The sequence below is a fragment of the Nicotiana tabacum genome, chromosome 4 (genome assembly GCF_000715075.1).
Source record: "Nicotiana tabacum cultivar K326 chromosome 4, ASM71507v2, whole genome shotgun sequence".
Taxonomy (NCBI): domain Eukaryota; kingdom Viridiplantae; phylum Streptophyta; class Magnoliopsida; order Solanales; family Solanaceae; genus Nicotiana; species Nicotiana tabacum.
The window spans coordinates 22291981-22363613 of record NC_134083.1 but is presented as its reverse complement, the minus strand read 5'-3'; the positions used below and the strand labels follow the sequence as shown (position 1 = coordinate 22363613).

Below are 71633 nucleotides of genomic sequence, written 5' to 3'. Positions count from 1 at the left end.
TGAGAAGAAATATCCCGTATGTCCAGTTACCAAGGCATTAAATGCCTGTCAATTGCTGGTCGGCCATTACCGGTTCCGAACCGTCTCCAGCAACCTATAAGAACCCTATTTTTTCTCATTCAAACTTTACACTCAAAGATTTTTCTACTCTTGCTTCTTCTTTAGAAAATCCCTTTGCTTCATAATTTTCACACCCAAATTTCTAGAACTCTAATCAAATCGCATACCATCCTAATTCTCTTTTCTCTTGTTCATCAATGGCGAAAACCTCCAAAACTGCGCCGCAAAAAGAGGCTGCTTCTTCATCACGACCCGTCGGTGGTGAGGCTGTGACGGAGCCCCACCCTGAGGAATTCGTTCCGGTAGGGTGCCCAACCGTCATCGACTTTAAGGTCGAAAAAGCCTCCTCGGTACCAGGACGATATGAGCCGGTCTCGAGGTACATGTGCTCAATCACCGAGAAAATCCTCGACAAAGTTAAAGAGGAATGCAACTGGGACAAAAAGCATGTGGTAGTCTCATCGCCTGAGGGATCGATTACTACCCACGTTGAGGGGTTCCTAAGTGCTTACACTTACCCCTTCACGTTGGGTCCCTTAGACCATGTCATCGTCGCCTTCTACAAGATATACGACGTGACCCTCGGCTAGATCCATCCTTCTTTCTAGAGAATAGTGATTCTCCTCCGATTCTTCACAAGCAAAATCGAGGGGTGTCTTTTCACCCTCGATCACCTTATTCACCTTTACAGTCCCCGACTTTATCGAGGAGGGCTTATCAAGATTGCTCGCCGAGCCAACAAAGCCCCGTTCTCGAGCATAGACGAGGCTCGCGACCGAGGTTAGAGGGGCCGATTTGCCCGAATAAGGACTTCGGACCTGATCCCTGCTGAAAACATGTCATTTCCTGAGAAATAGAACATGAATCGTGAATAGTATTTCCCTTTGAACATTCAATTTTGTTATTTTACTTTTTGTTTTCTTTCCTTATCTATTTTTTTGGTGTTACAGCTATGGCCCAGATGCCGGAACCAATTCCGGAACTCAAGCAAAGGGTCGATGGCCTGGTGTCGCAGAGACCATACTCCGAGCATGCTTGGATGGAGTTATCAAAGGGTTGATAGGAGGCCCGCAATCATGGTAAGTTTCTCTCTTATAGCGGTTATCGTTCGGGCTTTTTTTCTTGCTTACTCCGCTTTTTTTCCTTTGTAGGCCTCGGGAAGGATGTTGCAATGAGGCCCCTATCTGGTGGCGAAGAAGTCCTTCCATCTGCTCTGAAGCAGGACAAAGAGAAGAAGATAAAAAGGGATCCGAGTTCCCCGGGCTCGGAAAAGAAAAAACCGGCGAGGAAGTCTCGCAAGCCCAAGGGGGACACCAGAGTTATGCATTCGGACTTAATCCGCCGATTAAGGGATGAGTCCGAAGAAGGAGAAGAGGAAGATAATTCCAAACTAGTGGCCCGTGTGCGGGCTGGTGTTTCGATACAAAAGTCCTCCGAATCGGCGGAGGTTAATGAGGGAGCTTTGGCCGAAGTTCCTGAACCAGAAAGAGTTGAGGCCACTCCGTCCCAAGTTGAGATAGTCAAGAGAGAGACAGGGGACAAGGCTTCCCGAGCAGCGGAAGATATCCCTAGGGACGAGCTCGGACTGATCGATATTTTTGGATCCCCTCAGGTTTCGGACGTTATGATCCGTGAGGCCAATATGTTGGAAGGTCGCTCTTACGAGAGTCTTTAGGGGGCGACTGATATCCATGGCTTCTTGGATGGGTTTGAGTTCATTGCCTTAGAGGATTTCACTGAGTTTGGTGGTTTACCAGTATCGAATAAAGTACCATCATCGGGAATTATCGGGTCTTCATCGAGCCCAAAACTGGTGGACCGATTCCCGGCCCCAAGTATTAACCCCGACTGTAGGCGAAAGATAGTGCTTTCTGTCCCGGAGGATGCTCGCATTTTCTCTCCCCCCGTGGGGATTGCTAGCTACCTTAGATCCTTAGTGACCGAGGAAGATCAAGCCGTGATACACGCGGTGGGACCGCTTGCTTGTTTAATAAGGCCCAGCATGCTCTGAATCGGGTAACTTCAAGGGTCTCTCACTATTTCTTTTAAACTTTGGAGTTGAAGATAATTATAACATCTTCCTCCTTATTTGCAGGCTTCGGTGTTGCATCATGAGGCTTTCCTCCGAATCCGGGAGGAGCACAAGGCTGAGGTTCGGGACCTCATTGAGAAAAGTGATACTTACAAGCTTCTCAGTGAGAAGCTTCAGGCCGATTTAGTGACGGCTCGGGATGAGCATGTCGAAATGGCCGAGCAGGTATTCTGAGTTCTTCACGATAGTGAAGACAAATTGGAGATAACTACTAATGATCCGATTCTCCGGGTCCGGCAGAGGTTTGAACAAATCGGACGACTCCAGACGCAGGTAGATGCGATACAGGCCGAGGCGGAAGATTTCAAAAAGAACACGAACATCCTAGCCTCGAAAAAGGAAACCGTCCAAGCACAATTGGAGTCGACCGAGACCCAGCTCCAAGCTGCAAAAGAAAAGGCCTCGATGTAGGTCGAGAAGATCAAGGAGCTTCAGTCTCAGTTGGATTTGGCCGTTTCTGATAAGGCAATCTTGGCCAACGAACTCGAAGTGGCCAGATCTGAGGTGGTCGTGGCCAGATCTGAGGTGACTGTGGCCAACACAAACGTTGATACTAAAGTGGACCAGTTTAGGGTCGACGTCGAGGCCATCCAGGCCAAGGCCAAGGGCATGGTGGATCATGCAAAATTGCAAGCTCGAAGGGAAACCCTCGAGAGAGCTCATGCCCAGGGTTTCGATATTATGGCTAAGATCGAAAATGCCAAAGTAGAGGAAGACAGGGCCCGGAGGCTGGCCATCCCTGAGGAAGACTCCGAGAGCTGAAGTTAATCCGAAGATGGAGAAAATCCTGAGGATGGAGATACAACCTCCGATGAAGACCAATCCACTTAGGACTTTTTATTTATCTTTTGCATTTTTTCTGAGGCCGTTTTTGGCCGTTGTAAATTTTTGTGTTAGGCCTATTTGGTCTTTGTAAAAAACTGTTGTATATAAATATAAGACTTTTTTCCCCTTTCGGCTCTCATATTTTTCCTTTGCTTTGTTATTTGTATTTACAAAGATTGAAATGCCTTAGCATGAAACAATAAGGTTGTGTTCGAGGGTTCGAACAAACCTTGCCTTTACTGCCTTTCTCGGTATTAAGGCATTATTGGGGTTCGATGTTACCAAAGTTTTTCTCCGAAGACATCTTAAGTTTGAGACTTTGCCGAGGGTAGACTTTAGAACCGGTTGTGAAAGATTTCTCTTTTTAGAAGGCTTATTTTTGTTACGGATTTCGGACGTCTCCGAGCCGTGTTGAATTGGTTGAAGCCTTTTAGTTCGGGAGCTACCTATTGGGCTTGTTTTCCCGTCTTATCTGGGTTTGCCCGAGATAATAGTCCCCGAGTGGGGTAGCCGTGACCTTTAGAAATTGGGGCGTTGCCTATAAGGTCTTTTGCTCCCGAGACCGGATGACTTGGGCTGTTTAGGTAGGACGGCAGTCCCCGAGTGAGGGAGCGATCGTCTGTATTCCGGTTAAGTATTGCCCTTGGGCTCGTTATTTTCGGAAGTACGAAGCTCTTTAAGAGATGTAAAAAGAGAAGATTTAAAAAAAATATTTAAAGCATAAGATGTTTGTAAGGAAGGTACTTCTCTTTATTCTTGATCAAAACAGGGCTCTAGCAATCTACATGGACATGGTTCCTTTTGACCGTATGACCCTTACAATAAATCCTATCTATCGAGACCCTCCCTTTATGAAGTAGTTTCCTCGCTAGAGTTGATATTCGAAGATAACGCATATCTGAGGGTAGCCCCCCAGTATTCGAGGTTGATTTCAAAGGAACCTCAGATATTGTTGAATTGATCTTGGATGCCGATTCGTAATCGGGCTTGATTCTAAGTTAGCACGATTTATCGTTTCCTCGTCAAAAACCTCGCTGAAAAAACCTATTTGGGACAAAATCGATCTGAGGAAAAAAGAGTGCAACACGTGCTTTCAGACCTAAAGACTTCGGGCCGTTTGCTGAAAAATCCATCGTCGTTTCTTGTCGACCACCTGCAAGTGTTAATCTAAAATAGAAAAGGAATGGAAAAGGGGCGTACCTTAGCAGTAGTACCATTTTAGGTGAGATATGTTCTAATTGCTCAGTAATTGTTCCCCATTCATTGTTTTGAGCTTGTAGGACCCTTTTCCGGTGACCTCGAGAATTTGGTATGGTCCTTCCCAATTCGGACTCAATTTCCCTTCATTGGGATTTCGGGTGTTAGGTGTTGAGGGTGACCTTTCTTAGAACTAAGTCCTCGGCATTAAAATATCGAAGATTGGCTCTTCGATTGTAGTATCTCTTGATCCGTTGCTTTTGGGCGGCCAGTCGGATGAGGACTGTTTCGCGCCTTTCATCAAATAGTTCTAGGCTCGTATTCATGGCCTCGTCATTTGATTCCTTTGTTGCATATCGGGACCTGATACTTAGCTCTCCGACTTCGACCGGTATTAGAGCTTCGGCGCCATAAACTAATGAGAATGGGGTAGCCCCGGTACTGGACTTCGAGGTTGTGCGGTATGCCCAGAGAACTTTGGGTAGAAGTTCTTTCCACTTTCCTTTGGCGTCGGTGAGCCTCTTCTTAAGATTTTGGATGATGGTTTTGTTGGTCGATTCGGCTTGCCCGTTCCCGCTGGGATGATAAGGTGTTGATAGGATTCTTTTGATCTTGTGATCCTCGAGAAATTTGGTTACTTTGCTGCCGATAAACTGTTTTACGCTATCACACACAATTTTGGATGGCACCCCGAATCGACATATGATGTGATCCCAAATGAAGTCGATGACTTCCTTCTCCCTAACTTTCTCGAAGGCCTGTGCTTCAACCCACTTAGAAAGATAATCAGTCATAAATAAAATAAAATTGAGCTTTACCTGGTGCCCATGGAAGAGGGACAACGATGTCCATTCCCCACTTCATGAATGGCCATGGTGACAAGACCGAATGGAGCAGTTCCCCGGGTTGGTGAATCATTGGTGCTTTCCTTTGGCATTTGTCACATTTTCGAACAAACTCGTTTGCATCTTTTTCCATTTCGATCCTGTAATAGCCAGCTCTGATTACCTTTTGAACCAATGATTCGGCACCAGAGTGATTTCTACAAGTGCCCTCGTGAACTTCCCTCAGAACATACTCGGTGTCTCCTGGTCCCAGATATATTGCTAAAGGACCATCGAACATTTTTCTGAACAAGGTTCCAACTTCAGACAAGGTGAATCGTGCTTCCCTCGTGCGCAAGGCCCTCGATTCTTTCGGATCTGAGGGAAGCTTTCCGGTTTTCAAATACTCTATGTTTTTATTTCTCCAATCCCAGGTCAAGCTTGTGGAATTTATCTCGGTGTGGCCTTCTTCGACTACTGACCTCATGAGTTACACGACAGCCCCCGAATTGAGCTCGTTGTCCTCGACCGATTACCCTAAGTTTGCGAGGTCATCGACCTCACTATTCTGATCTCGAGGCACATATTGCAAAGTCCACTTCTTAAATTGGTGCAAAGTTACTTGTAACTTATCTAGGTATCTTGCATTCGTTCTTCCCTAACTTCAAAGGTTCCGTTAACCTGATTCACCACGAGGAGGGAGTCGCATTTGGCTTCGATCACCTCCGCTCCCAAGCCTTTGTCTAGTTTGAGACCTGCAATCATGGTCTCATATTCGGCCTCGTTGTTAGTCAATTTCACAGTTCTAATAGATTGTCTAACCACGTTGCCTGTGGGTGGTTTTAGTACGATGCCGAGTCTGGACCCTTTTGCATTCGAGGCACCGTCCGTGAAGAGCCTCCAGATTCCCGAGGACGTACCCGAGTTTATTAACAGTTCTCTTTCGACCTCCGGTACTAGGGCCGGCATGAAGTTAGCTACGAAGTCTGCCAAAATTTGAGACTTAATTGTTCTTCGGGGTCGATATTCAATATCATACCAGCTGATTTTTACGGCCCATTTGGCCAACCGTCCCGAAAGCTCGGGTTTATGAAAAATATTTCGAAGTGGATAAATTGTTACAACACATATGGGGTGACATTGAAAGTACAGTTTTAGTTTCCTAGTGGCGCTTATCAAAGCGAGCGCCAATTTTTCTAGGTGAGGATATCTAGTTTCGGCCTCACCTAAGGTCCGGCTAACATAATAAATAGAAAATTGCGTACCTTGTTCTTCTCGGACTAGGACTCCACTTACCGCTACCTCCGATACTGCCAAATACAAGTAAAGCTATTCATTTTCCCTTGGCGTGTGAAGCAGCGGCGGGCTTGATAAGTACCGTTTAAGCTCTTCCAAGGCCTGTTGGAATTCCGGGGTCCATGTGAAGTTATTTTTCTTCTTTAGCAACGAGAAAAATCAGTGGCCCTTATCGGATGACCTCAAGATGAATCGCCCCAGGGCGGCCATGCGCCCGGTTAGCCTCTGCATGGCCTTTACGTTGTCTACTACCATGATGTCATCGATAGCTTCAATCTTGTCGGGATTAATCTCGATTCCTCAGTTGGATACCATGAATTCAAGAAATTTGCCTGACTCGACCCTGAATGCGCATTTTTCGGGTTCAGCTTTATGTTGTATTTCTTCAATATACTGAGAGTTTCCTGCAAGTGCTTCAAATGGTCCTCTCCTCGCAGGGACTTAACTAGCATGTCATCAATGTAAACTTCCATAGATTTCCCTATTTGTTCTTCAAACATCCGATTTACTAGGCGTTGATAAGTGGCACCAGCATTTTTTAATCCAAATGGCATTACATTATAGCAGTAGGTACCATATTTAGTGATGAACGAGGTCTTTTCCCGATCATCCGTGTTCATCTGTATTTGGTTGTACCCAGAATAGGCATCGAACTAAGGATCTCGTGGTCGGTCGTGGCATCGATCATGCAATCGATATTAGGCAAAGGAAAAGAATCCTTGGGGCATACTTTATTTAGATCTTTGTAATCTATACACATTCTAAGTTTGTTTCCTTTCTTAGGGACTATTACTACGTTTGCTAACCATTTGGGGTATTTTACTTCACGGGTGGACCCTATTTTAAGAAGATTGGTTACCTCGTCTTTGACAAAAACATGTTTGACCTCGGACTGGGGTCTTCTTTTTTGCTTCACCGGACGAAATTCGGGTTATGGGTGGTGATTTCCGGTGGGATCCCTGACATGTCGAGATGGGACTAAGCGAAACAATCCATGTTAGTTATAAGAAATTGAATAAGCTTTTTTCTAAGCTCGGGATTTAACCCCGTGCCCAAATATACATTTCGTTCGGGCCGATGTTCGATTAGTATGATTTATTCCAGCTCTTCGATCGTTGATTTAGTAGCGTCGGAGTCATCAGGGACTATGCAGGATTGAGGGATTCTATAATCATCATCTTCGTCAGTCCCCTGCTTCTCTAGTTGGGTCGAGGCTGACGTTTGTGATTGCTATTTGGCCTCCTATTTTCCCTTCGAATTTGACCCCTTTGTTGATAAGAGTGTTGATATCGGAATCACTTCGTCAACGACAAACATTTCCTTTGCGGCGGGTTGCTCCCCGTAGACTGTTTTGATTCCCTCTGGTGTTGGGAATTTTAGAACCCGGTGAAGGGTCGAGGGCACTGATCTCATGTTGTGGATCCATGATCTCCCGAACAGGGCGTTATACCTCATGTCGCCCTCGATCACATGGAACTTCGTCTCTTGGATGGTCCCGGCCACATTTACTGGCAAAGTTATCTCGCCCTTAGTGGTTTCACATGCCATATTGAATCTGTTTAGCACTCGGGTCGCGGGTCCGACTTGGTCTTGTAGATCGAGTTGTTCTATGACTCTCGATCGAATTATGTTGGCCGAACTACCTGGATCAATTAACACACATTTAACTTGAGTCCTATTCATGAGTACAGATATTACCAGTGCATCGTTATTTTTACATTCCACATTTTCGTACGTTAAAGTTTCGTCGTAAGTTAATCGATGTAAGTTCGGGAATGAGGTTATTACCAGTGCATCAAAGAAAATGAGTTTCGTTGAAGATTGTCAAGTTGGGATAAAATACGGTCCAAGCTATAATACCCGGTATTTATGGACTAGTGCCATACAAGGTACCCCATGACCACGATAATAGAGTACATAAAGTGTGTTAAAAGTGAGTAGTATTTTAAGTAATTTGAGATAATTCTTAATTATGTTGGTAATTGGTTAATTATTGGTTAATGGAAGATTAACTAGTTAATTAAGGAATTGGTGGAAAATTAATTAAAGACTTTAGATTAACTTAACCCCTCCCTCCCTCCCCCCAACGTAGCAGCACCCCCTTTCCCATTTAGTGACTCTTAAAATAGATTGAAAGGTGCACATTTAAGAGGGTTAGGTAACACCAAGTCTTGAAAGGTGGGGCCCACACCACAAAGACTTAAAATCCCTTCTCTAATTCACAAATGGAGATGTATTACATCAAAGTTAAAGAAATAGGGCTTCAGCAAAGATGAAAATGGCATTAGCAACGTGAGTTGCTTCAACCTTTCATTCGAATGAGATTTATTAATATTATAGCAACGTGGGATTTGCGATTCTAAGGGAGTACGGTGCAATCTTTCTGAAGAATATCATACGGATTCCCCCTACTTCGATCCGCCATTATGTGTTTTATCGCAATTGGCGTGTGTTAGAGGGATTGTCAAGAGAATCGGCCCAGGTATATTAAGGCTATCCCTTATTTCTTTTTGGCATGATCCAAATGATACAAACGAAACGAGCAAAATACGCAACTTTCATAAATGAATCTATTCATAGAAATACTAGGGGTGTCTATATTCTTGATTCCCCTTGTGTCTTATTATTATGTCTTATGTTCATGGGTCTCAGAAAAATATGTAGTTGATAAAGTTATCTGAAAGGCATATTGATCTTATGACATTCCGAGAAGTCTTTTTAACGCACTTCTTATGCATTTCATGCATTTATACACGTACATTGACCCATGACCAGATGGCGTTATATACGCGTATATTATATATATATATATGTATATATATGTATATGGGATATAAGAAAAGGTTACGGCGTTATATACGCACCACCACCTGATCAGTTGGTATACGTTGATGATTTTGCCCACAGTGGCTGAGATGATATGATGGGATGCCCTCAGAGGCTTGATGATGTTATGTACGCATATACCTATGCATGGTATGAAATTTATACGCATATGCATGGCATTATAAATATTAATGATTTTGATTCACAAAGTTATTTAGACTTACATGTTGAGTCTTTTACTCCATGTTTCTCTCATATCTATTGTTTACTTATTTTCATTCCTTACATACTCGGTACATTATTTGTACTGACATCCCTTTTGCCCGGCGACGCTGCGTTTCATGCCCGCAGGTCCCCATAGACAGGTCGAGAGTCCTCCAAGTAGGTTATCAGCTCAACGAAAGATGTTGGTGCGCTCCATTTGCTCCGGAGTTGCTTATTTGGTCAGTATGATTTGGACGTGTATTGTTTAGTATGGCGGGGCCCTATCCCGACCTTTATGGTATTTATCTACTCTTAGAGGATTGTATGCATATGTTATGTACGTAAAAGATTGTATGGCCTTGTCGGCCTATGTTCAGTGTACGAGTGATCATTTTGGTCTTATAGGCTCGTATGTCTTATGTATAAGTTGGTATTATATGTTTTATTCTAGTTATCCCACGACAACCTTTCCGTCTCATTTACCTATGATAGCATGATACAAAAACAAATACGTTATGTTGGTACTCGGTTGAGTAAGGTACTGAGTGCCCGTCGTGGCCCATCGGTTTGGGTCGTGACAAAAGTGGTATCAGAGCAGTTCTGTCCTAGGGAGTCTACAAGCCGAGTCTAGTAGAGTTTTGTTTACGGGTGTGTTGTGTACCACACTTATAAGCAGGAGGCTACTGGGCATTTAAGACTGTCACTCTTTCTTCTTACTCTAGATATATAAGCATTTTGAGCTACCCTCAACAATAACAGATGTATGTACAATCGGCCACACCCATCTCAGATATGCCCTATGGGAGCTAACAGATATGGTTTAAGAGAAAGACGGGATATCAGGATCCGGCTGAGGTTAGAGTGAACCAAAATGGTGGATGGATTGGTTGCTTTAGTTAACATTTCTAAAGGATGTTGCAAATATGCTAATAGATCTCCTTGTAAGATACCCAGATGGTGCACTCTAAAATATTACAACTAGATATGAGTACTACAAAGATAGGCACAGGAAGCCTGGAAGGGATAAATATTATCTTAGTGTGACTCCCGTTCCTAGTGCAGAGAGAAGGTTAGGCAACCCAAAGAGCCAGTGGATGGAGAAAGGGGAGCTAAAAGCAAAAAAATGTCTTGTTGAAATTTTTAGAATAAAGTGATCGGCAGAAATATTAGCAGGGAAATAAGAAGAGAGATAATGAAGTATTATGAGTAAGATGTGATACATGGATGACAACGGTAGATAAAAAAATGACAGTATTACAGAGTCTATAGTCAAGGGAAGGAAAAGACGAGAAGTGACAGGCTTTGAGATAACAAAATAGTATAGGCCATAAAGGCATATCCTCATTTCGAGAAATAAGTTCGTGACTATAACGTGATTACCATAAGGAAAAGTTAGACCCAGAGTAATACAAATCAGTATGGACTGGTGAACAAGGTAAACTAAACATGAATTAGGGACTGAGTGGTTTGATAATAGTCAGTATCATGAGAATTTCAGATTGTGTTTCATCGATAATAGAATGGACAATAGAAGGATAACCTTTAAAGGTCATTCAGGAAGACGCTTCCCTAAAGTAAGCAATGTGAGCAAAGTTGAGCTTAAGGGACTATGTGTGCCAGTTACACTAAGTGTCACCCTCGTGAGTAAAGAATTTTGTTATCCTTGGGACAGAAGGATTACCGCAAGGAGAGTAAGGGTCATCGATGATTTGAAAAGATGCCAAAGATGAAGAGGTAAAACATCTATAGGTAGATCGTCGTAGCTCTAAATCTTAGTACTCCCCTAAAGGGGGGAATATGGAGTGATGTGGAATTAAGTCAGAATTAAGTGATTTTAGTAATTATGGAATGGTAAAGGAAGAATGTGATAAAAATAAAAAAGAGATGAGATTGCAATTATTCAAATCCTACAGTTATGCTATGATTCCAGAACATTATGCAAATATGACGTCAAGGAGAGGAAGTAAGGGTTCCTGCCCGAGATGTTATTGATAGATAAGGAGCCAGTACGAGACGTAAGTTAAGACAAAGAAAATAACCCAAGAAAGATTATGCGGAATATTGATATGAGAATGGGCCAACGAATAGTTAGCAGTTGATTCAGTAAGAGCCTAGTTATGGCTAGATAAGAGGATACAGACAAATCAACAGATCGTGCAAGATAAACGTAGTGAACCACAACATAGGGAATTCAGTCTCGCAGATATGACATTGTGATCCTTGAGAAATATTCAAATAGGAGTTGGGATAGTAAATGTACCGTATGAGTGTTACAGAAATAAAAGAGAGTCCCACTGGGAAAACACTCAAAAATTTCATTTAAGAAGCAACCCTACAAGCACAAGGACGCCAAGGTAAGTAACTAGGGATAATTATAGGCGAGGAAGGACATCAAAAATTCCGTCGAGTATACGATGTAATAAACTCGATTCTTTACAAGAGTCAGAGGATCTTCCCTAAGTACTACAATGAAAGACTAGCTGAGGAAATAAGGAAGAAGGCTTCAACATAAACATAGTAACTTGAAGAAGAAATGGTCATGTAAAAACATCTTCACACAAAATATTGTATGCACTCCATAAGAAAGTGGCACCTACCGTGGCTAATGAGCGGGAAATGAAACTAAAAGTAATATTCGAGATCATACAAGTTGTGCGAAAATTCCGGCATGCGTGAGAACTAAGATAAGCTAAGTATGCACGCAACAAGGGGGGTAGAAAGCTGAGAAGGAACGAAAGGAATTATTCGATCAATGATCCAAAGTTAGTTACGTTATGAACGCACTTAAGATTTCAGAATATTATCCATGCAGCATATATGTTGACAATCATACAGTCGTAGAAGACTCTGGTATAAGTTAAAAGAAAGAATTGAGTCCAGGTCATAGACAAAGGATTGAATCAGTAGAAGATTGTATCATGGATATTCCATAATGCCTATGAAAGGCTAAAGTAATAACTAATACCAGGAGCCACAGATCCAAAGATAGCTTAAGCCTACATAAAGGTTGATTAGAAGGAAGAGGAAACTAAAGAGTTACATCAACGAAGTAAATTAGGAGTCTGATTATTGGACCCAGAAAATTATAGAAATCATGATTGAGAACATTGCAGAATCACTCTTAATATCAGAGGTACAAGAGAGATAGTACAACAACCATATTCTATAACAACTCTACGAGAAAGCCAGTTGAAAGAGTACCAGCCTCATAAGAAGTCAGTATGAAACTCCTACCAGATTGTGTATGCACCATAGGTGCAAGTATTATAATAGAGCTTCAAGTTGTGGATATGAATTATACCTATGTGGAAGGGAGGTCATGAAAGAGATAGAAGAATGTGAGGTGATATTTTAAGGTAAGTAAGGTAAATGTGAAAAGCGTACGAGATACTCAAATGCAGAAGGTTGTGAATAGTCCTTACTTCAGATAGAAGGATAGAAGTGCGGGGATTCAATATCCAGGAATGATAGCGGCTGCATCGGTGGTATGTCTTCCAGCCTATGGTTTCTAGGTATCGAGAAGCCTGATTAAGAGAGTTAGAGACGATGTGATGTCTCACTTGATATTCCAGAATGACATAAGGAAATCTATGATGCAAACAAGTTAAATGAAGGTTGCGAGTAGTATAAATAGATATGTATAGGTCGCAAGCTTAAGTATGGTAGAGTGACAAGGTTTTAGGAAGACATGAGTAAGGATAAGGAAAGGCAAGTGATAAGGTGACGAGAATGGATAAGTCCTCGGGATTAAGCCCATGAAAACAAGAAAAACTGATGGTTTCTCTAAGTTACAGAAAGTTTAGTATAGCCTGAATGAACTTAAAGGAGTCTAAGACTAATAACATTTAGAAGAGATGGAATGATGCCCTGGTAGTAGAATAAGGGTGTAATTGTGATAGATAAAGGATGACGTTTGGGCCTTCGATTGAGTAATGATTTGAAAAAAAAGGGATTTCATGAATTGCACAGGATTAAAATACTCATGTAAGGTGAATCATATTGGGATGCTATGAATACGGTTATGAAAGTATAGTATCGTATCGCCCCCAGGTGGACTTGGAAAATCACTTCAAATATTCCTCGATGCGACGTGAGCCCTAGCGGCAGATTATAGATCAATATTGAGGTGAATCAACAATGGATGGATAAAAGTTACAAAGTATGAGATGATATTAGGCCGTCATTCTTAAGATAAATAGTAATGAGAAAGCATTAAAGGACTTAGATTTATACATATGGGATAAGCAACCAAAGTAACCTGGAGTTTGGTGGCAGACCTCAGTAACGATAGATCGAAGTAAGAGTTATGGTATAGTATGATCTACCTAGATGAAATAAAGCCATGCGGATAGATAACCAGGCCGATGAAATAAGATATAGCAATATTCGTAAGTTCAACAAAGTACCGAGCGAAGAACTTCAACATACCCATATATGCCCAGAGGGATATCTTATCAAGCTTTGTATATGTTTACAAAGTGAGGCCTAGAGATTGGCTAAAAGCTGGAGGAAAAAGGAGAGAAGAGTCGCATAGGCACACTTACAAGGTCAGAGTCGTACAGGCTGCATGACAGAAGGTAGCAACAGTTACGAGATTGGAAAGATTTCGACCGCAAGTCGCGGTGTGAGAAAGAGGCCTAAAGGGGGGAATGCCCTGGCCTTTGGATTTATTCACAGAACAATTGCCTAGATAGAAGGAGAGTACTAAAGTATTCGCAAGAGCTATAGGTTATGATAATGATAAGTGCATCCACGAATATTCCAAAGGGGGGAATGATGTTACATCCCGCATTTTAGTAAGTTAAAGTTTCATCGTAAGTTAATCGACTAAGCTCGAGAATGAGGTTATTTTTGAGGTTAAAAGCATTTGTGCCATTTATAACAGGCGATAAGTAAGTGTTGTGAAGGTTAAAGGGTAAACGAATCAAAGAAAATCAGTTTCGTTGAAGATTGTCAAGTTGGGATAAAATACGGTCCAAGCTATAATACCCAGTATTTATGGACTAGTGCCAAACAAAGGTACCCCATGACCATGATAATAGAGTACATAAAGTGTATTAAAAGTGAGTAGTATTTTAAGTAATTTGAGATAATTCTTAATTATGTGGGTAATTGGTTAATTATTGATTAATGAGAGATTAACTAGTTAATTAAGGAATTAGTGGGAAATTAATTAAAGACTTTGGATTAACTTAACCCCCCCCCCAACGTGGCAGCACCCCCTTTCCCATTTAGCGACTCTTAAAATAGATTGAAATGTGGCACATTTAAGAGGGTTATGTGACACCAAGTCTTGAAAGGTGGGGCCCACACCACCAAGACTTAAAATCCCTTCTCTAATTCATAAATGGAGATGTATTACATCTAAGTTAAAGAAAAAGGTCTTCAACAAAGATGAAAATGGCATTAGCAACGTGAGTTGCTTTAACCTTTCATTCAAACGAGATTTCTTTATATTATAGCAACATGGGATTTGCGATTCTAAGGGAGTACGGTGCAATCTTTCTCAAGAATAGCATACGGATATCCCCCTACTTTGATCCGCTGTTACGTGTTTTATCGCAATTAACGTGTGTTAGAGGGATTGTTAAGAGAATCAGCTCAGGTATGTTAAGGCTTTCCCTTCTTTCCTTTTGGCATGATCCAAATGATACAAACGAAACGAGCAAAATACACAACTTTCATAAATGACTCTATTCATAGAAATACTATGGGTGTCTATATTCTTGATTCCCCATGTGTCTTATTATTATATCTTTTGTTCATGGGTCTCAGAAAAATATGTAGTTGATAAAGTTATCAGAAAGGCATATTGATCTTATGACATTCCAAGAAGTCTTATTAACGCACTTCTTATGCATTTCATGCATTTATACATGTACATTGACCCATGACCAGATGGCGTTATATACGCGTATATTATATGTATATGGGATATGTGAAAAGGTTACGATGTTATATACGCACCACCACCTGATCAGCTGGTATACGTTGATGATTTTGCCCACAGTGGACGAGATGATATGATGGGATGCCCTCAGAGGCTTGATAATGTTATGTACGCATATACCTATGCATGGTATGACATTTATATGCATATGTATGGCATTATAAATATTAATGATTTTGATTCACAAAGTTATTCAGACTTACATATTGAGTCTTTTACTCCATGTTTCACTCATGTCTATTATTTACTGATTTTCATTCCTTACATACTCGGTACATTATTTGTAATGACGTCCCTTTTGCCTGGGGATGCTGCGTTTTATGCCCGCAGGTCCCGATAGACAAGTCGAGAGTCCTCCAAGTAGGCTATCGGCTCAGCGGAAGATGTTGGTGCACTCCATTTGCTCCGGAGTTGCTTATTTGGTCAGTATGATTTGGACGTGTATTGTTTAGTATGGCGGGGCCCTATCCCGTTTATGGTATTTATCTACTCTTAGAGGCTTGTAGATATATGTCATGTACGTAAAAGATTGTATGGCCTTGTCGGCCTATGTTCAGTGTACGAGTGATCATTTTGGTCTTATAGGCCTGTATGTCTTATGTATAAGTTGGTATTACATATTTTTATTCTAGTTATTCCATGATAACCTTTTCGTCCCATTTACCGGTGATAGCATGATACGAAAAGATACGTTATGTTGGTACTCGGTTGAGTAAGGTACTAGGTGCCCGTCGCGGCCCATCGGTTTGGGTCATGACAGTTATTGGGTTGTATGATTCCTTCTACGTCTTCGTCGTTGAAGGACGAGATTTCTTTCGGTATGTAATCCTGAGCCCGAGATCGCTTTTCTCTTGTGATCGACACCTTAGTGAGTTTTAACACTGGCCCTTGGGGAACATCGATCCCTCAAACAATCATGTTAATAACGTGTTGCGGTTCTTCCTGCTCGTTTTGTCTATTGAACTCTTTGTTTTTGAAATGATTCTTGGCCTGATCACTTAGAAACTCCCGAAGGTGCCCTTCATTGAATAACCAGGCTACTTCTTCTCTCAACTGTCTGTAATCTTCTGTTATGTGGCCATATGTGCCATGATACTTGCATACTTGATTAGGATTCCTCTGGGCTGGATCAGTCTGCAAAGGCGGGGGCCATTTAGTATCCTTGATGCGTCCGATAGTCGATACGATGGCAGATGTATCAACATTGAAGTTATATTCTGATAATCGTGGTGCTTCCTTAGGTCCGGTATGCCTGTCAAAACCATTCTTGCTCATGAGCCCTCGAGAGCTCTGGCCTCGATCATTTCTCCTTAGACCTCGTACGGAGTTGTGCCCTGGTCCGTTGCCCCTACAATCTCTAATTATACGGCTGGTATCGATCCCTGTTCAACCTTGGTTCTCGGTCAACGTCCCTTTTGGTAACAGACGCGGAAGGAGCCCCCAGCTGCTCGTCTTCGACTCTAATCTTCGATTGATATCGATTATGTACATCGGCCCGGGTAACAGCCGGGTACTCAATCAAGTTCTGCTTCAACTGTTGTGAAGCCACTGAGCTTCGTTCATTTAGTCCTTGAGTGAAAGCTTGAACGGACCAATCATCGGCGACCGGTGGTAGATCCATTCATTATATTTGGAACCGAGACACAAACTCTCTAAGCATCTCGTTATCTTTCTGCTTTACCTTGAAAAGGTTCGACTTCCTAGTCTCGACCTTTATGGCTCTGGCGTGTGCTTTTACAAAAGAATCTGCAAGTATGACAAAAGAATCGATAGAGTTAGGTGGTAAATTATGGTACCATATCATTGCTCCCTTTGACAGAGTTTCCCCGAATTTCTTTAGTAACACAGATTCGATCTCCTCGTCCTCTAGATCAATCCCTTTAATGGCACACGTGTAAGAGGTGACATGCTCGTTGGGGTCGGTCGTTCCATTATACTTAGGAATCTCGGGCATGTGGAACTTCTTGGGGATCGGTTTGGGAGCCGCGCTGGGGGGGAAGGGCTTTTGTACTAACTTTTTGGAATCCAAACCCTTCAATATTGGTGGTGCCCCCTGGATCTGATCAACCCTCGAGTTATAAGTTTCCACCTTCTTGTCGTTTGCCTCGATATTCTTTTCCCCGGACTCTATCCGCTTTGTCAGTTCATCGAGTATTTTTATAATTTCGGAGTTAGTCCCCGATTCTTGTTCATTTGACCTTACTACGGCTGGCCCCGTTCTGTGGGTGACTTCTTGGGGTGGACCGGGCTCAGCCCTGCTTGGTGCCTGGGTTTGGCTCTGCAACTGAGCTCATACCCAAAATGCAGCATTTCAAAGATCATACGTAGGATGATCCTGTCTTCTCCGATATTTTGGGTATTTCGAGCTGCAGATCGGGTTCCACCATGGACTTTGTTTTCAGGACCCGTATGTTGGTTCGCGTCGATGGCCACATGTGAATTAACGTCAATCGGATCCACGACCCGAGTCTCAACGGGTCAGTGGGTGGCCTTACATCACCGGGCGTCACGTTGTTATTCTCACCTTGATGGCCGGATCCGTAGTCGATATGCAGGGGCAGTAATTGAGAGTTCGTCATCTTTAGCCTGAAATCAAAGACACTTCAAAGAGCAAGTGTAAAATTGTGTGTTTTATAGAGATTTGTATCAAATAACTACTATTATCCTTAGCTCCACGGTGGGCGCCAAACTGTTTACCCAAAAATCGGATAACAATTGAATTTATACACGGCTCTAAGGATACGTGATATACCTTGGTACAAAATTAAAAATATATATATTAATATTGAAATTAATTGTAAAAGAAATAAATGCAAACCAGGCGAATCAATTAGCCTTGGCCCTCGAGTCAGGTCACTCTCGAACCAAGTGGAGATTCCGCTAGTATATGAACAGAGTAACAAAATATTGAAAGCTGAAAGAAAACAATGTATAGCTTTGTATTGCGTGAATGTAATCCCCCTCTACAAATGATCAGACCCCCTTTATATAGTAGGGAAGTCCTACTCTTAATATAATTCTAAATACAATAAGGAATCTCATGATAGGTTAATTAATTGGCCTCTCCTTGATGTGCGTCAAGATTTTCGCCGAGATTCTCGCCCAATTGCGGATATTCCGGCTTTCTGTTTTTTGGCTCGATAAGCTTTCCTCGGTCTTGCTCGATCTCTATTTTGCTCGGTCTCGATCTTGATCGGTCTCTATTTTGCTCGATCTCGATCTTGGCCGATCTTGATCTTGATCGGTCTCTGGGTCATGAGCTCGGCAACCTAACTTCGCATCATGGCTCGATATTACACGAGGTTGAACCTTGGTCTATCATGTTCCAGTCTCGATTAGTCATACGAAGGGCAAGCTCGGTTTTGACCGTATACAAGTATATACCACATAGCCACTTTTAGGGCGTTAGAATATCGCCAGTATTTATAACGTAATTGAAAATAGTCAGAATTTAAAATGCGACAATTAGTTAAAATGTAGCACCATAAAATTCAGGAAATCCTAATGGAATTCGAACGGCTGCAAGTGGAGTTCGAAATTTTTAAAGTCGAGCTCCTGCGAGTCTATGGAATGCATGTTCAATGATGGAGATGTTTTATTTAGCAATTATTTCGAAAGGAAAAATTTGTTATAAATTATCCTCTTCTTAGATGCGTGCGGCTTATGGAATGCATATTTAATGATCGAAATATTTTGCTTAACAGCTATTAACACTATTGTTGTTAGGAATGAATGTTTAATGATGGATATATTTTGTTTAACAACTATTAACACTATTTTCGTAAGAAGGTTTGACAAACATTTCTCAGTTTAAATTTTGCTTTCTTCAGTGGTTAGGTACTTGTTGAATCATATGTTTGATAGTTTAGAATGGCATATTATAAAAGAACAAGAAAATTAAACAGATGATGAAAATTGAGGACCGTTCAAACTTCAAACCACGTGTCTGAAGTTAGGCTAAACCACGTGTCCAAAGTTTTGAACTGCCAAAAGTCCAAAACTTAACTTCATACCCATAATCTAAAGTTCGAAATGCCATTCAAACTTCAATCTCATAAAATTAAGCTTTGACAGTTGAAATTCAAATCTAAAATTTGAAGTTCGATTTTAAAGCGATTAAACTTTAAATACTTTGATTATATTCTCCGTTTCAATTTATATGACACATATTACTTTTTGAGATTCAAACCGTGTAAAATTTGACTAATATTTTGAAATATTACTTTTTAATCATATTGATATAAGAAGAATTGCAACATAATACTTTTTATATATTATTTCAATATTTTAATTTTAAAATATTAAATTGAACTAATCCAATTTAATTTTAAAAATGGATCAATTTAACTCTGAATAAGCCAAATGTGTGATATAAATTGTGTTTGACCAAAAAATATGAGATCTTGGTTCAAATAATTAAATTTATATAAATGATGGTTAATCTTAGCTAACAATAATATCTCTAAGATGGAGTTCTTGAAAAAGCAACACATATTATGTAGATATAGTAGGACAATGGCGGTAGCAAGCAATAAATATTCTAAAAATCAAAGGTAATAGTGTAGCATTCAATATCAATGAATAGCAATAAATGACATTTAAGTAAATAAAATGAATGAGTCACCCAAGAAAGGATGGAATAAGTGGATGTTCTTTCTCACAATGATGAATGATAGACAATCCCTTAAATATTTGAGTTATTCTCGGATCTAGTGGAAAAGTATGGACAAGAATCTCAGTGAAAATGTGATGTTTGTATCTTAGCAATGAGATCCGATTCTCTTTCTCAAGTCAAAGTGTATTTTTTACAAATGAATATCACATGTCCCTATCATTATGTCTCTTTTTATTTATAGAGAACATGTTCCTAAAAATTCAAATAGTACAAGTGCACAGAATATTCACTTTTGTGTCCTATCTCGAAACTAGCTGTTACAGCTCCGTTAAGGGTGCTCGACCTCGGCCTTGATGAAAACTCTTCGACTTAGGTCTTGCTAACTCTTTTATCACGGTCCTACTAACTCTTCGACCACGTTCCTGCTAACTCTTTGACCACGGATTTTGTTGATAATTAGATTACTTCGACGCGTGGCATCACATGAATGTTTTACTAACACTATTTCGACTAAAAATGAATTTTTACCCATACAGTTAGTCCTTCCGCTTATCGAGGTTGTTCCCACGGACGATGTCGGTGAGCAGACAATGTCGTTCATAATTCGATTTTATAGAGTTGGCTGAGGTCGTAGTCGTGGAGACGGGGCTACGTGGCCTTCTGAGGTTCGCATATTTTGAATTTTTTGAATTACCCGGGAAGCATGTCGGAGCCATCTGGTCCAAGAGAAGAAGTGATGTCATGACATCATGCGTCATAATGACGACATTTCCTAACGCGTTGCATCGATTTAGGTGTGACTCTTGATTGGCTCTGTCGTTTCAATTTTTGTGCTAATTATGATCCACCGTTTCGATTCTGGTGCCTCCCAAATCTTATAAATAAGAGAAGCTTTGTCGATTTTGGAACTTTTTAAACTCTTTCTTATTTTCTAGCACTAGCTTACCCTTCATCTTCTTTGCAGAGCCCTTTTTCTCTATGTTTATATGATTCACTTTGTTCCTCATTCCCTCTTTCTTGTTATTCCCTTTCACTATATTGCATCATGTATAACGTACCTTCTGAGGCCGGTGAGGGAAGTCGTGTTGCCCCCTTGGCAATGGTATTTCCTTCTCATGAGGAAGGTGCTTCTGCCGTTGTTGAGGATGAAGCATTCCCGATGGTGGAGGAGATAATCTCGCGTAATCCCGATTCCAGGTCCGATCTTACTAAAGTATCAGATGTTGCGCCTGGAATTTTTAAATCACTGATGATGCCTAAAGAATTGGCGGAACTCAAGGCCAAATTCGGCCTTCCTAGCCATGCTGAGCTGATCCCTGCCAGAGGAGACGTGGTATAGGTACACCGCCTTGGGTACTGCACCCTTTATGCATATCCATTCCTCATCGGACGTTCTCTTCCTCTCCTCCTGCTAGTGGAGGAATTTTGTCGCCATTATGGTGTTTGTCCAGCTCAGCTTTCACAGTACGTCTACAAGGTGATAAAGATGTTGACCAAATTCGTCGAGCTGGCCGGGGTCGATCTGACACTACAACACTTGATACACCTGTTCGCCCTTGGCTTTTATAAGGGGATGATGTTGAACCTTCGCCACTGAGGAGGAAAGTGATTGGTGATGAAAATGGATGATAAAGCTAATCATCAGTTCTGGCTTAACTTCTTCTTCGTCAGGACCAAGGGCGTCGTGGCCAACATCAACGGCTTTCCCGAAGCTTGGAACCACATGCGTGAGTGCCCTGTTTCCTTTTGTTCTTACTTTTGACTATGAGTTTTGATTAATGATGACTTTTTATTTTCTCCTTTGTAGCTAACAATCCTCCTCCTCCTCTGGCCCCTCATATTTCTGACTGGGTCGAGCGACTCCTCCCTCATATCGTACAGATCTGTGATTGGCCAAGCTTTTTCAAGAAGTTCGGGCATGCTCTCCCTTCGACTGGTAATTTCTTATCTTTGGCCGCGGCCACTCCGTCCCCTATTATATGCGAATTCATTTTGTTGACTTAGTACTGCCTATTTTTCAGGCAGGGGTTCTCGAAGGAGCCGAGCACCAGTGCCTTCTTTTCGTAGGGCGGTTGCTGCCTTTTTGACTTCGGCTCCGGTTACGACCATTGTATCTTTCACTTTGGTCTCGACCTCGGCTACCGTAACTCGGGAGCCCATCTCTGTTCCTTCTGTGACTCCTGCCTCCCGACTTGGGGGACACTTTTTCTCTCAGAAGTTGAAGTACTTGAGGTGGTTGATATTCCAGTTGTTTGGTAGTTGCTTTCCTTCCATTGTCTCTAGTTGGAATGAACCCTTGTTCGCTTTGGCTCTGATATTGTATGAACTATCCCAGTTTGTTCCAGCTTGCCTTCCTGGAGGTCTTTGCTCGCTTGAGTTTTGGCTTTCAGTACGTAGTCCCCGAAATTAAGTGGAAGGACCTTTGCTTTCTTGTTGTAATAGCGTTCTGCTTGTTGTTTTATGGCAACCATTCTTATGTACGCCATATCTCTTTGTTCATCGATTTCGTCGAGTTCTTGCCTTCCACCCTCGTTGTTACTCATACCGCTTTCATGAGAGTACCTTAGTCTGAGTTCTCCGACCTCGACCGGTATAACTGCCTGGGTCCCATAGACCAGAGAGTATGGTGTCTCTCATGTGCTCGTCTTCGGAGTTGTTCGGTAGGCCCATAACACTTCTGGTAGTACTTCTGGCCATAGCCCCTTGGCATTTTCGAGTTTTTTCTTCATGATGTTTAGTATGGATTTGTTGGAGGATTCTACTTGCCCGTTACCTGCTGGGTGATATGGGGTTGAGAGTATCCTCTTGATATGCTATTTCTCGAAGAACTCAATGATTTTCTTTCCTATGAACTAGGGTCCGTTGTCACAGTTGATTTCCTTGGGTAGGCCGAATCGACGGATGATGTTTCTCCATATAAAGGTGATTACTTCTTGTTCCCGTATTTGGGTGAACGCTCCTGCTTCCATCCATTTAGAGAAATAGTCAATTAAAACCAAAATTAATCGTACATTGCCTCGCCCTGCTGGGAGGGGCCCCACAATGTCCATTCTCTATTTGATGAACGACCAAGGGGAGGTGACCGAGTGGAGGTATTCGCCTGCTTGGTGAATCATCGGGTCATACTTTTGGCATTGTTCGCATTTACTCACGAAGTCTGCGGCATCCTTTTTCGTGGTGGGCCAGTAGTAACCCGCTCGTTTGAGGCATCTAACCAGTGCTCGATAGCCAGAGTGAGCTCCGCAATGGCCTTCGTAGACTTCTTCGAGGATGCGCTGGGTTTGGTTCAAGCCTAAGCACTTCGCTAGATGGCCGCCATAATTCCTCTTGTATAGGTCTCTATGAAGGAGACTGGCCGCTTGTATTCTTAGTTTTTTGGCCTCTTTTTTGACGCCTAGGAGTGTGTCATCCTGCAAATATGCGATACGACCAATCAAACTTTGGACTTGTTTCTTGGTGGTTAAAAGTTCTGGTATCCTCTCGATAACTTTGATTTGGTCTGGGTTGGCCTCGATCCGACACTAGAAAACCTAAGAACTTTCCCGAGGCTACGCCAAATGCACATTTCTCCGGGTTCAACTTCATTCCGTATTGTCTGATTATGTCAAAAGTTTCTTTCAAATGATCGATGTGATCCTCTGCCCTTTCAGACTTGACCAACGTATCGTCTATATATACCTCCATGGTCTTACCGAGCTGGTCTTTGAACATCTTGGTTACTAATCTTTGATAAGTATCCCCCACATTTTTCAGTCCGAACGACATGACCCTATAGCAATACATTCCTTGGTAGGTGATGAATGTGGTATTCTCTTGGTCTTTTTCCTCCATAAGAATTTGATTATAGCCTTAGTAAGCGTCTAAGAAACTCAATAGTTCGTGCCCGACTGTTGCGTCGATGAGCTGGTTGATGTGGGGTAATAAGAACAAATCCTTCGGACATGCTTTGTTCAAGTCTGTGAAATCCACGCACATACGCCATTTTCCATTTTTCTTTTTGACCATCACTACGTTGGCTATCCACTTGGGGTACTTTGACTCCCTAATGGAGCCATTTTCTAACAGTTTTTCCACCTCCTTGCGGATTGCATCGTTGATGGAAGAGTTGAATTTACGCTTGACTTGCCTTACTGGGGGGTGGAATGGGTCGACGTTTAACTTGTGTGTGGCAATTTCCTTTGGGATGCCCGGCATATCTGCATGGCTAAAAGCAAACAAATCTACATTAGCTATTAAGAATTGACTGAATTTACCTGGTTCCTGGAATTTACAGCCGATATAAGCCTTCTTGCTATGTTCATTGAGGTCCAATTGAATGGGGTCGAGGTCTTCTACGGTCGAACCTGTAGCCTCGACCGTGTCGGGATCCATAATGACATCCCCATCTATTCTTGTTTCGACCTCGACCCTGTTGATTGCTATGCTTCTTTTTCTTTGTCTTTTTTCTGTTGGGTGGTTGTGCTGTCCAAGGTAATGCGGTAGCATTCTTGGGACGTGCGTTGTTCCCCGAGTATGCTGAATATCCCCCATGGTGTTGGAAATTTAATTACTTGGTATAGGCTGGAGTGGATGGCTCTCATGGGGTGTATCCATAGTCGTCCCACTATGGCGTTGTACGTAGTGGCCTGGTCCATGGTGTGGAATATCGTCTCCAGAGTCACACCGCCGGCCAAGATCGAGAGTGTAATTTCCCCGGATGTCCGCTCAGCTGCATTATTAAAAACCAGTTACCATGATACAGCACGACACTATCTTATCCTCGAGCCTCATTTGGGTAAGGACTCGGGGATGGATAATACACGCACCGCTTCCATCGTCCACCATGATGCATTTTACATCGGTATCTAAAATGCATAAAGTAATAACGAGGGCATAATTATAAGGGAAAGTCAAACCGTCGGCATCCGACTCGTCGAAGATGATACTTTTTCGAGTCCGTCGTACCGCTCGTGGGTGATAGACCGCTTGAGCTTGTGAGTGCTGGTGAACTTCACGTCGTTGATAGAGGCATCGTCGTCGCCGCCAATGATCATGTTAATGGTACGAGCTGGCGATGGCGTCTTTGGCGGGCCTTGATGTTCATGTCCTCTAGCATAATCGGTCCTTCCCTTATCGCTTAGCATCTCTTTGAGGTGCCCTTGTCGTGACATGTTTACGACTTATTGGCTAAGGGCTATTCAATTTTCTGTTTTGTGCCCGCGTTCTTAGTGGAACTCACAGAGGGCGTCAGATTTTATGGTGTTCGGGTCTGGCCTCATCTTCAACGGCCACTTTACTTTTGTTCCGAGTTTCTCTAGAGCGTAGACTATTTCTGTAGGCGACACACAAAAATTGTGAGCAAATAATAAAGGAGGCATACTTATTTTGTTCCGATGAGTCCCTGTCCTTGGCCTGGACGGGCCTTTTTCATAGCTAAGGGAGGGTGCGGCGGCTGCCCTGACATATGGTTGGGGGCGTTCCCTGTTAGGTTATGGAATCGGATGATCTCTTCTGGTACTGTCTCTTCGTTCTTTTCTGGATTCGGCTTGTACCGAGGTTAGCCGGTGAGTTGGTCCGTTAAGGTCGGCCTTGTCTGCTCGGACCTCCGTACAATAAGCATTGTGGATTTCGTCCCAAGTGATTGGAGGATACTTTATCAATCGACTCAACAGTTTTCTAGTTGCTCTTGAACCCTCTCTACTCAACCCGTTCTGAAAAGCTGCGACCACCATCCCTTTGGATACGTTTGGCAGAGTCATCCTTACTCTGTTGAACCGGGCAAGGAAGTCCCTTAGTCCCTCTCCCAAGGATTGCTTGATAGCAAATATGTCATTTACTCTCGCCTCGGCCCTCTTAGCTCCGGCATGGGCGGTTACGAACTTATCGGCCATATCTTCGAACGTTTCTATGGAACGGGCTGGTAGCTGTGAATACCAATGCCCCTCCCGTGAGGGTTTAGCCAAACTTCTTTAGCAAAATAGAGGACACTTGTTCCTTGGTGAGGTTATTGCCTTTCACGGCGGTGACGTAGTGAGTCACATGATCTTCAGGATCGGTCATTCCGTCGTATATCTTGAGGTAGGGCAGCATTTTGAAGGTCTTTGGTATGGCATGCGGGGCTGTATCATCGCTATACGGGTGCTCTACGAACCTATCGGCGTCCCTTTTTGGCAGCAGCTTAGGAGCTCCCGGTATCTTGTCGACTCGTTCTTGGTGCTCTTTCATCTAGTCACGGAGTGCCTTGTTTTCATTCTCCATTTCTTCCATCCTCTTTAGAATGATAGCAGGGGCCTAGTCACCTGCACTGTCAGTAACATTGTGAGTTATACCTGTCGTTGGAGGGAGGGGTCGGTTGCACTGCTTGTCTGCTTGTTGTATCGCGCAAGCCCTTGCGGTTTCTGCAGTCATTCCTGGAGCGAGTTTGTTGAGGACTCTTGCTAGCGTGTCGGTCAACCACGCCTCGAGGAGTTTTTTCACAGCTGGGGGCATCCCATCCTCTGTAGACGTGTAGGCCCCTTTTTTCGCTCGATTTTATTATGCTGCAGTGTGGGGTGGTGACCTCTCTCGCCTAGGGGACGCGTTGGGCGTCGTGTCCTCACCTACTATTTCACAGCTTTCGTGATGACATTCATGAGGTTGGTTGGGAAGTCACTTATTATTTTTGTCCTTTCTCCTTGGTTACCTGCCATGTAAGGTTTTGTATACACAAAGAAAGGATATCTCAGTGTTTTTTTGACGTTAGTAACTTGCGTTAATTGTAGATCTAGAGGAAACTAAAATTTTAACTAAGAAATCCCCACAGACGGCGCCAAATTATTTGATCAAAAAATATAGATCTTGGTTCAAATAATTTAATTTATATAAAGGAGGGTTAATCTTAACTAACAATAATATCTCTAAGATGGAGTTCTTGAAAAAGCAATAAATATTACGTAGATATAATCGGACAGTGACGGTAGCATGCAATAAATATTCTAAAAATCAAAGGTAATAGTGTAGCATTCAATATCAATGAATAACAATAAATGACATTTAAGTAAATAGAATGAATGAGTCACCCAAGAAAGGATGGAATAAGTGGATGCTATTTCTGACAATGATGAATGATAGACAATCCCTTGAATATTTGAGTTATTTTCGGGTCTAGTGGAAAAGTATAGACAAGAATCTCAGTGAAAATGTGATGTATCTTAACAATGAGATCCGATTCTCTTTCTCAAGTCAAAGTGTGTTTTTTATAAATAAATATCACATGTCCCCTATCATTATGTCTCTATCTCTTTTATAAGGAACATGTTCCTAAAAACCCTAATAGTACAAGTGCAGAGAATATTCACACTTTTGTGTCCTATCTCGAAACTAGCCATTACAACTTCGTTAAGGGTGCTCGACCTCGCCCTTGATGACAACTCTTCAGACTTTGGTCTTGCTAACTCTTTGATCACGGTTCTGCTAACTCTTCGACCATGTTCCTGCTAACTTTTCGACTACGACCTTCTTTGATAATTAGATTACTTCGACGCGTGGCATCGCAGAAATATTTTACTAACACTATTTCTACTAAAAATGGATTTCGACCCGTACAAAAATTAATAATAAATTTTAGGTAGCGGTGCTAAAAGCCTAAAAGCGACTATTGTGCACTTAGCCACAACAAATATCAAAGGCCAACAAATTTAATAGAATCGCCTCTTAAACCGGATTGGTTTTACTAAAAAGTTAGCGGTATTGGCAATTCCACGTGGCCATATTATATACATTCTCAGTGACTAGTAATTGAAGCTCCCTCTAAAGAATTGGGAACTAGTGTTTGATGTAAATTGCATTGCAAGAAGAATTTTAAGAGCAGAGGCAAGGGCTAATTTTAACTACCTTTTTTATCTGGCAAACTGATTTTTGAAATTGGTTCCAATGAACATGGCGTTCACTGCACCCGCGAGGTTCGCAGGTTTAACTGTAACTCCGTCGGCTCATGCTAGATTTCGCCGGCAATTCACTCCGTTTGCAACTTTATCAACTCCGCCGACCACCAGCAGTAGCAGCCGTGAAACGGTGGATTGGGTGAAGGCAACTGCAAGTTTCTTTGAGGGTGATAATCGCCCTATTATGTTATTCGATGGTATGGTTACATGTAGCATGGTTTATCCTCCTATTTTTTCAATACCCTTGATTTCCTACATCACTTTTCTTTGTCAGTTCAATTAGGAATAGATGTTATATATAATAAATTATAGTGAAAGTAAAGGGTTTTAATGCTGCGGAGCAAGATTAGGCATTTAGCAATTAATTTTCTACTGTTTAATACCTCCTTGGTATTATTTTATTGAGTAAAAGTTACCTCTCAGAGGGGAAAAAAGGTATTTACCATATAATGATTGAATTTGCTTGCTGTTTATTTAACAAGAATGTGATTTTAGGTAATTTTCCTGCTCCTTGTTGCACAACATAAGTATCCCAAGCTCCCTAATGCTCAACTTGGTGCCTGCGTTTTATGAATTTGTCAATTCTCAAGCACAACATCATCGTTTTTATTTTGTCTGTGTTGATGTATTTGAAACAAATTTTCAAGTTTTGACCACAGCTATTCCAAGCCTCAGAATTTCTCCATGTTATCATGAAATGCAAGTTTAAAGTTTATGATAATCGATCTCGGATAGTGTAGCAATCCTCTGTTTGGTGGTTTTGGACAACATAGCGCGTGAAACTAATTAGAATTGTTTTGCATGTCTTGCAGGCGTGTGTAATCTGTGTAATGGAGGTGTAAAGTTTGTCCGTGATAATGATAGTACAAGGTTGGTGTTCTCACCTTTTCTTGTTTTTGGCTGAAAGGATGTCTACATTCAAACTTCCTTCCCTCTGTACAATCAAGCTCTTTAAGTATGGTTTATTTTTATATGAAAGAAGATATCTGTCTCAGCAAATTTGATGGCTCTTGATCAGATATTCTAGCTGGTTTACAAAGTTATGTGTCGTGACCGGAGCTATGTGCTAGTTCTGCTTTCAGAAATTTACTTTATGTTTACCCTTAATGTTTGTTCTATCATACTCTTATCGTCTTGGTTAGTGTTTAAGAGGTCCCTCTGCTGCATAATTTTCCTAAATATATTTGGTAATATTCTACTTCAGATAGAACATAGAATGGAAATTGAAATGGTGAGCCCAGGTCAAAAGACGTTGTCTCTTAACTATTTGATGAATAAAAGGCTCGCATTGCTTATTAAGAAGAGTCTGCTAAGAGAAACTATCTGAGCTCATCTAATTAGAGAAGGGAGTGTTATTGACTCTTACCAGTCAGGCTTCTTAGTGTAATCATCATCAGTTGATGTTCCTTGATTTCTTGATTCTCATGAAGGTTACTACTCCTTTAATTCCACATTCCGTCGATATCCAGGAGAATTAGGTATGAAGCTTTACAAAGTGAAGCAGGGAAAAATCTGTTGAGGAGATCTGGCAGAGCTCCTGATGATATTTCAAGTGTTGTGCTTGTTGAAAAAGATAGGTATGCTGTATGCTCCAATTAAAAAGGGATATGTATGCTGTCTAACATGGCTCTAATGCTGAACCAAGTTTATTCTTTTTTAATATTTTTTAGGTGGGAGGGCGAGGGTGGGACAAGGATCATAACTCTATACTTAGTGCACAAACAAACTAAACACAAACTTTTTTCAACTTCGACTTGAATTTTTTCTCAGCTAACTCAAATTTTGTCCAGATGCATACTAAAATGGCAGTAATCACGGAATGAGTAACTAGTGAAGACTGTATTCATTTCAGGTCTTATGTGAAATCCGAAGCTGTTCTGAAGATTATGGAGTACATTAACTTGCCTTTCCCTCAGCTAGCCTTTTTCTTACAATTTGTGCCTCTGTAAGTTTTCACTGTTCTGATCCCAGTTTTAACTTAGTGGAGTATAAGAAGAACTTGCTTCATCTTCTGGTGCTTAATTCTTCCCTCATTTTAGCAGATTCATTCGAGACTTTGCATATGATAATGTTGCCAATAACCGTTATGCACTCTTTGGCCGCTCTGATTCATGTGAGATATAACTGGAGGTGCCAAACACTCTTTAGGTGCTTCGGTTCATGTAAGAATTGAGATGGCGCAACATCATTTGATTGCAGACATACAGAAACTGGTACTTTTTCTATCATGCAAGTAAAATACTCTCTTGTATAGAACAGAATTTGATATAGTTTATAATCACTTGCTGCTATCTGCATATTTAGAATCTAAACTTCTCTATTCTTATCTTATTATATGGCTCTGGTGTTATGATTAGTTACACAATGGAGAAAGAGAATGCTGGACAATAGATCTTATTAATTTGATTCTATATTAAAGTTCTTATTTTCTATCTGACATCTTGTTCTGACAATTAATTGTATCTTTTATGTTAGGCGCTGGTAAAGGGAATTTGCGATTTTGTACATAAGTTCCAACTCTAATATTGTAATTGTACTGTAAAATACTAAAGGTCCGAATGAAATGCTCTAGGATTTATTTTGTCCCTCTAATTCGGATATAATGTTGCATACAAAGATAAAAGTAGCTTCTGAGCTTATCGGAAAAAGAATTAATTGTGGCTCTAATTAGTTATTCGTTAATGAATTTGTATCCATAAGCCTTGAATCTAGTGATTCCCTAAATAGCAGTATAAATATAAACCTACAACAGTTGATCCGCATGTTTTGCATAAAAAAGTTTATTGTGGCTGTTGAACCTATCAAGAAAAGCAAAAACAGTGGTGGCATTTCACTAGTTATTGGTTACAGAAACTGTATCCATAAGCCTTGAATCTAGTAATTCCCTAAAATAGCAAAATAGCTATAAACCTATAACAGTTGAGAATAATGGTACAACATCCTCCCAGCCCACCCTATATTTTATTGTTGAACAATAAGGTATGTTTTGTAACATCATAACTATGGCAGCAGACAGTTCACAACAGGCCTAGTATGAGTGTGTCTTCCATGAGCATTAACGCACTTGGCATGAACAGGGTTACCCTTAACAGATGATATATACACATGATCGACAAGTATGTTTTTGCAGCCAACAGTTTCGCTGCAGCTCAGATTTATCACCTCGTCCATCAGGGAAGTCCCTGATATTCCTCTGAATGCTATGTCGCTCAATGCAACTGCAGCTGTCTGTGTTAAATTAGTCAAAACAGTCACTTAGTAATGAAATTCAACTGTTAGTAAACAGTTCACTAGAAATTGAACTTATATACACTGAAATTTTAACATGGCTACTATATTTTAACTTGTTATAGCAGGTAAACTATCTTGTTTTCTAGGTTAGTAATGTCAAACTGTTGGAAAGTAGTTCACTAGTAATATGCGGATGCTGACTAAAGAAGTATCAACTTGTGCCAACATTTGCAAACAGTATTCTTTTTCTATTTTTATTTTCTTGGTTTACTTTTCACATTTCAATGTTAGTGTATTACAGTAGTAAATATATGTGGTCTCACATCATTTTTGCAATTGACTCGGCTGGGGCAGTAAAATTGGTCGATGATGATGGGATTGTTGACTGCAACCAATTTTATTCCTTCAAAAGTGATCCTCCTTGCATACCCTTTGCCTCCCTGTTCCATTTGAAAACTAACATGTTAGCTAGTTATGGCTGTAAAAATGAACTGCTTGTATTTGTCAAGTTTAAATGACTAATATTGTCAGAGTATTTTGCAACTGATGAAAAAACGAAGTGCACATTACCTGCCAGGTCTTAATTCTTACTCCTGTTAAGGTGTCTTTAATCGTGCAATTTCGTACGCGCACATCTTCCACAATTTCAAATCCTCCTTCTCCCAAGGATCCAATACTACAGCCATAAAAAAAATTCAAAACTTTTATGTACAATTTTACAACATTCTAGTAAACTGGATTTGAAAAACCAGTAATTAATTAATTACCTAATACCATGGCCTGGTCCGCATGTTATGCCGCTTATATTGACATTGGACGATCCTCCTCCTATTGCAATACAGTCATCGCCTATCATAATTCATTGCCCAAATTATAATAAAAAGCAAGTAAATTTTGTACTCTTAACTAAAAGTTGTAATTCGACAGATAAATCAAAAAGGGGTAATAGTAAAAGGATTTAACTTATATACATTGACTCTATATTTTAACCATTTATAGTACATGCCACTTGCTTTACTTTTAAGTTTAATTTCACTTATTAGAGCAGCTATGATAAGTTATATTTTGAGTGACTTGACATTGTAAAAAAGTTGTACATTATAAAGATTCTTTTACATTGTTAGTGAGTAGAAATAAATCTCATAGTGAAAATGTACCTGTGGCAATGAGAGAGTTGTGTATTCGTACGTTTGTGCTAGCGGAAACGTCTATCCCATCGGTGTTGGGACTGTCACCGGGGGACATAATACGAATATTAGCGATGCTAACTTCATTGCAAGCAGTCAATATGATATGACTTCTAGCGCTTCTAATAAGCGTTACTCCCCAAACTCGAAGTCGGTCGCATCGTCTGAAAATCAATGCCTATATATATACGAAGATCATCACATTACGTGCACACATATATAGAGGAAATTTGAGAAATAGATTAACTGTATACTCACAGTTGGTCCTTTGCATTGTGTTTCCTGGCCAAAAAATATTTCCATATGTAAGACATTTTGCTAGATATCTAAAGGTTTCTTTTCAGTTTTCACCATAGAAGCCTTTGAAAATATGCTTTAATTAATGCTTACTTGGGATGGGTTGTTATCATCCAAGCAAGGATTAGACCACCATACATGGCCTTGGCCGTCAAAAACTCCATTTCCATTAACAGTAAGATGGTCGATATTCTCGAAAATGAGCCATGCATTGGTTGCACGTCCATCCCATCCCGATTTTGAGTTAGGTGCAATTATATTTCCTGATACCTGCAAACAGACACCACTAACAAAATAAGTTATCAGATATCTCAGCATTGTTTTGATCTAGCTTAGTTATATGAGTTTAACTTTTATACATTGATATATTCAGGTTACTTAAAAGATAATTACGTATAACTATTCGTAATAAATAGAATGAAATAGAAAACTGATATTGTGTCACACCAAGTTAAATTACGATGTAGTGTTAGAATTTGACATATTGTTTGTGGTGTATAATATAAATCCTAGTTAAATATGCTTGTTTGTTTCTTAATAATGTTGAGCAAAAAGGCTGAAGGGAATGACCTGAATATGGATAAAAGAGGGTTTGCAAGGACCCTCAAATGTTGAAGGCGTCAGTAAGAATTTCTTTTTTTCTGGTATAACAAGAATTACACGACTCGACTCCGATTGACAGACAGTTTCCCATGCCTTGAGGAAAGCCTGCATAATATCCACAGTTCAAATTATACATCCATGTTTAGAAATTCTCACATATTCGAGGAAATATATAAGAGTACTTGTAGTTGCTCTAAATCGGTGTAAATGCACATATAAGCTCGAATGCTAGAAAATTCAAGAAATAGTAATGGTTTTTACTTACTGGGAGATCATCCGTTCTTCCGTCTCCGACTGCCCCAAAATTCACGACATTGAAAGTTTTAATGTCGTCAGCACTCCATACAGGAGAAAACATGCACAACAAAACCAAGAAAATTCCCAAGTAAACCTGCAAATTAAACCACATCATCATGACCCAAATGCTTTAGACCTAGTACCGAACCTAGAAATTTTTCAAAGTTGTTTTAAAAATCCACGATAAAGAGTGTAAAATATGTGTTATATATCTCTAAACTATAATATTTTACCTATGTATACAATGTAATTTTTCGACGAATGGTGGTCAATTGACCACCTTTTGACCGTGTGGCTTCACCACCGTTTAGACCCTCGGGCAAAAAAAACATTTTTTAATTAATTCTCTAATGTAGCATATAATTTTATAAATTATCATTTATGTGCGAAAAATAGAAACAACTCAATACAAAAGAAATAATTAGTGATCAAATATATGGACAAACACAAATAAGGAATTTTAGATTTTAGTTTTCGGTTAAGATTTTCAGTAATCAAAGGTAAACAATAACAAGAACGCTTTTGTGTTATATAAACTGAACTCACCATTGTAGTACCAGCTAGTAAAAGAACCATGCATAATCAGAATGTGCTGCAAATCTTCTAGTTATATAAATAAGCATAGAAAGATTAAAAAGCCACGATACCCTCCACACTTAAGATTGAAGTTTCACAACCTTTTTCGCATCAACAAAATATATATATAATTCGGCCACCATTTACCAATATCATTATATTGGAGTAAATTCTCCAGCTTCTCATTTAATCAAATCCATAGATTTGACTAATATTTTTTTCGTTTAGATCAAGTGACTTAATAACCCTCTTGGATCTATCACTTATCACGTCTATCGAAGCAAATAATAGAAATAATAGCTGACTTAACGCATAATTGGCTGATTTACGAATTACGCAAGTATTATATTTGTACTTTTTAGTTGCTTTAGACGTCCACAAAAGAAAAGAAAATATATTTTACTGTATAAAGTCTAAGAAATTTTACTTTTTATATGGGCAAGTTCGAATGTAAAACACAAAGCACGATGGAGCCTCCTTTCACTTCAATCGAAAACAGATAATTGAATGCGATATGATGAGATGCTTGAAGATTTTCATTTCCGAGTAGCTTTAATTTACCTTCAAGTTATATCAGTGTCTTGCCAAAAAAAAATAAAAATTAGTACAATAAATACCAAAAAATAATGATTATATGTTTTGATAGAAGTCACCCTATCTAATAGAATGAATTTGCAGCCTAATTGTTGCGGTTCAAATCTGTACATAAGTTGGGTTGGTTCGAATTTTTTAATTATCAAACCAAATTAATGGTGTCAAGTTTTTAAATTTATAAACCAAACCAAACCAACAAAGTCAGGTTTTTCATTTTCGGGTTTTCGTTTTTTTTTTCCGGAAAAATCTTCATAGCATAAAATATGTAACTTGTGCTCCAAATATTTCTTAAGTCCTACTAAAATACAACTATATAATATGTTTTCCAATAAACTAATACAATAATATGAGATAAGTCATAGTATTATACTAAAATATTCAATAACAAAGATAAAATAATAAAATTACATAAAACAAATATTGCTAATTAATAAGCCATAATGAAAATCAACATAATCTAAAAATACTATATAGGTCATGCTAAAATAAGTAAAGCTAATAAGTACTAATATTAATTACATAAATAAGCATTAAAGAAAAAGATAAAGTAAGTTATGCATTTTCATTTAAACCAATGTAAAACTAAAATAATTATCCAACACTATCGTCATTTTTAGTATTGAATTGAATTTCTTTTGTTAGCATTAGTATTGATTTGAACTTTGTTTGAGTCACTACATTTATGGATTATAAAATTTATTTATTATTCAAGAACGTTAAGTCTAAAGTTGAAATAATACGTTAAAAGATAAAACTGTGAAAAAGTTTAAGAAATATTTATAAATTATATTACAATAAATATTTATATGTATAAAATATTTTAAAAATTATATAAATGTATTATCGGATTGGTTTGATTTCGGTTTGACCTTTTTTAGTTAAAACCAAACCAAACCAATTATGGTCGGGTTTTATTTTCCAATACCAAATCAAATCAAACCAAACCACATCGGTTTTTTTTTTCCTTTTTTGACTCGGATTATCGGTTTAGTGTGGTTTATCGGTTTTCTTTGTACACCCAATCAAATCCAACTAAGGGCTTTCATATCTTCTTCTGTGTCACTTCTCTTGAAAATTTGTAAATGAAACGGTATAATTTTGCCGCTTAAAAGATATTCAACAATAGCTATATTGGAAAAGTCCGGCGAAAAAAGCGTAGTATTTGATTTCATTAACTTTTTAGTCTGGTACTCATAATAAACTAGCTAGTACCATCCGTTTTTATAATACTCCAGGACAAACTAACGTTAACAGAAACCAGATATCTGACTTCAGAGGGATTTTGACTAGAAAGACAATTTAGAGAGGTATGAAAGATCAAACAAGAATTATCTCTTAAATTGATCACACTTTAATTTGGTTTAATTCCTATAGATATCCCTTATTCCTGGCCATTCCTTCACTTCACAGCCTCCTACTAGCTAGGTACACTTCGGACACTATTTCCATTGCCAATCTTGGACTTTTGATGTGTTAGATTTTCTTGCTACTTCAATCTCACGGATATGAAATACTTTTCAAATAAGATCTAAATAGTTGATTACTATAAATGGCGAGTTGGTAGCGTGATCTTCTGCAATCCTTTTAATTTGTTATCATCCAATATCCCCTGCCTTTTTGTAAAGTCATACTTCTATTAGAAATAATGTTTCGTTGGGTCAACTTTGTCCTTTTGAACATGTTACATCTAGTACACCCAATCCCTTATTGTTAACTTTTCCGAAAAGCACTCTAAATTTAGCGATTCGCAGTTTCTAGTAAGGACGTGTTTCCTCTATCAAGGCATCTTACTTAGAAAAACTGAAAAATATGTGAACCAAGCAAAACTGCTTTCCATCGAAGTCCTGCTTAAAATGACAAAACTTCTTTAGCACACCAGAGCCTCACTACTGCAGGAGCTCTTGAACCATATTGTGGTTTAACCAAAAACAGCAATAATAATCGTCCTAATAGTTACTTATATTTGTAGTATGTCTAAGGAGTGAAAGAAGATAAAATTGATCAATAAGAATTGGAGGAACAGCTGAATTCTACTGCGTACTCCCTTTAAATTTCAGATTAGTACACTTCCATTACAATTAGTGAGGAAATAGAGTAAATAATACGGTTGAATGCATTCCTTTATACTAAGTTTGCCTTTTCAACTTCTCATTCTTACAATTGCAGCTTCCTCCGGTTGTTGTATGATGGTACTAGAACTAGTGCATAGTCTATATCAATTCAACTGGTATAAAGAGCAATAACATCCCAGCTACTTGTGCTTTAGGCAACTTAGTTTTTGTTCGAAACACAGTGGAAAATGGGATTGCCCCTCTTAACCCATTCAACTTGTGTTTTGGCCAATTTACACGAGTTGGGAAGTCGATTGGCTGTTAGAAGATAATGTTGGGAGGATTTGATCAATCAGGCCTTTTGTTGTGACTACCAAATTTATTGTACACATCTAAGTTAAGAAGTCAAGTTAATGCTTCTAAAAGGATAGCATATCTTGCTAAACCTATACTCATATCGAATATCCAAAAGCTGTCTTGCTTTCTACAACGTCATAGAGCAAAGTAACCATACCTAAGTAGCATTTGTTTATTACAAGACATAAATCAGGCAAGCGAAGTGTTCCAAAGTGGACAGGCCCAAATTAGATAGAAAGAGGAAGGCCCAAAACTAACCACGAAGCAGGCCAGCTATTGTGTACAGCATAGTGGAACCAATAGAAAGCAAGCTCCAGCCCAAGTTCTGTGCAGATTTTACAGCGCGAGAACGACAGTAATTATGACCGTACCAAGTGTCACTAGGGATGCCAACATTGTAGGTGAAGGTGACAGCTTTGGTGTGGTAGCCGTAGATAGTAACATCATACGGTATCCACCCATCGTATCCACTCCTGTACAGGTACACATAACAGATCTGATACGTACATGGACCGTATACCGTGTATGTATCCTTTGAACACCGCTCAAAAGCCCTGCTTGACGGATCATCTAGTCTCGGCGCATAAACCTGGAAAAAAAGGAGTTTGAACAATCGAACAGTAAAATTAAACAATACTATTTCCTGACACTCAATAAATTGAGCTTAAAGCTATACGAAAAGTGGTTTACCTGATTTCCATAAGCATCACCAAAGGATAGACTAATTTGGTCTCTGGTGAGTGCAGGAGAAGAGCAGCTTGTCCTTATGCTCACCGTAAATGAACAGCGGGCATTCTACGCATATGATATTCAGATTAATTTTAAAACCCAACTGTTTATTAATCGATGTTCGGACATAATAATGGGCACTCGTATTTTACCATATTTTTCAGAATAGCTAACGCCAACAATTTTGGGGTGAAGGATAGTTGGTTAATTGACTAATGTCTATTTTCTGCACAAACATTTGATAAATGAAACAAAAAGAAGATGAAATGAATAAAAGGTACCTGGTTCGAAGTGGTGTTGATTATGTCGAGGGATGATAAAGGCTGGGGCAAAAACACAATGGATCTTGATGCTTGAGCACCGTAAGTGATGGACGCGACGGTGATAACGAGAAGAAAGAGTAGCGCCGGTCCTCTGATCATGGCTGGTGATATCTAGAGCCCTGTTTTGGACTTTCTATTTTGCTGAATTTAAACCACTTTTTTTGGAATATAATAGCAATGGGTGATTACTAATTTGTGGCGAACTTGGAATAGTACACGAGTACAGTTGGGGTAACAAAGAAAGGGGTATATTCGTCCTTCCGCCACTTGTGAGGGTGAAAATGAAGGGATGAAACGTTAGGTGAAACAGATGGTAAGGATTACAAAATGGTAAAAACGTGGTTGGCGTGCAGAGCTAGTGCACAGGGAAGAATCGGATTATCCTCGAGAGTATAGACTCAGAATTGGATTTATTCGTGGGCGCCATGTATCTTAGTGACCAAGTATAGGGACATTTTAGTCTATCAAATTAAATTGTTCGATGATGTGATTTGATATCTGATAGGGATGGTTTGTTTGGTGGCTGGACCTGCGAGTTTCTTATGTCAATTCTAATCTTACCCCTTTCTCCAATTTCCTCTAAGATAAAATTTTCTATTGAGAAGAAATACAAAATACATTTGAAAAAAGAAGAAGAAAGAAATACATAATAGTCCCTTTCTTGAGTTTACTTCCTGGTTTAGAATTCACCCTAGGCATTATGAGCTAATATGTTCCAGTTTAATCATTTTTTAGAAATCTCTGATTGGACGAAACTAAGATTATTTGACTAAGTTGCCATACCATCCAGTGTCAAATGTCAATGAGCATATAGGCAAGCAGCTTCATGATTTAAAGATTTAAAGAGGAAACGTAAGGTTAGGAAATAAAATCTTGATAGGTCAATCGAGTGGTATATTAAAAAAATTCAAAAGGCTAGCGATCAAACAAATTTCAAAGGCTAAGGTATTGTTGTGGCTTGCATTCCTTCTAATCTACATCGTTCCAGCTTGATTAATACGACCCAGAGGTTTGGCTGGGTCGCCAGTGGTAAACTCCAACAAGCAATCTTTCCTTGAAAAGGCCATACATTTGTATTCTACAATTGCCTTTTGGTGTGGAACTGCATATTATTAGGGCCTTAGGGGTGGCTGGCGAGAGCAGACAGTATTAGGCACCTCACCGTGGTCCATCAGACATTAACATATATGGTCCTAGGCAAAAACTACAAAAGTGTAGAAAGAGGAACTATTGTTGTTTCAAGTACTTGCTAGTTGCTACACACAAGAGTTAGACTACAAAGATATCCTTTCCTGTTCGTAATTCATCTTACAGCTTTAAGGATCGTAAAGAACATACCCAATTCAGAGGTCCAAAACCATATTCCATTCAATTCAAAGTGCACTATAAGGATACAATCCCAAAAAGAACCAACATGTCAAAAGATTTAGAGAAGGAAAAGAAATCCATCCCTTCTCCACTCGTGAAACAAAAATAGTCCTCCACAATTAGAAAGCAGCATGTGGAATGATTTTCTTAATCAGGCCAAGAAATAAGCCATATTAAAGCGTTAATGCAAATAAAATAGCTGACAGACTATCCAAAAGTCAGAGGCAGATATAAAACATGCATCAAACCTATACTCTTGATTCAGGAGCTTTGCCTAAACAAGAGATGGGGGGAAATCTTCATCAGAACTCTGTTGGTGGTTTCAACCTAACAAGTCTCTTGATTCTATCTTTGTCAATGTTTTCCAGCAACCCCTTCAAAATAAAACAGTGAAACAATAGCATTAGCCAGACGGCACCAAACTGAATGACAACATACATTGAGCTAACAGCCAAACTGAATACTTGGTTCTCTTTGTTATCATATTGGACTGAAAGGGTTCATCAATTGAGACAATCGGTTTGAGCTAACAGCCAAATCGAATACTTGGTTCTCTTTGCTATCATATTGGACTGAAAGGATTCATCAATTGAGACAATCAGTTTGAGTAAACCTAAAGCATGATTTAGCAAAATCCCTAGCTGGTATAAACAGTGTGACCTGATGGATGCAGTAAATCTTGCAAGCCATCTGCCACTGGATAAAAAAGCATGTGGTTTTGCATCAAATAGGTACAATTTGAAATACGCTTAAGAGTATTCATAACCATTCTATGCCTCTCCAAATAGAATCACACCATAAACTTGAGAAGATGAGAGCTTCAAGTATGTGAAATTATTTATGTTCCAACGCAAAAACATTTTGGCTTACCGTCCACACAATTTCATCCAGAACCAGGCAAATCTTTCCATACTTGTCCAGGAAGGATCTCTCTGTTGGAGGTTTTCCACAAACATCCTTGATAGCAGATGTTATTACAAAAATTGCTTCAGACACTGCAAATAAAGCCAATGAGATTCCATAAAAAAGAGTGGAAGGACAATTTTGATGATGCTATAAGTGTAGAACAATCACCCCCAATAAATGGAATAGCTACCCTCTGCGACTACAGATAATCCCTGCAGGACGAGAGCCACGCAGCTTAAAGAAAGACAACACAGCCTCACTGATGGCAATTTCCATAACATTGCCTTTTTTCGTAGTCCGCAAAATGGAAGCTGCAATGCAATTTTCCATCAAACCTAATGTGGTAGCATTAGTAGTTGGCTTCCTCCTCTAGAGTTCATAACACCTCAAAAGAAAAGTCAGCTCAATTATGTGATCTACACTAAATTATCGAAGGACTTAATATTGGATGGACACCATAATGCAATTACGTACTCAACCTAAAAGTAAGCTGCACTAGTGGTAGGATTCCTTTTAAATTTTGACCACATAATACTTGATATTAAGAAAATACAATCATTTATCTTTACACTCTTGTTGAGTAACTCCAATATTTGATAGTCGAAACAATGGTAGGAAAAACTATTGATAAACACTATTGGGATAAAACTATTTAGCAAGTTGAGCCTTTTTTTCATTTATTTTTTAAAAAGTTATGGTTCAGACCAACTTGTGTGCACCTCAACTACCAGATATCTGCTACCTCCCGCGAGCACAAATCCTGCATAACTATGCATGGCTTAGGTAAATAGGTAAATAGGAAGAAACTACTCAATTTTTGTCTCTGATGAATTTGAACACGACCTTCCACGGCCTTCATCGCTTTTCATTGACTGATAAGTGACACCTTTAAGTACTTAGGGGTCGTTTGGTACAATGGTGGGATAAACCAGGATATCCGATGGGGTGGGATATCCCATGGGATAAGCTATCCCACCTTCTATACAATGTTATCAAAGGCGAAAAGCGCAAAAAAACTCTAAGATCCCTTGGGGCTTTAAGCGCAAAGCGCAAATAAAGCGTGGTTTTTGATGAAAAAATGCGCAACGGGAGAAAAAGTAAAAATATGCATGTAGTCTAACAATAATCATTATAAGCATGAATAACAAATATATGGACAAAGAAATTGAAAAAACATTCACTATAAAGTAAAATATCAATTGTTTAAGGTCGCATTTTCATGATTACACTCATTGGCAAGAAAAAGTATGCCTTAGAGCTTTGATGTGACACTAAAGCGCCTACAAAGCGAGGCGAAGCGCTCAATGTGTTTTGAGCCTCGCTTCAGGGTTTAAGCGCACTTTAAGCGCGGCTTTGACAATACTGCTTCTATATGGATAGCTAATCCCACCATTTTAGTATAAAACTTATTCCGGGATTAGTTAATACCTATAACCAAAGATGGAATTAATACAATCCCAAATTTTATCCCCGAATTATTATACTTATCTATTGTACCAAACAAACCCTAAGTAAGTTAAGGTCAGACCTGGTTTGCTTTCTTTCAACTCAACTACCAAAATCAATTGCCAAAAGCATACTTTGAGCTACGTGGAGACAGAATAACTAGCATATCTAAATAAAGTTTGTACATAAATGAGACAAAGACAACACAGTTTGCAGTTTCTTTTAGCATAAATTAATTGCTGACGAGGCTTTAAACAACTGTACCATGCATATCTTTTGTTGAAACATTAAAGGTAATGACTCAGACTTACAGGCAAGTTCATCATACTCATCCTTTCCTACAATATATATGCTGACATCTCCAAGTACCGTGTATACAATGTAAACAGACCTGCAGAGGAAAAATATGTCAAAAGACTATAGATAGAAGATTTGTCATTAAAACAGTCCTAATTACTAGTAAACCACCCTTTACTACAAGAATCTTTTGCTATGGTTTAGCTAAAGGAGGGTGAGTTCCAGAAGCACAGCTAATTGATCTGAACTCAATTCCAAACACTACAGATATAAAGGAGGAAGCTTGGGAAGCAAGCATCTTGCCTGTCAGCACAGAGTTCCTCTCTGTGTCACCCTCCCTCCCCACATCTCCAACCAACAACTGTTTTTAGCTATATGTTATTGACATTGGTCAGGAATGTGGACCACCAAATAACCAGATAACAAATTTACATACTTGTGGCAAGCCACTAGGAGTTCTTCATTCTTGACCCCTTTAAGATTCTCCGCACCCAGCTTAACTAAGAAAGACCTCCAATGCAGACGCTCCTCTGCTGGTACTCCATTAAAACTGCAAATGAAGATATATTAGTGGTCATTCTTGCCCGGAAAAGAAAGAGTTCGATTGAAGAAAAAATAGCATCTTTATTTTATTGGCAGAAAGTATCCATAAAGAAGAAAGAAGAATGTGCACTGTCTTGTATGTAATTTTTTATGAAGGTGGTGTCCGGGCCCGCTCGCACACACCTCGACTGTTCCACTGGGTACTTACTATCTCCCATGGATAACTCTGCCCACTAAGGCTTAGGCAGATGAGAAGAAACCACCTAATATTTTTTGCGTGCACTGAAATTTGAACCTGAGATCTCATGGTTCTTCTCTCAATTCATTGACCAATAGGTCACACCCTTGGGTGCACTATGTTGTATGTATACTGATGATATTAACCCCAAATGCGATACGTATTGAAAAGATAGTCTCCAAATTTTAGTCCATGATCAAATGTTCTGGGTTCCAAATATTTAGACACAGTTTTAGGGAAAAGGTAAGATAGATAGATTTAATACATAGTTCTAAAGGATAGTTGAAATAGGAGAGCGCTACATTAATATCATGCAATAGGAGGATAACTATTTAAGTGATAGTCTCTTTTATAAAATGATAAGACCAGTAATTTTATATGAGAGTGACACAAGACGAGTGTCAAATGCAAATATTAGGATGATTATGCGATTATACAATATTAGATAATATCATAATGAGTACGGTCAATAGAAGGACAAGCAGCACACATAGGGATAACAAGATAAGGTTGTTAAAGATGGTTTGCTCATCCCTTGTGAAGACCTACAAATGTATGAGTCAGAAGGTATGACAAATGACAATAGGTGTTAAAAAGGGGATGGGTATACCTAAACTAAATACAACGAAGTTGTTTCAAAAGACCTACAATCTCTAGGAAATTGGAATCCATACAAACTTGGAAAAAAACAGAACACAATGGAAAACGCAATACCAGGCGATCTAGACAATACTAGCTAGTCGGGATAAGGTTTAGTCATGTATGTATATTTACATCAGATACAGTGTTTGCTGAGAATCTTTTTAGTCTATCTGAAGATCTGTATGTCAATAGAAAATGCAAAGAACCTCTAGGATCTAGTATCATAGAATTCTAAATCGTGGATTATTGGAATGTAACAAGTCCAACTGGAGTAAAATGGATGTTGAGAATTCATATAACCAACCACAGCTAACTTAGGATTGAGGCATAGTAGTACTACTAGTTGTTGTTTTTTATCAAATGCCACCCCTGGGAGTGATGGAGCAACACCAAATTCAGTAGAAAGCAGCTAAGTAATCAACATTTAAAATTGAGCACTAAAGTAACTAGAGACAGAAGGCAGATATTGTTGATACCACAAAATTAAAAAGCCTAATGAGACTAACCGCATATCAGCGCAGCTTGTTAAACGGATACCATAAGGAATAAGGAAATCTATAAGATAAAGCAGCGATTTAAAGAGGATATTCTCGAGTATTCATTTACGCGGAGAAAACAGAATTTTAGCAGTGCGTTACCGTTCGACGAGGATATTGCCCTCGGAGTTAGCAAATAAGACAGCCAAAAGCATTTTCTAACCCTTTTCCGAATGCGATTGTTGCTGATCTGATCGGCGAACTCGGATCAGAAATCGCCGTTGTTGGTCGCTGAACAATTAGTTTGACTGGTAATTGTATTCTGACCCCTGTCTTCCCGAATATTTCTTGTCCTTTCTTTTTATTTTCTTTTCATTTTCCTTTCATTATCCTTTTACTATCAAGGAGAATTGTGCCTCCTTACCAGTTACCACTTACCATTTTTTTTTCTTTTTTCCTTCTTTACCTTATTCGAACTTTTGGAATATTTTCATTGGCCGCTCTGCTATTTGACGTTCTTTCAGCTAACATTTGCCAAATGTGATACTTTTGCTTTTCTTTATCTTTTGATTTTTAAAAAATAGTATGATTGATTTTTTAATTTTAAGTATGACCGATTCATAAATAGTGAAGAGACGAAGATTATAATTGGAGAAATTTGTAGTGATACTATTAGAATTTTGAACGTGATTGATATCGGTTGATGCTATAACCATATAATGTAATTCACGGAATATCTCATACAATACTAAAAGAGTATAGCTTTTAGGCACAGAGCAACTCGAAATGAGAAATGTATGACTTTTAGATACCGAGCAACTCGAAGTGAGACTAAACTGACCATCATATGGCTATGAGATTAGACTGATTTGGCTATGAAATCCCAAAGTAATTGACGAGCTAAAATTATCTTCACCACTGCAAATATGTTTGATAATTGCTCCTGGCCATACTTTTACACTTGGTTTGGGAGGACGGTTTCTCGAGTAATCTTTTCTACCATGCTAAGGTAAGACCAACAAATGTGTGAAATCGGACCCTTTCTTCCTTAATAATGCAATTGTTAGGTAAAATTTTCACGGGGCAGTTTATTTGCACATGGCCATTTAACAGGGAAAACATTAAAACGTCCTTGCTTTCTTGGAAGGACAGTTTGCAATGTTTCTTGCTTACAACTATTTCAGATTTTTTCCCTTTAAAGCCTTCTTATTATCTTCGTAAAATATTTAGTCCGTTAGGAATAAAAAATGTATGCCCAATTCAGGAATTATGACTAGACTGTTCAACAAAATAACATGCTAGCATAAATGAATCATGAATAACATTGGACAAGTATGAGGTCCCTTTCGTCTACCATGTAAACCTTTCTAATGTTAGTCCTGTTTGTTGCTATTATGGGTGTACAAAGAAAACCGATAAATCGTGCCAAACCGATATTCGAGTCAAACCGGGAAAGTAGTTTGGTATTAGAAAATAAAACCCGACCATAATTGGTTTGGTTTGAATTTAACTAAAAAAAGTCAAACCGAAACCAAACCAATCCGATAGTACATTTATATAATTTTTAAAAATATTTTATACATATAAATATTTATTGTAATGTATTTTATAAATATTTTTTAAACTTTTTCACAGTTTTATCTTTTAACGTATTATTTCAAGTTTAGACTTAACATTCTTGAATGGTAAATAATTTTTATAACCCATAAATGTAGTAACTCAAACAAAGTTCAAATCAATATTAATGCTAACAAAAGAAATTCAATTCAATACTAGGAATGATGATAGTGTTGGATAATCATTTTAGTTTTACATTGGTTTATAATGAAAATGCATAACTTACTTTATCTTTTTCTTTAGTGCTTAGTTATGTAATTAATATTAGTAATTATTAGCTATACTTATTTTAGCATGACCTATATAGTATTTTTAGATTATGTTAATTTTTATTATGGATTATTAATTAGCAATATTTGTTTTATATAATTTTATTATTTTATCTTTGTTATTGAATATTTTAGTAAAATGCTATAACTTATCTCATATTATTGTGTTAGTTTCTTAAAAAATACATTATATAGTTGTATTTTACTAGAACTTAAAAAATATTTGGAGCACAAATTACATATTTTATGCTATGAAGACTTTACCGAAAAAAAATCCGAAAACCAGTACAAACTCAAAAAATTCGAGAAAAACCGAGGTTGAAAAACCCGACTTTATTGGTTTGGTTTGGTTTATAAATTTAAAAATCCGACACAATTGGTTTGGTTTTATAATTAAAAAATCCGAACCAACTCGACCTATATATACCACTAGTCGCTATAAAGGTTATTGGACGTCTCGATAGAAGAAATCGTATTTTTTTAAACTAGTTTTAGTATTCGTGTATTGCACGTGTACATTGCGTCAATTAGTATAAAACGTGCAAAAGAAATAAATTAGAAAAATAGCAATTGATGTTAAACTAAAGATATTTGTTCAAATGATCAAAATGAATATTATTACATTAATACAACAGTTGAATTAAATATCTTCAAAATATACAAAGATGATGAATTTAGTTGAATTAGTTATATAGTATTTGAAGTTTAGAGATTTTATTATCATTATCATATATGGTGGGAGATCTGCATCTCCTATATCTCAGGCAACATCTCTTTTATTAATGTTATATTCATAATATCATAATAGCAGAAAATAATAAATTAGTTAGTACTTAATTAATTGTCAATTTTGGACGAACATGTTTTTTTAATGCAACTAAGCGCACAGGCTTCCGGTTGGTATAAATAAAGTATACAAATTTTATGCTAATTATCGTGTAACGAATAAATCAGTTTTTTTTATTTTTTGGACAATAAAAAAAAATAAAATCTAATTTTATTTTATTACGATTCTAAAATAAATATTTTATGTAAAAAAATGAGGTTAAGTTACTTTATAACAAAAGATATTAAAAATTTAAATACGTGTTCTGCTCTTTTCTTTTCTTGGGTTTAGTCTAACATTAAAAAAAATTATTTAAATATTTATGTGTCTGTTTTTAGCATGTGAAATTTGTTCTTTGTAACTTAAGTACATAGAATTCGTATTTGTTCATTTAAAGGTCATCAAAATTATAAATACGATAGGTGTACCTCTTCTTATGCAAAAATATTGGCTAGATTTGTATTGGTCTAAGTCTAAATTCCTTCTATACTAATTCATCCAAGACCAAATAAAAGTTAATACTACCTTAAACTCATTCCGAATAAACTCTGCCATTAACAATTTTGAAATTTCAAAATCAAGTTCATTAAGGACAAATTTTCATATTTATAGTTATTTCAAAGTTCCAAGTATATTTGTTTATTTAAAGTTTAAATATCAGTTATAGTTATAATTTTACATAGTATGAATGTAGAACAAATTATTTTTAAAATTAACATTACCACTAATAATTATGACTTCTAAAGTTATACCTAAAGTTAAATCAAAACTCTTTAAAAATAAAAAGGGAAAAAATTAGCATGCATTGGTGATGTCTTTTAGGTAATCAATTATTGAAAGTATTTGTAAAAGAAAAGGATACTAACAATTATATACATCAGAGGCTAAGAGGCTAAGAATATACATTAAACTCCAAAAGCATGTTTAAAGTTCACAAGGATATAATATTAATTTAAGGAAAGAATTGAAGTAAAGTAACTTTTAATTGAATTTAAAGTCCTAAATATTAGGACCTTCTATGTAGTTTAAATAAAAAAAAAAAGTTTAAAAATAAAATTTAGTTGATTTTGAACTTTAAAATATTAGGAAAATAATTAAATAATTATTTTATCTAGTATGAAATCTATTTTTAAAGGGTAAAAAACGCGAACAACATTTCACTAAGGGTCTTCGTGCGCGTGTACACTGTCTCATTGAGTAAATATTTTTTTTAAAAAAAAACATAAATGCTAGTATATGAGAAATTGTGTTTGAGGGATAAAATAAAATGTATATGTTTTTTTAAAAAGGATGTCTCACTTTATTTTCATTTTTAGCAAGAATACACAAGCCTTGAAGATTTAAATTTTTTTTTGAAATATATTTCGATAGTTATTTTCAAGTTCATTTTAAAGAAACAAATAGGGTCAATGAAATGAAAGAAGACGGTCTTTTTTTGTATGTTGATATTTTTGTTCCATTTTAATCAATAAAAAATACTACTAAAAAGTTTTCTTTGAGCGAGCGACTTTTCTATCTTTTTGGGTATCTATAATAAAACGATTTTTCATAATTTTCTTTTGAATTGAACACTCATTACTTAGTACATGTCAATTAAAAAAATACATATTAGTTAATTATATATGTTGATCTTGTTTCTATTGCTATGACAGAAACATAGTAAATTGTTCATGATTTCTCACCGAATTTAAGATGAAGACAATATACAACATTCATCAATTATTTACATAATCAATTTAATTATAAGGTAATTAATAATTATATCTAAGCATTAATTGACAATATATTACAAATAAATTTTAACTTGCTATCACAAGTTACAGTTCACTATAGTATAAAAATTCTTATATTGTTAATATACATTGTGTAGCCATATCACAATCGCCTATACATTAATAAAAAGGCTAATAAGGTGTTGCATATCTCTCTTTTTTCAAAATGGTAGAAGAGTTTTTGAGCTAGTATAAAAGGAAGAAATATGTAATTTAATAGATGCACTTTTGTAACTCTAAGTATAACTATATATATTTGCATGATTAGGAATAGGAGACACAGATTTAATTGCACAGGATGGAAAAAACTAATTAATGGATAATTAGTATTTGGTAAATGTTATATATTTATCATTTATAATTGTAGTAAGTTTTAATGAATAAATTTATTAATAATATAATTAATTTAGTCTAAAATAATTAAATTAGCTATAACAAAGTAAGAAAGGAAATAGACAAAAACTTGGGAGAAGCAATATATTCTTACGTCTCGTGTTCACGAAAATCAAAGTCACCCATAAGGAAATAAAGCTCTTTTATATTAATATCCTAAATTTAGGATTTTTTTACCTAGTTCAAATAAGGAATGTTTTGATAAGCAAACTTTTGATTGATTTTAAAGTAGTAAATATTAGGAAAATAACTCAAATTATAATTTTGTCTAATATTAAATTTATTTTTAAAGAGTAAAAAAGACGAACAACATTTCACTAATAACCTTTGTGCTTTTAATATTATATAGATCTTTAGCCCGTGATATGTGCTACATATATAATCGAACACTTGCAATAAGTTCTCGTCTAAGTAGACAAAAAGAAGGTCCCCAACTTGCTTTAATGAACAGTTTTTGCCCTCCTATAACATCCAAATGAAATATTGATATTTTAAGCTACCAAACTCCTGTTACTCCAATATTAAAGCAAACATAACTATGACAATGTCAAGTACAAGTACTATTTGATCCAAAATATAGATATTGGTTCAACCAATTAGATTTAAATAAAGAAGAGTTAATCTTAGCTAATAATAATATCCAAAAGATAAGGTCATTGATTTTATGACAGATAATATGTATATTTGACCGAATGGTAATTAACGTGAGCAATAATAACAGTATTCAATGATCCAAAAAGATGAAAGATAACATTAAATAGCAATAAATAGCTATGAATGGCATTTAAGTAAATAAAAATGTGTGAGTCACCCGAAAATGGGTGAGATATGTGGATATTAATGAAGAATGATTGATGAGCCTTAGAACACTCAGGTTGTTCTTGGATCAAGTGAAAAAGCTAGACAAGAATCTTAGTAAAAAGGGTTGTTTATGTATGCTTGTAATATGGTCACATTCTCTCTATAAAGTCAATGTGTTTTCTTACAAGTGAATATCTCATGTCCCCTATCATTGTGTCTCTTTCTATTTATAGAGAACATATTCCTAGAGACCCTAATAGTACATGTGCAGAGAATATCCACTAGAATATTCTCTTTAATGTCCTATCTTAAAACAAGCCGTTATAACTCTGTCTAGGATGTTCGACCTCGACCTTGATCTACGACGACTTCTCGACCTTGATCATTGTTGACTCTTCGACCGCAACCTTCATCGTTTTTGGAACCACTTTGACCTTGGGCAAGTCTTCATTGAAGTTGTATTGGTAACACATGGCAGTCTGTAAATGCCTCCTTAATATTAACATGGTTTGATCATATTAGAGATAATTTTTGACCCATATAGTTAGTCCCTCCACTTATTGAGGTCGTCCTCGCAGGTAAGCTTAATGAGAGGATAATGTCGTTTTCGATCGAACTTATCAAGTAAGCTACATGACTTGTAATCGTCGTGTCGAATAAGCCATGTGGACCTCTGTTGGCGGCGTATTTCAAATAGCTCAAGTTTCCCGGGCGATTTATTGGAGTTATCCTATCCAAGGATTAGAACGCCGTCATGACATCAGACGTCATTATGACGTATATTCCTGATATGTTGCCTCGATTCGTGCGTAACCCTTGATTGGATCTGCCATTTCGATTCCGGTGCCAATTATGACGAGCCGTTTTCGGGTCTATGCCATGATCTCTATAAATAGATGTTTTTGGACTTGAGTTTGAAGTTTGTTTCTTCGAACTTTCTAGAGAATCATCCTTCTTCTTGCCATTTTCTTCTCTAAACTTCCTTTCCTCACTCTGTTTCCCACTCCATCCCCATTCTTTCCTGCTTGTTATTCTTTTTTACTACTTGCATCATGTCTAACTTACCATCAAACGATGGTGAAGGGAGTTGTATTGCTCCTTTAGCAATTATGTTTCCTTCTCATGGGGAGGGTGCTTCCGCCATTGCTGTTGATGAACCATACCCGTCAGTGGAGGAAATAATCCCCCGCAATCCTGACGTTAGGTCCGACCTCACCAAATTACCAAACGTTGTGCCTGGGATTTTTCTATCGAAGATGATGCCTAAAGAATTGGCAAAACTCAAGGCCAAATTCGGCCTTCCAAACCATATCGAACTGATCCCGGCTGGTGAGGATGTGGTGCAGGTTCATCGCCCCAGATACTGCGCTTTATACACTTATCCCTTTCTCACCGGTCCTTCCGTTGGTGGAGGAATTTTGTCATCACTATGGCATATGCCCTGCTCAGCTTGTGCCGTACATCTACAAAATTATTAGAATGATGACCAAGTTTGGTTCGTCTCTTCGTCCCTAGCTTCTATAGGGGAACGATGTTGAATCTTCACCATCGTGGAGGCAAATATTTGGTGGTGAAGATGGACGATAAGGCCAGTCGCTAGTTCTGGCTCAATATTTTCTACGTCAGGACTGAGGACGTGGTGGCTAACGTCGATGGCTTTCCCCAGGCTTGGAATTACACACGTAAGTGCTCGTTTTTTGTTTGTGTTCCTTTAGTTGCTCGGAATTAATCTAAGGACTTTCCCTTTCCTTGTAGCCAACAATCAACCTCCCCTTTTTGTCATGCGCATTTTTGACTGGGTAGAGCAAATCCTCCCCCACATTGTAGGGATCTGCGACTGGCCGAGCTTCATCAAGAAGTTCAGACCGACTCTTCCTTCGACAGGTAACCTTTTCTATTTGCCCGTGGTCATTTCATTTTTCGTTGTAAGCTGATTCATTTTGCTAACTTCAACGTTTATTTCTTTCCAAGGGATAGGGTCTTCTCGAAGGAGCCGAGCACCGGTGCCATCCTTTCAGAGGAAGGCTGTTGCACCTTCGTCTTCTACCCTATTGCGGCTACCACCACTTCTGTGCTGACCCCTCCCTCGGTTGTCACAGTCAAAGAACATGCTTCTATTCCATCCGCTGCTTTCGCTCCTCAACTCTTTTCACTGGTTGATGAGGACGACGATATCTCTCCCGAGGACAGTAGTCTAATGCCTCATAAGAGGAGAGCCATGGATGTGGGAGGAGATAGACGAGTAGACGTCGACATGGAAGAAGGCGACTTCGTTCTTCGAGAGATGGCCACAATGCATTTTGGAGAGAGAACTATGGTAGAATCTGAGGTCCCACATTTAGAGAAGATGAACGTGAGTGCATCGATGCATCCTGCGGGGGAGACGGTCGATGGCAGGATGCCTGACGACGGCCTCACACTTTCGAGGCAAGAGGAGGTTTCATCTTCTAGGGCTGCAATGGATGTCCCCTCTTCTGTTGATGGCAGAGAGAAAGTTGATGCTGGATAGGATGCTGGGTCTGACTCCGATATGGATCTGGATGAGTTGAGGATGATCGATGAGGGACTTACTCAACTCTAGGTGAGGTTAGAAGGGGGCTCCAGAACTATTACAATTCCAATGGATCGTAATCTGCTTGTAAATACCGATGGAGTAGTCCCTGCCCTCAGTCCTCTTTGTTCTGAGGTTGAGGGTACGACCCTCGAGATGATAAACGAGCTCACTCTGTCAAATAACATTGTTGGTCTCGCTCTCTGGGTAAGTATGACTTTCGTTTGTTCTTTTCCTTATGCTTTAGTTTCTTTGTAAGTTCTAACTCTTTTTCTTTGTTTTGTAGATGGTAATTCTAGAGATTGAGAGTACTCGACGGGAGAGGAGACATAAAGAAATTTACGTGAATTTGAAAGATAAGTATGTAACGTGCCTTGGAAAGTATCGGGAGCTCTGGTGTCGGCTTCGCGAAGGCGGCGATGTGCGGGTCCTGAGGGAGGACTAAAGAAGAGGGACGAGGAGCTGATGCAGGATGTGGAGAAATGTAGAGTCCTTGAAGGGACGTTGAGGATCAAAAAGAAGGATCTTGAGCTTAGTAGGGGCGTAGAGGCCCAATGCAGCGATCTCCAAGCCCAAGTGGTTCAGCTGCAAGTCCAACTTAAAGAGCTTCAGTTCAAGGTGGAGACTCTCAGCGGCGAGGTCGCCGAGAAGCAGGAGGAGCTTGATAAGGCAGAGTCTTCTCGGTCGGAGGCTCGGAGAAGGGTGGAGTTCCTTGAATTAGCAAACCGAACCCTTCGTTCTGAGCGAGAAAATGACTTGTCGGCGGCGTGGGCTAAAGAACGGCTCGATGAAAGGATTGGGGAGTTGGAAAAAACGTCCTCCGATATTTATGATCGAGTTGCTGCCCTGGAGGCCGAAAAGGCCAAACTTCTTGCATGACCTTCTTCATGTACGACTTCCGGCTTCCCCAACGTCCCATGTGAGTTGTATGAAGAATGGATTCATGCCGAGGCCCGACTGTATGTGCTTCGTGAGTTGCATGTGGATGGCTCCGTTCCTGCCACAGATTTCGATGATGCTCGGGTCAAGGCTCGCGAAGTTCGGGTTGCTTGTGGCTACAACCCGACTACGCCTCACCCCGACAAAGAAAATGATTACGGGGAGGATGCTATATATCAACTTGAGGACGAGGCCTGGTACGATTCTATTTACCTTCCGGGCAAGAATGGAGAGGGCACTGGAAATTGGGGCAGTGCCGGCGTTAAAGACCGGACCAGTGAAGACGTTGTGGGTCATGATGGCGATGGGCAGTAGTAAATTATTTTTATATTTTTGTGTATTTTTGCTGGCATCTTCAAGAGCCTTTGTAAGAAACCTTTGTCTATAAATATCAAAGTTGGTTTTTGCTTTCATTTGTGCCTTTCTTATTTGCCGTGACTTGTTCCTGTACTTTTCGTGTTTTGCTCCTTCATACTTTTGCCATCGTCCTTTGACTAGTCGTAGTCTCTGGGTTGAATAGCTATGGGTTGAATCACCCCTTTGTCCGCATAGATCGAGTATGTCTAAGGATCGGTCGGTTAGGTTTGAACTTGTTCAGACTTAGCTTCTTGTTCGGTTAAGTTTAACCTTCTATCGAAACATGGCCGAGGGTCGATATGTGTTATTTGAACTTGGTCGATATGTGTCATTTGAACTTGGTCGAATGTTGACCTCTTTAAATCGCGGCCAAGGGACGGTAGGTGTTGTTCAAACTTGGTAAATTTTAACCTTTTGTTAAATGTAGGTGTTGTTTGAGCTGAGTCAAACTTGACCTTTTATTATGGTGTGGCTAAGGGCCGATAGGTGTTGTTCGAGCTGAGTCGAACTTAACCTTTTGTTAAGGTGCGGCCGAGGGCCGATAGGTATTTGTTCAAGTTGGGTCGAATTTAACCTTTTGTTAAGGTGTGGCCGAGGGCCGATAGGTGTTTATTCGAGTTGGGTCGAACTTAACCTTTTGTTAAGGTGTGGCCGAGGGCCGATAGATATTTATTCAAGCTTGGTCGAACTTAACCTTTTGTTAAGGTGAGGCCGAGGGCCGTTAGGCATTTGTTCGAGTGGTGTCGAACTTAACCTTTGTTAAGGTGTGGCCAAGGGCCGATAGGTGTTTGTTCGAGCTGGGTCGAACTTAACCTTTTGTTAAGGTGTGGCCAAGGGTCGACAGGTATTTATTCGAGCTGGGTCGGACTTAACCTTTTGTTAAGGTGTGGCCGAGAGCCGATAGGTATTTGTTCGAGCTTGGTCGAACTTAACCTTTTGTTAAGGTACGATCGAAGGCCGTTAGGTATTTGTTCGAGCGCGGTCAAACTTAACCTTTGTTAAGGTGTGGCCGAGGGCCAATAGGTGTTTGTTCGAGCTAGGTCGAACTTAACCTTTTGTTAAGGTGCGACCGAGGGTCGATATGTGTTTGTTCGAGCTGGGTCGAACTTAAACTTTTATTAAGGTTCGGTCAAGGGCCGATAGGAGTTGTTCGAGCTGGGTCGAACTTAACTTTTCTTGAGATGCGGGCGAGGGCCGATAGTGTCACGACCTGAAATTTCCCACTGATGGGACCGTGATGGCGCCTAACATTTCATTTGCTAGGCAAGCCAACGTTAGAAAATCATTAACCCAATTCCTTATTTTCATTCAGTAAATAACAATAATTAACTAAGATAAAATATGATAAGTGCAGAATATTATAAAACTGTATTAATTACTACCACCCGGATCTGGAGTCATAATTCACGAGCATTCTAGAATTTTCTACAAGTAATAGTCTGAAAGAAATACAATTGTCTGAATGAAAAAAATAGTAGGACAAAGAAGATAGACGGGGACTTCAAGGTCTGTGAATGCCGACAGATCTACCTTGAGTCTCCGGACAACGGACCAATAGCAAAAATCTCGATCAACCTGAGCCGGTACCAAAATCTGCACAGAAAGTGCAGAGTGCAGTATCAGTACAACCGACCCCATGTACTGGTAAGTGTCGAGCATAACCTCGATGAAGTAGTGACGAGGCTAAGGCAAGGTACCTACAAATCAACCTGTACAATTTAATAGTGTATATACAAATAACAAAAATGAAGAACTAAATAGGAAATGTCGGGAGGGGAACATGCTGAGGGGAATACGAGATAAAGAAATACAACAGAATGATAACCGGAGCAGTCAGCATACCATGAATCAACAGAAATAGTGAATACAGTAAAGGAAAAATACACGACATCACCCTTCGTGCTTTTACTCTCAATTTCACCATAAAATCAATAGAAACGGCATGGCAACTCCCTCCGTGCATTAACTCTCATATCATGGCACGACATCACCCTTCGTGCATTAACACTCACAATATGGCACGGCATCACCCTTCGTGTATTAACACTCACAATATGGCATGGCATCACCCTTCGTGCATTAACACTCATAATATGACACGACATCACCCTTCGTACATTAACACTATCCCTTACCATAATGCTATGCATAAATAACAACAGGGAGATAGAATAACAAATACAAACCTTACTTCAATATTTGGTTCCATAATATCAATCTCAACTTTAAAATAAAAACTCAATTATCACCAGAAAATCCGTAAACATGATAAGAACGATAAATTGAACAACACTAGTATAACACGTAGCAATTAGGCATAGGAAAGAGACAATATAAGAAAAATAGAGAAACATGAAAAATAGGTAAATTGGTGGCGCGTCACCTCACATATACGCCGCTCACATGAATTTCACTTAGCAAGTAGTCTAAGGTTCCTAATTCCCTCAAGTCAGGGTTCGACACAACACTTACCTCGCTCTGAAGGCCACTTATTTCTCAACCACAACTTTTCCTCTGGATTTCACCTCCAAATCACTCGTATCTATTCAAAAATGACTCAATAATATCAAATTTTGCTAAAGAAATCAATTATATTGCATAAATTAAATTTTCCAAATTTTCCTCCAAAAAGTCAAAAAATCGACCCCGGTCCCACTTGGTCAAAACCCGAGGTTCGGACCAAAATCAATTTACCCATTCACCCCTGAGCCTGAATATGTAATTAGTTTTAGAATTCGGCCTCAAATTGAGGTCTAAATTCCAAAATTTCCAAAATTTCTAGTTTCTACCCTAACCCCTAATTCTACCATAAAAACTCTAGATTTTAGGTTGATAATTCATGAATGTAATCGGTAATTGAAAGAAAATGGTTTAGAATCACTTACCAACACTTTGGGGAAGAAATGGCTCTTGAAATATTGCCTCACACTGTTTGATTTTTGAGAAAAATGAATTTTTTTGGCTAAATCCCGTGTTTGGATTCTGTTAAGTGCTGGGCGACAGTGTTCATCGCGATCGCGTGAACACTGCCGCGTTCGCGAAGAGCAGCCTCCTAAGGACTTACGCGATCACGGGAGGCTTTACGCGTTCGCAAAGGCTTAGCCCGCCTTGCCTTCGCGTTCGCGTGAAATGGCTCGCGTTCACGTAGAGCTTTCCCTGATCCCCTGCCCAGCCTAGCGAAAGCTACGCATTCGCGTTAGACGGGTCATGTTAGCGTAGAGCAACTATGCTCCGCGTTCGCGATCATGGTCTCGTATTTGCGTAGAGTAAATTCTCCCCAGCCCAGTTTCCCCTTCGCGATCGTGAGAGTGACTACGCAATCGCGAAGCACAACATAGCAGACACCAGATACCGCAAAAATACCAGATTTTTCTAAAGTTCAAAACATCCCGTAGCCTATCCGAAACTCACCCGAGTCCTCGGGGCTCCAAACCAAATATACACACAAGTCTACAAATATTATACGGACTTGCTCGCGCGATCAAATCGCCAAAATAACACCTAGAACTATGAATTTAGCACCAAATCAAATAAAATACTCAAGAACACTTTTAAAATTCTATCTTCTCAACTGGACGTCCGAATCACGTCAAATCAACTCCGTTTCTCACCAAATTTCACAGATAAGTCATAAATATTATATTGGACCTATACCGGGCTCCGAAACCAAAAATACGGACCCGGTATCAACAAGGCCAAACATCAACCAATTCTTAAAAACAATAAATTTTCAGATTTTTAATTTTTATCAAAAATTCATAACTCAAGCTAGGTACCTCCGAATTCGATTCCGGGCATACGCCTAGGTCCCATAATTCGATACGGACCCACCAGGACCATCAAAATATGGATCCGCTCCCGTTTACCAAAAATGTTGACCGAAGTCAACTAAAATCAACTTTTAAGGCATAAATTCTTATTTTCATCAATTTTCAACATAAAAGCTTTCCGGAAACATGCCCGGACTGCGCACACAAATTGAGGAGGGTAAAAATGAGATTTTAAGGCTTAAGAGCATAGATTCGAGTTCTAAAATATAAGATGACCTTTTGGATCATCACATTCTCCAACTCTAAAACAACTGTTCGTCCTCGAACGGACATAGAAAAGTACCTGGGCTGGTGAAAAGGTGAGGATATCTACTCTGCATATCGGACTCGGACTCCCAAGTAGCTGCCTCAATAGGCTGACCTATCCACTACACTCGAACTGAAGGGTAACTCTTTGATCTCAATTGGCGAACTTGCCTCGCTAAAATAGCCACCGGCTCCTCCTCGTAAGTCAAATCCTTGTCGAACTAGACAGAGCAGAAATCAAACACATGGGACGTATCGCCGTGATACTTTCGAAGCATGGACACGTGGAATACCGGATGAACAACTGCTAAACTAGGTGGCAACGCAAGCTTGTAAGCCAGCTCTCCCACTCTCTCCAGAATCTCAAAAGGTCTGATATACCTAGGGCTCAACTTGCCCTTCTTTCCGAACCTCATTACACCTTATTTCCGAACCTCTCTCCGACCATGAATGCAACATCACGAACTCTACGGTCAACATAACTCTTCTGCCTGGACTGAGCTGTGCAAAGTCGATCCTGAATAATCTTGACCTTATCCAAGGCATCCTGTACTAAGTCTGTGCCCAACAACCGAGCCTCTCCCAGCTCAAACCACCCAACTGGCGACCGACACCGCCTACCATATAATGCCTCATAGGGAGCCATCTGAATGCTTGAGTGGTAGTTATTGTTGTAGGCGAATTCTGCAAGGGGCAAGAACTGATCCCACGATCCTCCGAAGTCTATAACACATGCGCGAAGCATATCCTCCAAGATATGAATAGTGCGCTCGGACTGCCCGTCCGCCTGAGGATGGAATGCTATGCTCAACTCAACCCGCGTATCTAACTCACGTTGTACTGCCCTCCAGAAGTGCGAGGTAAACTACGTACCTCGATCAAAAATGATAGACATGGGCACCCCGTGAAGACGGACGATCTCACAAATATAAATCTCTGCCAACTGCTCCGAGGAATAGGTAACTTCCACATGAATGAAATGCATTGAGTTAGTCAGCCTATCCACAATGACCCAAACTGCATCGAACTTCCTATGAGTCCGTGGAAGTTCAACAACAAAATCCATATTGATACGCTCCCACTTCCACTCAGGAATCTCTATCTTCTGAAGCAAACCACCAGGTCTCTGATCCTCGTACTTTACTTGCTGACAATTTAGACACTGAGCTACATATGCAACTATGTCTTTCTTCATCCTCCTACACCAATAATGCTGCCGCAAGTCCTGATACATCTTGGCGATGCCCGGATGAATAGAATACCGACAACTGTGGGCCTCCTCAAGAATCAACTCACGAAGTCCATCCACATTAGGCACACAAATACGACCTTGCAAGCAGTCTCTCACCAACTGGAATATATGCAAGGCTACCCATACTGACTAACTTTCTACTCAAAGCATCGGCCACCATATTGGCCTTCCCGAGATGATACAATATGGTGATATTATAGTCTTTCAATAGCTCCAACCACCTTCTCTACCTCAAATTGAGTTCTTTCTGCTTGAACAAATACTGCAAGCTCAGATGATCCGTGAATACCTCACATGGCACGCCGTAAAGATAGTGCCTCAAAATCTTCAGCGCGTGAACAATGACTGCTAGCTCTAGATTATGAACAGGGTAATTATTCTCGTGAACCTTCAACTACCGCGAAGCATATGCAATAACCTTGCAACCCTGCATCAGTATCGCACCCAAACCAATACGAGATGCGTCAAAATATACTGTATAAGGTCCTGAACCTTTGGGTAACACCAATACCGGTGCCGCAGTCAAAGCTGTCTTGAGCTTCTAAAAGCTCGCTTCACACTCGTTTGACCACCTGAACGAGGCACCCTTCTGGGTCAATCTGGCCAACGGGGCTGCTATGGATGAAAACCCCTCCACAAATCGACGGTAATAGCTCGCCAAACCCAGGAAACTACGGATCTCTGTAGCTGATATGGGTCTAGGCCAGTTCTGAACTACCTCAATCTTCTTAGGATCCACCTGAATACCCTCTGCTGATACAACATGACCCAAGAAAGCAACCGAAATCAACCAAAACTCGCATATTAAGAACTTAGCATATAACTGGCTATCTTTCAGAATCTGAAGAATGATCCGAAGGTGCTGCTCATGCTCCTCTCGACTGTGGGAGTAGATCAAGATATCATCAATAAACACAACCACAAAGGAATCCAAGTAGGGTTTGAACACCCGGTTCATCAAATCAATGAATGTTGTTGGGGCATTTGTCAGCCCAAATGACATCACTAGAAACTCATAATGCCCATACCGAGTCCGAAAAGTTGTCTTAGGAACATCGGATGCCCTAAACCTCAACTGATGGTAACCAGATCTCAAATCAATCTTTGAAAACACCTTGGCACCCTGAAGTTGATCAAATAAATCATCAATCCTCGGCAATGGATACTTGTTCTTGATGGTGACTTTGTTCAACTGCCGATAATCTATACGTATCCTCATCGATCCATCTTTCTTCTTCGCAAACAACACGGGTGTACCCCAGGGTGAGACACTAGGTCTAATGAAGCCCTTATCAAGAAAATCTTGTAACTGTTCCTTCAATTCTTTCAACTCTAGCAGGGCCATGCGGTATGGCAGAATGGAAATGGGCTGAGTGTCCGGAGCCAAATCAATGCAGAAATCAATATCCCTGTCGGGTGGCATCCCCGACAGGTCTATAGAAAACACCTCTGGAAACTCGCGAACAACCGGAACTGAATCCATGGAAGGAACCTCCGCACTAGAATCGCGGACATAATCCAAATAAGCTAGACACCCCTTCTCGACCATATGCCGAGCCTTCACATAAGAGATAGCCCTGCTGGTAGAATGGCCAAGAGTCCCTTTCCACTCTAATCTAGGCAATCCCTGCAAGGCTAAGGTCACTGTCTTGGCGTGACAATCTAATATAGCATGATAAGGTGACAGCCAATCCATACCTATTATGATATCAAAACAACCATATCGAGAAGTAGAAGATCTACATGAGTCTCAAGACTCCCAATGGTGACCACACACGAACGATAAACACAATCTACAACAATAGCATCCCCCACTGGTGTGGACACATACATAGGAGCACTCAAGGAATCACGGGGCACAACCAAATATGAAGCAAAATAGGATGACACATAGGAGTAAGTAGACCCCTGATCAAATAGAAATGAAGCAACTCTACTGCAAACTGAAACAGTACCTGTGATAACAACGTCAGATGACTCAGCCTCAGGCTTGGCTGGGACAACATAACATTGGGGCTGGGCCACACCACTCTCAGCTACGTCCCTGGGACTACCTCTAATCGGATGGTCTCCACCTCTAACGGCCTGACCTCCACCTCTAACAGTTTGGCGTCTACCTTAGGCTGCCTGACCCCTGCCTCTGGCTGGCTGAGCAGGTGGTGCAGCAACCGGTGCCAGAACCATGGCATGAGAACTCTGATGCTGTAAGGTGGCCGTTGTCCGAGGGCAAAATCTAGCAATGTGCCTCGGGTCACCACAAGTATAACATAACCTTGGCTGCTCTGACTGCTGACCCTGAAACTGACCCTGTCGACCTGAATAACCACCCTGATAACTCTGGGGTGAAAGTGCACTAATAGGAGCTGGTGGTGTACTGTAGGCTGGCTGTTCGGAATAATGCATCTGAGGGCCACGACCACCTGAGGCACCGTGGGATGCCTGGAGTGCTGAATGAAATGGCCTGGGAGGATGGCCTCTACCAAAAGTACTCCTACCTCTAGATGAGGCACCGTGAACTCACTGGAATAACGAGGTCTCTTGTCAGACCCCTGACCTCCCTGAGTAAGAACCATTTCGACTCGTATGGCGACATTAGTAGCCGCCTGAAAAGAAATCTCACTCCCAGTCTCCTTAGCCATCTGCAATCTGATAGGCTGAGCAAGTCCATCAATAAACGTCCTCACCTTCTCTCTCTCGGTGGGAAGCAAAAGAATAACATGACGGGCCAAATCCACAAAACGGGCCTCATACTGGGTAACAGTCATACTGCCCTGCTGGAGACACTCAAACTGACGACGATGCTCCTCTCTCAATGTGATAGGCAGAAACTTCTCTATGAAGAGCTGGGATAACTGGTCCCAAGTAAGAGCAGGCGACCTAGCTGGTCTGGTCAATAAGTAATCTCTCCACCATTTCTTGGCGGAACCAGTCATCTGAAAATGCAGCAAAATCAACTCCATTGGTCTCCACTATACCTATGTTTCGTAGAACCTCATGACAGCTGTCAAGATACTCCTGGGGATCCTCTGAAGGAGCACCACTGAAGTGAAATGGGAAGAGCATGGTAAACTTGTCCAGCCTCCATAAAGCCTCAGAAGACATAGCTGACCCATTACCGGTCTGTGGCACAATAACCGGCTGAACTACTCCGACTCTATGAGCTGTTGGAGCTTGATACTGGGGAGCTATCTGCTCCGGAGCGGGAGTAGTGTGAGTCTGGGCCCCTCCTCTAGCCTGAGAGACGGCTGGTGCCATGGGAAATGCGCCAGTCTAGGACACACTCTCCATAAGGCCCACCAAATGGATCAAAGCGTCCTGAAGTACTGGGGTGGCAATGAACCCCTCCGGAACCTGAGCTGGTCCGACAGGAATAGTCTAAGCTGGAATCTCCTCATCAAGATCTATCTGAGGCTCTACTGCTGGGGATGCTGCTCGGGCTTTGGGTTGAGCCCTTCCCCTACCTCGGCCTCTGGCACGGCCTCGGCCTCAACCTCTGCCCCTCGTAGGAGTTACCACTAGAGGCTATGGCTGCTGCTCAGCTGAGGAAGCGGTACGTGTTCTCTCCATCTGCGAGAGAATAAGAATAGAAAAGTTCAATCAGTATTGAGAAAACAACATCGCACGACAGAGAAGAATAAAAGTGAAATTTGTTCCTAAACTTCATAGCCTCTGGAACATAATCACAGGCGTCTCCGTACTGATCCTCCAGACTCTACTAAGCTTGCTCGTGAATCATGAGACCTAGGCAACCTAGTGCTCTGATACTAACTTGTCACGACCCGAAATTTCCCACGACGGGACCTTGATAGCGCCTAACCTTTCACTTGCTAGGCAAGCTAACATTAGAAAATCATTAAACCAATTCCTTTTTTTCATTCAGTAAATAACAATAATTAACTAAGATGAAATATGATAAGTGCGGAATATTATAAAACTGTATTAATTACTACCACCCGGATCTGGAGTCATAATTCACGAGCATTCTAGAATTTTGTACAAGTAATAGTCTGAAAGAAATACAACTGTCTGAATGAAAGAAACAGTAGGACAGAAAATATAGACGGGGACTTCAAGGTTTGTGAATGCCGACAGATCTACCTTGAGTCTCCGGACATCGGACCAATAGCAAAAATCTCGATCAACCCGAGCCGGTACCAAAATCTGCACAGAAAGTGCAGAGTGCAGTATCAGTACAACCGACCCCGTGTACTGGTAAGTGTCGAGCCTAACCTCGACGAAGTAGTGACGAGGCTAAGGTAAGGCACCTACAAATCAACCTATACAATTTAACAGTGTATATACATATAACAGAAATGAAGAACTAAACAGGAAATGTCGGGAGGGGAACATGCTGAGGGGAATACGAGATAAAGAAATTTAACAGAATGATAACCGGAGCAGTCAACATACCATGAATCAACAAGAATAGTGAATATAGTAAAGGAAAAATGCACGGCATCACCATTCATGCTTTTACTCTCAATCTCACCATAAAATCAATAGAAACGACACGACATCACCCTTCGTGCATTAACGTTCATATCATGGCACGACATTACCCTTCGTGCATTAACACTCACAATATGGCATGGCATCACCCTTCGTGCATTAACACTCTCCCTTACCATAATACAATGCATAAATAATAACAGAGAGATAGAATAACAAGTACAAATCTTACTTCAACATTTGGTTCCATAATATCAATCTCAACTTTGAAATAAAAACTCAATTATCACCAGAAAATCCGTAAACATGATATGAACGATAAATTGAACAACACTAGTATAACACGTAGCAATTAGGCATAGGAAAAAGACAATATAAGAAAAAAAGAGAAAGCTGGAAAACAGGTAAATTGGCGGTGCATAAGTACTCGTCACCTCACATATACGCCGCTCACATGAATTTTACTTAGCAAGTAATCTAAGGTTCCTAATTACCTCAAGTCAGGGTTAGACACAACACTTACCTCGCTCTGAAGGTCACTTTATTCTCAATCACAGCTTTTCCTCTGGAATACACCTCCAAACCACTCGTATCTATTTAAAAATGACTCAATAATATCAAATAGTGCTAAAGAAATCAAATATCTATTCAAAAATGACTCAATAATATCAAGTATTGCTAAAGAAATCAAATATATTGCATAAATTAAATTTCCCAAATTTTTCTCCAAAAAATCAAAAAACGACCCCGGGCCCGCTTGGTCAAAACCCGAGGTTCGGACCCAAATCCATTTACCCATTCACCTCCGAGCCCGAATATGTAATTAATTTTGGAATCCGACCTCAAATTGAGGTCTAAATTCCCAAATTTCCAAAATCCCTTGTTTCTACCCTAACCCCTAATTCTACCATGAAAACTCTAGATTTTAGGTTGATAATTCATGAATGTAATGGGTAATTGTAAGAAAATGGTTTAGAATCACTTACCAACACTTTGGGAGAAGAAATGACTCTTGAAAAATCGCCTCACACCGTTTGATTTTTGAGAAAAATAAATTTTTTGGCTAAATCCCGTGTTTGGATTCTGTTAAGTGCTGGGCGACAGTGTTCATCGCGATCACATAAACACTGCCGCATTCGCGAAGAGCACCCTCCTAAGGACTTACGCAATCATGGGAGGCTTTACGCGTTCACGAAGGCTTAGCCCGCCTTGCCTTTGCGTTCGCGTGAAATGGCTCGCGTTCGCGTAGAGCTTCCCCAGGTCCCCTGCCCAGCCTAGCTAAAGCTACGCGTTCGCGTAGAGCAACTCCCCCCAATGCTCCGCGTTCGCGACTATTATCTCACGTTCGCGTAGAGTAAATCCTCCCAGCCTAGTTTCCCCTTCGCGATCGCGAAGCACAACATAGCAGACACTAGATACAACAAAAATACCAGGTTTTTCTAAGTCCAAAACATCCCGTAGCCTATCCGAAACTCACCCGAGCCCTCGGGGCTCCAAACCAAACATGCACACAAGTCTTAAAACATCATACGGACTTGCTTGCGCGATCAAATTGCCAAAATAACACCTAGAACTATGAATTTAGCACCAAATCAAATGAAATTCTCAAGAACACTTTTAAAATTTTTATCTTCTCAACTGTACGTCCGAATTACGTCAAATCAACTCCGTTTCTCACCAAATTTCACAGATAAGTCATAAATATTATATTGTACCTATACCGGGCTCCGGAACTAAAAATACGGACCCGGTATTAACAAGGACAAACATCAACCAATTCTTAAAATCAATAAATTTTCAGACTTTTAATTTTCATCAAAAATTCATAACTCGAGCTAGGGACCTCTGAATTCGATTCCGGGCATACGCCCAGGTCCCATAATTCGATATGGACCCACCAGGACCGTCAAAATACGTATCCGCATCCGTTTACCAAAAATGTTGACCGAAGTCAACTAAAATCAACTTTTAAGACATAAATTCTTATTTTCATCAATTTTCAACATAAAAGCTTTCCGGAAACATGCTCGGACTGTGCACACAAATTGAGGAGGGTAAAAATGAGATTTTTAAGGCTTAAGAGTGCAGATTCGAGTTCTAAAACATAAGATGAGCTTTTGGGTCATCACAGATAGGTGTAGTTCGATCTGGGTCAAACTTAACCTTTTGTTAAGGTGGTTTTGATAAACGTAAGTTTCTATTACTTTGACGTTGTTGTTCTGATTACATGATTGGAGAAAGTTACAACTTTAGGCATTGGGTGGCATTCCAGTCTCAGTTCCAGTCTATCTAGTCCCTTCATTTTTGACTTGGAGAGTATTGAGGAGTCGGGCAATGAAAGAGAAAAAGGTCCTTCCTTCGCATACTTTGACTCGAAGTGTCCCTTTAATCGCCTCGTTAAAAACCTCATTGGGAAAACCCTAATGGGACAAAACTTAAGTGAGGGAAAAAGAGTACGACTTGGGAGGCGCTTCTTCCTTTTAGAAGTTGAAGTATTTGAGGTGGTTGATGTTCCAGTTATTTGGTAATTGTTTTCCTTCCATTATCTCTAGTTGGAACGAACCCTTGTTTGCTTTGGCAGTAATTTTGTATGGACCGTCCTAGTTTGTTCTCAGTTTGCCTTCTCGTGGATCTTTGCTTGCTTGGGTTTTGGCTTTGAGTACGTAGTCCCCGACATTGAGCAGTCGGATCTTTGCTTTCTTATTGTAGTATCGTTCCGCTTGCTGCTTTTGGGAGACCATCCTTATGTACGCCATATCTCTTCGTTCGTCGATCTCGTCGAGTTCTTACTTTCTACTTTTGTCGTTAATAGTACCACTTTTGTGGGAGTACCGTAGGCTTAGTTATCCGACTTCGACCGGTATGACTACTTCGGTTTCATAAATGAGAGAATAGGGTATTTCTCCTGTGCTTATTTTTGGGGTGGTTCTATATGCCTATAATACTTCGGGGAGTATTTCCGGCCACAATCCCATGGCGTTTTCGAGATTTTTCTTCATGATGTTTAATATGGACTTGTTGGAGGATTCTGCTTGCCCATTATCCGCTGAGTGATATGGGGTTAAAAGTATCCTCTTAATGTGCCATTTCTCGAAGAATTCAACATTTTTCTTTCCCGTGAACTGAGGTCCGTTGTCGCAACTGATCTCTTTGGGTAGGCCGAATCGACAAATGATTTTTCTCCATACAAATGTGATTACCTCTTGTTTGCGTATTTGGGCGAACACTCCCGCTTCCACCTATTTAGAGAAATAGTCAGTTAAAACTAAAATAAATCGTACATTACCTCACCCTGCTGGGAGGGCACCCATGATAAGTGTGGATTTTGACCACTTAGTAGCTCCTTTTTGCTTTTGTTTTAGTCCGAAAGTATTGATTTATGTTCCCAAAACTAATAAAAGTGTGCAAATTGCAGGAATATTGAAAGTTCGGGCTCTTACGATGAAATCCGACTCAAAAAGGAGTGTCCCGACTCACAAGTCAAGAAAGGGCGCAAAACATAAGAAGTGCGGTCCACAGAGGTATTTCTGTTGCCGCAGAAGAAAGTGTGACCGCAGAATTCCCTCTGCGGCTGCAGAACAAGTGAAGAAGCCTAGCAGACTTTAAGCAGATGTGCAGACCGCACATGAATTGTGATGCCGCAGAACAAGGTCCGCACTGACAAAGAATTCAAAGTTCAGAGAGTGTGCAAATAACTAAGACTTGAAGCCTTACCTGAAGTGCGGACCGCACAAGAATTGTGCGGCTGCAAAAGATGCATTGCAGCTGCAGACCAAATTGTGCGGCTGCAGAATCCAAGTCCAAGCAATGTGCGGACCTCACATGAAATTGTGCGGCCACAGAATCTCCTAAGGGGCATTTTTATCAGCAAATTTTGGGCTACTATAAATAGACGGGAATCACATTTTAGGTCAAGTTTTGAAGTTTGAGCAGCTGTAGCCATTGTATTTTGCTAGTTTAGGAAGTTTGTGACTATTTTAGGATTTAAACATCATATTTTATCATTTTAATCTTAGATTATGAGTTTAATTAGTATGTTTTTTTTGTTTTCTTCATTTTTTACTATGAGTAGCTAGACTCTTACTAGGGTTATGAGCCAACCCTAGTGCAAAACCTTATGGGTATTTAATTTAATGCTTGTTTAAGATTGAGTGTTGATTATTTAGCCTTGTGTGCTTTAATTTTAGAATTAATGGTTGCAAATATTGACTCATGCCTTTTTGACTTGGTCTTTACTTGAGAAAGAGGGATCTAGTCTAGAATAACTTAATATTTCCGAGGATGCATTGAGGCTAAGGCTTTTTTCCTTCTCTCTACGGGGGAAAGCTTTAGTTTGGTTGGAACGATTGCCGAACTATTCAATTCACGCTTGGGAAGAGTTGGCGGAAAAGTTCATTGCTAAGTTTTTCTCTCCCGAGCACATGGCTACACTTCGAGATGAGATCTTGGCATTCAAGCAAGAGCTGAATGAACCACTACACGAGATATGAGAGCGCTATAGAACAATGGTTATGGAATGTCCCAACAACGATATGACAAAACATGATTCAACAAACATTTTATCATGAGAATAATACAACCAACCAATGTGTAGTGAATCAACTAGCTAGTGAGAACTTTATGACTACACCTTATGCGGAGGCATGTGAAATCTTGAATGAGAATGCGAAAATGCCGTCGGCTTGGCAATACCGGACCAATGTTCCATAAGGTGATCTGAATAAGATCCACCATTAAAACGATGCTCTACTCATAACTAAAACCTAAAAGTCTAAACACAAAGTCGCTGCAATTCACTGTGTTTGCAATTCGCTGTTTGCAATTAGTACAATTGCAAACAATATTAATACATGTTTGCAATTCACTGCTTTGTTTTTTTAAAGATTTTTGAATGGTTAGTTCATGTTTATATTAAAATGGACCAGTTCATTGTTGTTGATATATACTATGCAATCGATCAATTGGTTGTCGTTTGTTTGTTTGTTTATTTTGTTTTGAAGCAGTAATGGATTTTAATGGTTTTATTATAGGAAACGAAAGGGTGGATGGTTTGTCAAAGATGCAAGTTTCTCAAATACAAATTATACATTACAATCCAAAACGACGCATACTTATACATTAACACCAACGAAAGAAGTAAAATTAAGAAAAATTGCATCAAATTTCTCTAGAAGGAAGAATATATAAATTATAATGCATTGGAATAGGTGTCTTTTGATAATATTCTCAAATTAGAAAAATTAAAAAAAATAATTATGCGGGGCGGGGTTGCACGGGACAGGGCAGGGCGGGTTTGCACGGGGTAGGGCGGGGCGGTTTAAAAATAGTAAATTATACTTTGCGGGGCGGGGCGGGTTGAAATCTTCGCGGGTTTATGCGGGTTTGCCCCGCAACCGCATCGCCCTGCACCGTTTGCCATCCCTAGCAAGATGATGGTGGTTTTGAGAAAGATGATTCTTATAATGAACAAGATGAGGAAGTGCAATATGTGAATAATTTTCAAGGGCAAAGAAATAATTTCCAAGGCCCAAACGAACAACAATGGCGACCTCAAAACAATCATGGCAATTGGAATTCTATCAATCAAAGTAATTGGCATAACAACAACAATCAAGGAAATTGGAGTGGAAACAACCAAGGAAATTGGGGAGGTAGAAATCAAGGTGGATGGAGTAACAATCAAGGCAATCCGGGGTCGAATTTTCAAAGTCCCCTGATGTACCAACAACCGAGCAACACACCTCCTTATCCTTCCCATGGTTTAAGTTCTTCAAACAATGAGATGGGACGTATTGAAAGTATGTTCAAGCAAATGATGGAAAAGAATGTCGTGCCTAACTTGCCTCACACAACACATCAATCCGAAACCTATAAGTTCAAATGGGGCAAATCTCTCAAGCTCTAAATTCTCGTCCTAAGGGGGCAATACCAAGTGACACGGTAGTAAACCCAAAGGGTGGTAACAATATGGGGCATGCCATGGAGGTTATCACAAGAAGTGGAAGAGGCGGGAATGCACCCACCTCAAGTGGAAGGCGACTTGTTGATGATGATTAAGTGATGCAAGAAGAAGAGATCCCGAACAATATTGTGCAACCTAATGAGGAAGTTCAGATTGATATTGATGATAGTGTGGATGAGACACAAGAGGAGGTGAACCCGTCTAGGGAATAAATTATTGACATACCGGAGCCGGTAGTGCAAAAGGCAAAGGCACCATTGCCTAAGCCTCCACCTCTATACCATCAAAGACTTGCCAAGCAAAATGGTGAGAATCAATTCAAGAAGTTCATTCAAATGATGAAGAGTCTTTTAATCAATGTACCATTGGTAAAAGCTTTGGAAAAAATGCTCGGTTATGCAAAGTTTATGAAATATCTTGTGACAAAGAAGCGATCAATGAATTTTGAGACCATAAAAGTCACTCATTAAGTGAGTGCAATTGTTCATTCAATGGCTCCTAAGTTGGAGGATCACGGTGCTTTCACGATTCCTTGTACAATTGGAAGTGTCGAGTTTGCTAAAGCTCTTTGTGATCTTGGGGCAAGTATAAATTTGATGCCCTATTCGGTTTTCAAGACCTTGGAAATTGGGCAATCAAGACCCACCTCTATGAGATTGCAAATGGCCGATCGTACCATGAAAAAGCCGTTGGGTGTGATTGAAGATGTTTTGGTCCGGGTTGATAAATTCATTCTTCCGGCATATTTGGTCATTATAGATTATGAGGTTGATTATGAGGTGCCAATTATTCTTAGGAGACCTTTCCTTGATACAGGTAAGGCTCTTTGTGATGTTGAAGTCGAAGAACTCACTTTTCGGGTTGGTGATGAAAGAAATGATATTCCATGTGTGCAAGTCCACGCGACAACCAAATAGCAATGAGGTGTGTTCTTTTGTGGATTTGGTGACCGATGTCATTGTTGATAATACAAGTTCTACAATCAATGTTGGAGGCCGTCTTGCTCAAATTTGATGATGACGAGATGGATGGCTTCATAGAATGTGTGAACTCTTTGCAAGGATTGGGATCGTATAACTATGCACCCCGAAAATTGTCCTTGGATCTTGAAAATAGGAAGACTCATCCAACAAAGCCCTCGATTGAAGAGCCACCTACCTTGGAGTTGAAGCCATTACCTCCACATCTTTGGTATAAATTTCTTGGCCCTTGTTCTACTTTACCTGTTACTATTTCCTCTTATTTGACTAACGTGAAGGTGCTACAAAAGAGGAAGAAGGCTATAGGTTTGACCTTGGCGAATATTGGGGTATAAGCTCCGCCTTTTGCATGCATAAGATCAAGTTGGAGGATGGCGCTAACCATCTATTGAACATCAAAGGAGACTCAATGAGGCTATGCAAGAAGTTATCAAGAAGGAGATTATCAAGTGGTTGGATACCAGGGTTGTATACCCCATCTCTGATAGTTCATGGACTTCTCTGGTTCAATGTGTCCCAAAGAAAGGGGGCATAATGGTGGTCACCAATGACAAGAATGAATTGATTCCTACAAGAACGGTGACCGGTTGGAGGGTGTGTATGAACTATCCCAAGCTCAACAAAGTCATAAGGAAGGATAACTTTTCACTTCCTTTCTTAGATCAAATACTTGATAGATTGGCCGGTTGTGCTTCCTATTGCTTTCTTGATGGGTACTCAGGCTACAACCAAATTCTCATTGCTCCATAAGATCAAGAGAAAACAACCTTTACATGTCCCTATGGTACTTTTGCTTTCAAGCGGATGCTATTTGGTTTGTGTAATGCACCGACAACTTTTCAAATGTGTACAATAGCTATTTTTACGGACATGGTGGAGGACTACCTTGATGTTTTCATGGATGGCTTCTCGGTGGTTAGATATGTTTTTGATAATTGTCTTGCAAATTTGGACAAAGTGTTGGCTAGATGTGAAGAAACCAATTTGGTGCTCAATTGGGAGAAATGTCATTTCATGGTCGAGGAAGGTATTGTCCTTGGCCATAAAATCTCAAGGAATGGAATTTAAGTTGACAAGGCAAAGATTAAGGTGATTTCTAAGATTCCAACCCCAACTTCGGTGAAAGGTGTACGGAGTTTCTTAGGCCATGCGGGTTTTTACCGGCGCTTCATCAAATATTTCTCTAAGGTGGTGAACCCGTTGTGCAAGCTTCTTGAGAAGGATGTCAAATTTAATTTCAATGATCATTGCATGAGAGCTTTTGAATTATTGAAGCTTAAGTTGACAACTACTCCCCATCAGCACCGCTCCAAATTGGAGTGTGACTTTTAAACTTATGTGTGATGCAAGTGATGTAGCGGTTGGGGCTGTTTTGGGGCAACACATCAACAAGATTTTCCATCCGGTCTACTATGGTAGTAAGACCATGAATAGTGCC

General features: G+C 39.7%; 4 protein-coding genes across 7 annotated transcripts; 1 reads left to right on the top strand and 3 right to left on the bottom strand.

Annotated features, from left to right (window-relative positions):
• Nucleotides 1–27528: 27528 nt before the first annotated feature.
• Nucleotides 27529–31116, top strand: LOC107772407 (DCC family protein At1g52590, chloroplastic). 4 transcript variants are annotated; one of them, XR_001645067.2, is made up of 6 exons: nt 27529–27987; nt 28603–28660; nt 29260–29367; nt 29643–29735; nt 29833–30003; nt 30921–31116. XR_001645067.2 is itself a non-coding variant. In XM_016591912.2 (5 exons), the coding sequence occupies exons 1-5, from the start codon at nt 27780–27782 to the stop codon at nt 29912–29914; spliced, it is 549 nt and encodes a 182-aa protein (XP_016447398.1). In that variant the 5' UTR covers nt 27529–27779; the 3' UTR covers nt 29915–30227. The 4 variants fall into 4 exon arrangements, 2 of the variants coding, with proteins under 2 accessions (XP_016447398.1, XP_075107636.1); XR_001645063.2 differs by lacking the exon at nt 30921–31116 and adding an exon at nt 30266–30382; XM_016591912.2 differs by lacking the exon at nt 30921–31116 and having other exon boundaries at nt 29833–30227.
• On the bottom strand, nt 30530–34106 carry LOC107772397 (putative polygalacturonase At3g15720). Its single transcript, XM_016591900.2, has 10 exons — nt 33952–34106; nt 33374–33499; nt 33076–33213; nt 32599–32775; nt 32467–32490; nt 32179–32386; nt 31789–31870; nt 31592–31697; nt 31345–31461; nt 30530–31018 (listed from the first exon to the last, which is right to left on the bottom strand). Exons 1-10 carry the CDS (start codon nt 33979–33981, stop codon nt 30791–30793), a joined length of 1236 nt encoding a protein of 411 aa, XP_016447386.1. The 5' UTR covers nt 33982–34106; the 3' UTR covers nt 30530–30790.
• A 2934-nt stretch (nt 34107–37040) lies between these two features.
• LOC107772422 (embryo-specific protein ATS3B) lies at nt 37041–38430 on the bottom strand. The gene is made up of 3 exons (XM_016591927.2): nt 37994–38430; nt 37674–37778; nt 37041–37572 (listed from the first exon to the last, which is right to left on the bottom strand). Exons 1-3 carry the CDS (start codon nt 38132–38134, stop codon nt 37237–37239), a joined length of 582 nt encoding a protein of 193 aa, XP_016447413.1. The 5' UTR covers nt 38135–38430; the 3' UTR covers nt 37041–37236.
• Nucleotides 38431–39307: 877 nt separating this feature from the next.
• Nucleotides 39308–44321, bottom strand: LOC107772431 (uncharacterized). Its single transcript, XM_016591946.2, has 5 exons — nt 44114–44321; nt 42489–42602; nt 42067–42146; nt 40274–40398; nt 39308–39777 (listed from the first exon to the last, which is right to left on the bottom strand). Exons 1-5 carry the CDS (start codon nt 44164–44166, stop codon nt 39706–39708), a joined length of 444 nt encoding a protein of 147 aa, XP_016447432.1. The 5' UTR covers nt 44167–44321; the 3' UTR covers nt 39308–39705.
• Nucleotides 44322–71633: the final 27312 nt, after the last annotated feature.

What these genes read in the sequence shown, in the direction of transcription:
- LOC107772431 (XM_016591946.2), bottom strand. Translation starts at nt 44,166, where the DNA reads ATGCTTTTGGCTGTCTTATTTGCTAACTCCGAGGGCAATATCCTCGTC. An exon ending in CTCCTAGTGGCTTGCCACAA is followed by an intron (nt 42,147 to 42,488) that starts GTATGTAAATTT and finishes TTTCCTCTGCAG; the next exon opens with GTCTGTTTACATTGTATACA. An exon ending in TGAGTATGATGAACTTGCCT is followed by an intron (nt 40,399 to 42,066) that starts GTAAGTCTGAGT and finishes CTTTATTTGCAG; the next exon opens with TGTCTGAAGCAATTTTTGTA.
- LOC107772397 (XM_016591900.2), bottom strand. Translation starts at nt 33,981, where the DNA reads ATGGTTCTTTTACTAGCTGGTACTACAATG. An exon ending in TACTAGCTGGTACTACAATG is followed by an intron (nt 33,500 to 33,951) that starts GTGAGTTCAGTT and finishes TTTAATTTGCAG; the next exon opens with GTTTACTTGGGAATTTTCTT. An exon ending in GGACCAGGCCATGGTATTAG is followed by an intron (nt 31,698 to 31,788) that starts GTAATTAATTAA and finishes TTATGGCTGTAG; the next exon opens with TATTGGATCCTTGGGAGAAG.
- LOC107772422 (XM_016591927.2), bottom strand. Translation starts at nt 38,134, where the DNA reads ATGATCAGAGGACCGGCGCTACTCTTTCTTCTCGTTATCACCGTCGCG. An exon ending in TCAACACCACTTCGAACCAG is followed by an intron (nt 37,779 to 37,993) that starts GTACCTTTTATT and finishes TCATATGCGTAG; the next exon opens with AATGCCCGCTGTTCATTTAC. An exon ending in GTGATGCTTATGGAAATCAG is followed by an intron (nt 37,573 to 37,673) that starts GTAAACCACTTT and finishes CTTTTTTTCCAG; the next exon opens with GTTTATGCGCCGAGACTAGA.
- LOC107772407 (XM_016591912.2), top strand. Translation starts at nt 27,780, where the DNA reads ATGAACATGGCGTTCACTGCACCCGCGAGGTTCGCAGGTTTAACTGTA. An exon ending in GTGCTTGTTGAAAAAGATAG is followed by an intron (nt 29,368 to 29,642) that starts GTATGCTGTATG and finishes TATTCATTTCAG; the next exon opens with GTCTTATGTGAAATCCGAAG. An exon ending in TTCTTACAATTTGTGCCTCT is followed by an intron (nt 29,736 to 29,832) that starts GTAAGTTTTCAC and finishes TCATTTTAGCAG; the next exon opens with ATTCATTCGAGACTTTGCAT.